At 47.4% G+C, this 72089-nt stretch overlaps 1 long non-coding RNA gene across 1 annotated transcript; it reads left to right on the forward strand.

Moving 5' to 3' along the window:
- The first annotated feature begins 24984 nt into the window (after positions 1–24984).
- LOC138250203 (uncharacterized) lies at positions 24985–46449 on the forward strand. The gene is made up of 4 exons (XR_011194906.1): positions 24985–25230; positions 33870–33935; positions 36264–36386; positions 45343–46449. It is a non-coding gene; the product is annotated as an uncharacterized lncRNA (long non-coding RNA).
- The last annotated feature ends 25640 nt before the right edge of the window (positions 46450–72089 follow it).

Raw genomic sequence — 72089 nt, forward strand, 5'->3', positions numbered from 1 at the left:
AAATATTTAACATTTTAACTTGTATTTAATGGATTTGTGATTTTATGGGAATTTGCCAAATAAAAAATTGTGTCTGAGAGAGTCAGGGTGAAACTCATGAGACTTGGACTAATAGTGGGGCTTACCCTAGATTTTGCCTATAATGAATAGGGAATAACCACTATTGCTAGAGCTAGGAGGGAGTGGGACTCACGGAACTGCCTAAGAAACACTAGAGCCTTGACCTCAGTGGGACTGTGGAAGTTGTTTGTCAATGTTGTATTTCCCTCTCTGCTAGTAGCAGTAAAATAAAATACATTTTCCCATAAAAGTTAGTATTTGGGTGGACAATAATTTATTGCTGCTACACATATTTTGAGTTCTGAGCCTATGTTTACTCCCTGTATCTACCTTTCCTCTGAGTGAGCCTTGGACAGCTCGAGCATTACTGAGAGTCAAGGGCTGAATTGGTCCTTGGCCCAGTTGCTCAGGATACATGTTAGGTCGGGCCCCAGGACATCAGGAGTCCAAGCGCCTCAAATCTCACGCTTCGGCCCAGTAAGCCGTGCTTGCCCTGTAACTCTCTGATTGGGGTTCTGACACCATAATTGGAGTGCAGTGGGCCCTACACACGTCTGGGACATGTTGCGATTAGACTTTCTGATATCATGACCTGAAAATGACAGGCAGTGCACAGATGGTACAGGAACAGTGCTTAATTCGGTTCAACAACACTACTTCAACTTTCTTTTTACCCGTCCCTTCATTGCCTGCTCCTTAAGTACCCTCTGTTATGTCACAGGTCAGTCACAACTATTGCACTCATGAGGGGGTGGTGAGGGTGGGACCTCAATATACTCCAAACGTGGGAGCCTCACCCTGCTGCCCAAACATACCAAGGTCCTTCTGACCTATGGTCAACAGTCCTCCTAAACCAAAACAAACACAAAACAAAAGTAAAACTACACAGAAAAGAGCAATCAAAAACATGTTCCTGCCTCTCACTCACAAACACACAGCCATCCAACACAATAGCATCCACCAGAAATAACAAATATGGTAACACTGCAGCAGTTTCCCAATGTTCATGAACTCAAGATGTATCAAAGTCCTAATACTGCTGAGAGGTCTTCAGGTTCTCCCTTAAATGCTATTGAGGGTACTGCCAGCCTTCTTCTTGTCATGCTTCTCTTTCAGGAGATTTGTTCGAAGGCTCAGCTGCCTCCTCCACAATGTGGGGTAAGATTTAGGGGAACCCTTAATTGCAGAGATGGCTACCTTTCCACAAGTTTCGTCCCCTCCTCCTGGGTGGCCCACCGGATCACCCACAGGCAACCTTCTCGTCGGCCACACATTTGTTGTTGTTGTCAGCTGGCTGAGACAATCATGCCCTTAACATTCACCACTTTCCATGGCACAGGCTCAAAAAGGAGCCTGAACTTGCTTCCTGCAGTTGCAAACTCTCACATATACCAAATATCCCACTTGGATACTAGATGAATGAGGCCACTGATTCTGCTTATAGCATTGCTCTGATGGTGCCGGAGTTCAACCTCAGCAGTGTTAGCCTAGTCTGGAGTCCATGTTGCCTGGTGAGGCACCACATCTTGGATATGCCCACCAAAACTAAACTGACTGGGGACTCATCTGGTGGTAGAATATGGTGTCTGGTGCTATTCTTGCAAAAGGGTGTACACTGCCCACTTAAGGCGCTGAATCTGCACATGAGCAATGTGTATCACTTTAGTAATGGTGTTCACAAATGTTTTGGCCTCTCATTGGCTTGAGGACACTGAGGCAGCACTTTCACATGCTGAACACCTATAGATGTCAAGTACATGGCAATTTCATTACCTTGAAAAGGGGTCTATTATCAGTTTTCAATTCCTTGATCATACCATGAGTGGCCAACACTTTCTTGACTTTAGGAATTACCTTATCTGCTGCCATGCTGCGCACAATTTCAACCTCTAGATACTTAAAAAAATAATCAATCACAACCAGCATAAGCCAACTACCAAGGAACCTGCCAAAGTTTGCACTGGCCCCACCTAGGCTTTCGAGGACTGTCTTTAGTTTTTACTGGTGGTGGTGAATCAGCAACTCTACCAGCTGGACACATGGAGCACTCTTTGACCACCACTTACTCTCTTTCATCCATCCCGGAAAAACACAAATTGTTTCTCGAATGACTTTGTCTGCACAATTCCTTGATGCCTCCATTGGCTGAGAAAATTACCTTGTGCGACAGACTCTGAGGATCACCAACCGGTGACAGAGAGCCCTCTTCAGAGGCTGCTAGCACCTGCCACACATTGTACAGAGAACATACAATTTTCTTTGTTTTGGGAATTCGTTTAACTTAGAGTGGTCTCAGCCTCTCAGTGACCAACTGCACATACTCTTCAATTGTTCGAGCTTCAGTGTCATCTTCATCTGTGGCTTTCCAAGGAACCTTTCACGAGTGGGACGAGAGGATTATTGTTGGTGTACACCAAAAAGGAATGACCTTACAGGTATACATGGAAATGCAGACAGCCCCAATGCACGACCAATACTTCACGTTCAATCTACAAGTACCACTCTTCTGCTGAAGTGAGTGAACAGCTTGCATATGCCACTGAAGCCCATACTCTGCCATTTTGCTGTTGGGATAGTACTGTTCCAAGTCTGGTGGGACTGGCATCAACCAACACCTCTGTTGGTTTTGCTGGGTCAAAACACACCACTGTGGTGTATGCAGATGGTGCCTCCATTGTGAACCAGAGCGCTCAGCATGCTTGAATCCTCAGGTCCATGGCGTGTCTCCTTTGAGTAAGTCTCTCAAAGGGGCAGTGAGTGTTGTGGGTCCAGAGCAAACCTTCCACAATAATTCACCATGCGTAAGAAATTCAACACCTCCTTTATGGATAATGATAGGGCCATCACAGCCTTTATGTCTCTCACATTCAGAGGGTCTGTAGCCACACCATCAGCCAAAAAGATATATCCCAAAAAACTGAGGGGGTCATTACCACCCCCACGGTTGGTGTTATAGTGGTGGTAGTACCGCCAACAGGCAGGCGGTACATACCGCCCTATTATAACATTGGTGGTTTGGCAAAAGCCAAACAGAAAATATACCACACCGACCGCCACGGCGGTAACCCTCGCTGGGCTAGAGACTATAGTCTCCAGCCCGGTGGCCGTCACTAGGCCGCCCACAGTAATATGACCCCATCCACCGCAGCTTTTTTACTGCCACAAAAACCATGGCCAGGGAACTCCTTCACAGACATACACATGCATACACACGAATACCTGGATTCACCCACGCATTACACACTCCCGCATGCACGCACACAGACACACACCCACACACACACACAATACCCCCCACCCCCCTCGCCTGTCAGAGCACAGCAGGAGACGGGATGCTGCACTGCTGCCAGCAGCAGCATCCGCCAGCAGAACACCGAAAGACTATATCATGGGTCATGATACAGTCTGCGGCGGTCTACTGGCGTGGTGCTGCTGATGGCAGCAGCTCCCCCGTACCGCCGTCCGCAGCCATTACCATAGCCGGAATTCCGCCAGCCTTCTGGCGGAATTCCGGCTACGGTCATAATATGGCGGATGGTAGGTAGCCACGGCGACGGTTTTTTGGCGCCCACCGCCATGGTTTCCGTGGCTTTTTTACCGCCACAAAAAACATGGCGGTAGGCACTATCAGTGCCAGGGAATTCCTTCTCTGGAAATACCAGGGGTCTCCCCTGGCCTCCTACCTAGAGTCCTCCCCCCACCGTCTCCCTCCCCCTTCCATCCCTCAACATACACACACATACATGCACAGACATACACACGCATACCCACATTCACCCACGCATGCATACATCCATGCGCACACACATCCACACACACTGACATACATACAAGCACACACACATTTACACACACCCGCATGCACGCACGCACACAGACACAAACACACACACCTCCACACACACGACAACCCCCACCCTCCTCCCCTGTCAGAGCACTCGACTTACCTGCTCCAGCAGGAGACGGGACGCAACGCTGCTGCCAGCAGCAGCATCCGCCAGCAGAACACAGCCAGACCCTATTATGGGTCATGATACGATCTGCGGCGCTCTTCAGGCATGGCGCTGCTGCTGGCCGCAACGCCACCTTACCGCCATCCACTGCCATGACCGTAGCCGGAATTCAGCCAGCCTTCTGCCAGAATTCTGGCTACGGTCATAATATGGTGGACAGTAGGTAGCCACGGCGACGGTCTTTTGGCGGCCGTTGCCATTTTGGTAGGTGGCAATTACCGCCTATGTCATAATGAGGGCCTGATTGAGTTTTTAAGGAAGTCAGCTGTGGCCACAGTTTGTAGTCTCTTTACCATCATCTTTAACCACAGATAGCACTCCTCTAGGGTGACAGCATAGATCAAGATATCATCACTCACATTCAGTATGCCAGACAGGCCAGCTAGAAGCTCACGGGTCACATTCTGGAACATCTCTGCTTCTCTGGAAATGCCAAAGGTTAGCCGCTTATAACTTCGGAGTACCAATTGTGATGAGAAGATGGTGATGTATCTTGACTCTGTTTTTAGCAAGATATGATGATATCCCTAATGCTGGTTAATCTTGGAAAATCAACACACTGTACTGAGATCCCCTACAATGTAGTCAACCACTGGGGTGAAGTGTTGTTCTCTTGTGATCGCAACATTTAGAAGATGCAAATATACAAATACACACACCTTCCCAGGCTGTTTTGGCTTTGGAATGACTACACTAAACGATACTCACAGCGTGGGCCCTTCTACCACTTCTCTGATGTCCTCCTCCTTTAATTTTTTGAGCTCCTCCTCCACGTTCGAGTGGAGGTGGAATGTCTTCTTTCGGTGTCAAAGGGACACCGGCTAGACCATGGTGTTAATTTTGAGACAAACTTGCTTGACTTTGAGGCACCCTATCCCACTGAACAAATCTGAGAAACTGTCTAAGTTCAGCATAGTGGACATGGAAGATGAATTGTATCAATTTCATGTCTTACACAGTTTGCCAGCTGAGCAGCATGCCCTGTTCATGTTGAGAGACATATACTTTGGCTATCGCCATCTGTCCTTGATGTTCGAGGTTCATTGAAAAAACACCTGCCAGTAGCAGCAGTTTGTCTTAACCATATGCACACACTCTGACATATGTGGGTGTGAACTTTAGAGGGTCTTTTAGCTTGTCAAATATGCTTCCGGCCATCACATTGACTGATGACCCTGCGTTGATCACCGATGTGACAGGATTGTAGCCAATCAGGATCTTGTATATTGGAGCTGACGCCTGATTTAGATTTTTGGTTGCCAGGAGTGAACCAGATGTATGACTTCTTCGGTGTCATCATCCATGTCAGGGGCTTCAGGGTCAGGAACACACGCCGCCAAAGCTCTCATGCTGGGCTTGGAACTGTCTGGCGGAGCACGTGAGAACCAACACACCTTTGCAGAGTGATTTCCTTACATACAGGCTACACATTTCTTTTCAAGTGCCAGACATTCTCCCTAATGTGGCTTCATGCCTCCACAGCAACAACACTGCCTTTGAGGTGGCCTGTTGCAGGTGCCCCTTTACTTCTTCTCGCCTGCCACCTTTACCACCCTGTTAACCGGTTCAATGCTGCTTCCATATACCAAGCTCTGCAAAGCTTTTTGGAGAGTCCCAATGTAAGTCTGTCTGCTAGCAACTTTCTGAGATCTTGTAGGATTTGTTCGTGCAGCTCAGGCTGATGTGCACCCTAGAATTATTTGCACTCGGAGTTCTTGAGGCTCATCTGTGAAGGTCCAGGTGCTTGCCAGATTCCTAAGTTGCATACATAGTGTGCCAATAGGTTTGTCTGCCTCTTGCTTCGCCTGGTGAAACACAAAGCGTTTTTTTATTCTGGATTCTGTAATAGCTCAAAGTACGTGTTGAAGCCGCCACAGATGTATCATTGGTGTGAGGGGGCCCAGCCTTACAAAGAATTTTCAAGATTTTATAAACTCTGGTTCCTCCTAGTTGTAGCAGAAGTAGTAGAGAAGTGGTAGTTTCTTTTTATCTTCTACCCTAGTTTCTGCAAAATACTGGTCTAAGCATTCAACTCATAGCTTCCATTTTGGAACCTGCTCTGACAGAGGGCCTAAGAACACAAAGGGCTCTATGGCCAGGATGTTTGCCATTGTCATCAGTCCATGCGCCGCACTTGCCAGGTGTGTATACCAGGTGTGTATACTGATGTTGTATGACTGTTCAATTTCACTGTTCTTACTTAGCAGTCAAAAGTAAAACTCTTTGTTAACTGTGACTCCATTTTGAAGGCTGAGTGGGAAGAGCTTGCTGCACTGATGGGTGTTTTTGATTTATCTGCATTGTGAGGCTGAGCTATACTGGCTTCAATAGTGTTTATGAATTGTTTGGGTGGGGTGTGCTCTAGCGGTATTTGCGTCTTACTGCACTTGGTGACGGTCCTGCATACCCTAGAGGCCCATATTTTCTTGGGAGAGAGGGGTACGCCACAAACCACTGACCACTTTATTGTGTGAAAAAAGGCTGCTTTATTGTGACAGGTGAACATCACAAACCTTACCTAGCTAACCGCCTTACAAAGCTAGAACCTCTCAAAACATCAACTCAACTAACCAATTTCCCTTCCCCTCCTCCACAGTCCCCACCCACATGGCCCACCCAGAACTATCTTCTTTTATTCTAGAGCCTATCAACAATTTCCCACTTTCTATTTCCCTTAAACCTATAACTACGTTTATGAACCTCTAAACAACCAAACTCCTAACATTAACCTTGAACTTCCTGCCTTCCCTCCCTTATCACATGGTTCACCCACTGACAATGCCAACCAAAAATCTGTCAAGTCCTGCAAAACTTCCCAGGCCCAGCTAAACAACTGCCTCAAGTGACAACTTTACAATAAACCCCTGCACACCTGCCTCAACAACGAAGCCCCCAGTATAAAGCTTCTCAAAACAAAATATCCCAACTTAACCAGAACAGGGGGATGGGTGGGGGGTGGAGAGGCACAAAGGGGTCCCTGCCACTAGTCGCAAGATCTCCTGAACCTAAAATGCTGGCAAGGAGCCCAATTGCACCCTGGATATAAGCGGTGTGCTACTTTTGGACTATATTTGTAGCTGAAAATGAAATGGCTGCTCAGGTCTGCATCACTCTCCCAATTCTCCCAGGGGAGCAGACCTCCCTGTGGTTGGCTGCCCCCCAAACCCCTTTTGGGAGAGAGGGACGCAGCATGAACCACTGACCACTTTATTCTGTGAAAAAGGCTGCTTTATTGAGTCAGGTGAACATCATAAACCTGGCTAACCTCCTTACAAAGCTAGAACCTTCGCTAAACATCAACTCAACTAACCAGTGTCCCAGCCCCTCCCGTACAGTCCCCACCCACATGGCCCACCCCACAACTATACCCTTTTATTCTAGTGCCTTTCAACAGATTCCCACTTTCTATTTCCTTAAACATATAGTTACATTTATGAACCTCTAAACAATTAAACTCCTAACATAAGTCTTGAATTTCCTGCCTACTCTTGCTTCCCATGTGGTTCACCCACTTGCAACACCAACCAAACATCTGTCAACTCCTGCAAAACTTTCCAGGCCCCACCACCCAGGAAAAGGTAGCCCGCTAACATTTTTTACCCCTCCTTCCCAACTTTTCTGACTGTTAGAAAAGCTCACTTCATCGGGCCACATTCAGGGTCCTAGCCAACACTTCCTTTAATTCCAAGAGGTATAGTACCATTCCAACACAAGTCAGATGAAGGCCATCTCCTCGAAAAAAATCTTTAATCTCAAACTTAATATCTGCATGCGAAATGTGATAAAAAAAAATATCTCTGCAAAAACAGAACATTTCCCGATTTATCTTTCTGCGAGCTCTATCTATGGCAGCTGGCTTGCTTGCCCCTCAACAAAACCTCCTCAGCATCCACTCCATCCAGTAGACAAAACAACCTGCCCAACACTCCTTTATCTGCCAAAGATTCCTTTTCATGGACCTCATAACCACAACTCCTTTTTCTTTCACCATATCATTTTCCCAAGCATGTAAGACTAACACGTCCAGGCAGCTTAGACCGTGAAACATCCCATTCAAACAGTGAACCATATCCTTCCAACACATGCCCCCTCTCCACATGATGGGGAACAACACTTTATTAAACCCCAAATTAGCCCCAAAATTCCTCTGTTTAGCTTGTCTCTCCGCTCATTTCATGAAAGAGTGACCCACCATCCAAACAGTCAAGTCTTCCACCAATGGCCCCCCTACTGAACATGGGAGAAACAAAAACCAGTATTAAGATATTCACAATGCAGCACCCGCCATGCTTCCCCCAGTCCCCCAATGCACACATAGCATTTGTAACAGTCTGATGACCAGCGCTCCAAGCACGTAATATATTCACGCACCCAGCCCCTACGACCCGCTTCAATAGCCGCCCCAAATCAGAAACAGTGCATGCCAAAATCTGCTAGAGGCACTACCAATACCACCAGCAACATGTGGAGAACTGACAACAGTTGATATGCTGAAACCCTTGCTTCTGACAAGTACCTGAATACTAATCTCCTGTCTGTCCGGCAGTAAACCGGCCATGCTTCACATCACTGTACTGGGCAATGTCCCTCCGATCCCACTGCATGCAGTACCACCCGTTTACCCTGCACCTTCTGATGCGTCATAGAACTTGCAAGCCAAATTTCCAGCCTAGCAACCCTCCTGTTTGCTTCCTTCCACAGAACCCTTCCCCTACACCTGCTGTCCAACAATTCTGACACCCTAAAAGCACCATAAACCATCCAAGTCATAAGGGTGTGAAATAAACAGGATTCCCCCACATCCCTGCACACCACTGGCAGATGTCCCAACACTCAACAGACAACATCAGTGCCTTTGTGATCCTTCCCTTGCGACTGTGCTCCCTCGCCCACCCTTCCTGCATCCTGTGTCCTAATGCTCCAGCTAGGGGGCATACCCTCACCAAAGTTTTCTAATGAACGCCACTCCTGCCAATTTACCAGAAATGGTAACCCTTGAAAGACCCTTCTCCATTAAGTCAAGAATGAAGTGAATCACATCCTCCGCTCCCAACCAACCCACCTCCCTGTCCTGCACCACTGATACTACCAAGAATTCTGCCCAAGCTTGACTGTAGGCTGCCTGAGTCAATGACGTGAGAGACCTTACTACCACCTCTAACATCCTGCATTGCCTATGGACCACAGCTTCTCCAGAATGGGTGTCAGGAATCTGTCAGCATCCTTGGCTGACCCATGGAATCTCCCTCATTGTGAACAAGACAAAGCATCTGTGATGTCATTGCCGTCCCCTGGTACATGTCACACCCTAAAAGAAATGTCATGATGCAAGCATTCCAACACAAATACCCCAGCAATTTCAATACCTTCTTCGACTCTCGACGATTATTTGTTTACCACTTGAGCTACCTACATGTAATCTACTCGGGACAGTACCTTCTTGTGCACCAGTCCCATTCTCCAAGAATAGACAGCTACTAGGAGAGGTAACAACTCAAGAAATGCAATACTCCTCCCCCCTTGCTTCAACTGCTCTGGCCATATTTCTGTGCACAACCGTCCCTGCTAGTATAAATTGAAGTCCAGACTGCCCGCAGCATCAGAAAATATCTGTACGTTCCATTCCATGTCATCCCGGTTTGTGAGCGGAATCCCATTGAATAATACCAAGGAAAATACCCTCATCCATAAGTCGTATTTAACTCCTGCTGACAGCCTGATGTGATGGTGAGGGAGGGACAATCCTGAACGGCCCAACCCCAGTCTTCTACAAAACGTTCTGCCCACCCTAACTACCGTGCATGCAAAATTTGAGAAAACCGGCAATATTTGCGCCTCCCTCACCTTCACCTTTTCCCGAGCTAGCATGCAACTCAAAAGACTCAGGGGCATATTTAAGAAAAGTAGCGCTGCACACAGTGCAGTGCCATTTTTCTTGTGCCCCTTAGAACCCCCTACGCCACCATGTGTGCGCCGTATTGAAAAAATACGGCACACCATGACAGTAGTTAGGGGACCAGCATCTGAATTTTCAACGCTAGTTCAACGCTTTGCAGGATTAGCGTAAAAAATTCTGACACTAATCCTGCAAGGCACCCAGAGGCCCATGGAAGCCTCCTTTTAACACCTGCTATGAGCACGTGTTAAAAGTGCTGAAAAAAATGGTGTAAGGAAATCTCTTAGTTTACCTTGCGTCCTTTTTTTGGTCCCCCTAAAAGGGGAAGGCCCCCTTTGCATACATTATGCCTGGCGCAGGCATAATGTAGCACAAAGGGTTACAAAGTGATGCAATGCAAGCATCGCACCACTTTGTAAATATGGTGCAGCGATTTTGGCCTTCAAACACCACATTAGCATTAAAAAAATGATACTAATGTGGCTTTGGAATGGCGCTAGGGGCTCTTAAATATGCCTCTCAGTTTTGTCTCCTGTTTGTCCTTGGTAATTTTGCCTTCATCCTTTGTGAATCAATTCCAGTGCCCAAAAACATCAACACTTCCCTGGGCCAACAGTTTTTTCTGGTGTCAAGTTCACCAATGAGCTCCTGGAATCTTAGAACAGCTGCTGGCAGTCCGCCGAGCCTGGTGTACCTGCATTATAAAATCATTCACGTAGTGTGTCATCAGGCGATGTCCTGTATGTGATGTGAATACCCATTGCTGAAAAGAGCTGAAGCATTCAGACAATGCACATGAAATAGAACACCCCATTGGCAGCACCTTATCGACCTACCACGACATTCAAAGTGTATGCCCAAGAGCTGAAAATCATCCAGATGCACAGGCAGCAACCGAAAGGCTGACTTCACTTTGCTCTGAGCCATCATTGCCCATGGACCAGTCGCCACTACCAGCGACATGGCCTAGTCCACGAGGAATATGACAACAAGGCACCCTCCTCCGAGATGAAATTATTTATGAACCTTCCTTCTGGCCAGAAGAAGTGTTGTATCAAGCAAAACTGACAGTGCTCAAAGCACAAAGCTAATGAACAAGACTATCAAAGCCTCCATCTTTGAAGAGGCCCACCATCCTGCCTTCTGAAATCTCCTTATTCAACTTGCACGACCATCTTGTGTTTTTTGTTTTGCTGATTGCAGTTTAGCTGCCCAACTTCTCACCCGTGGACCTTCACACCCCACCTGAAACCCTCCCGCAGAACCCTTGCGTGTTCCGGCTGATCATTTAAACCCAGCAAATACTCCAACCTGTCCAGTTTAACCGGAGTATGAGCCTTTTGCGCTAGATCCCCGTGATCCTTTCCCACCTGCTACTATATCCTTGCTGCTGTTGGTGTGGTCCCTGCCCGCTAAAGTGTGGTTGCCATTGCCCCACGTTCTGGCCTTGCTACCCACCTGCTGTGCCAAAGCAGTCTATGAGTGCATGTCTGCCGGAACACTTGGAGCATTCATGGCAATAGTTGCAGTATTTCATTGTACACATCTCTTTGTTGCAATCCCAACACAAGCCCCCTGTCCTAGGTTGACTTTTGGGTGCCACTCCCATCCCTTCTCGGGTGGGGTGCCCCTGAAAGGGGCGGTACACTATTGTAAGTCACTGGCTGTAAATATTGGTTTACCTAAATTTGCAGACACCATGATGTGTTGCCAAAGATCCGAATCCAGTCCCCCCAACTTGGCCTCTGGGTCCTATGCAAACCTTGCCCAGAGTTTCACAACATACTGTATCCATGCATATCATCCCTAGTGATTTGGGTCTTCGATATCACTTCCATGTATTTAAACATGGCTAGTCTTTTTGCAGTAAACACTGGTGTACATTAAAAATGCAGCTGTCCATTTCTCAATTGTTAATGGTACCTTTTGTAATTTAGCCAGCTCATATTCCTCCTCTTTTGACCCTTCCTTGGAGCGCACCCCCCTGTGTAGGAGTTTTAGCATCACCACATATCCTCCTCTTCAAATTCTCTCTCTGTTGGCCAACATCAAATGAGCACCCAACTGTTTTGTGACTCCTATGTATGGTAGTCTTTTAATGTTGAGCTCTTTTCCCTTCAAACCTTCCTTTGTAGCCCCTATTTCTTCTATCCCCAGTCTTTTTTGAATCCCCATTGTTGGCTGTCACATTGCTATCGCCAGCCGTGTCCTGCCTTTAGACCACTGTGGCTTCCATGCCCACGTACACATCTGTCACATACTTCACTCTTTGCAAATGCTCTCCTATCCCCTCATTCTCCCCTCACATCCACGACCATAGACGCCATCTCCGGTCCCTGTGGCCCTTACCTGGCTCCAAGGAAGGTGGCTGTAATGTGGCTTGCCACCTCGCCAGTGGCCTCTGCGCCTGCGCAGACCGACCTGTTCGCTGTGTACCATCCTGAAAAACACTGAACCCAACGTCAGAGACACCCACACTCTCACACCTTATTCTGATCCCAACTCCTCTTCATCTTAAACTACTCCGTATTCCAGGCTTTCTTTGTCTCAGTCTACTAACGTGACACCCATTGTGTCCTCATAATCTGCTCCTCTAACCATTTTTACCCACATCCTATGCATAGACCGAATCTTATTCCATAGCTGTGGACCATCGTGCTGCGTCCTGGGAGGCCAAATAAACCTCTTCATGCCGTTTCACCAATTCCACCTGTGAATCCGTCGCTCTGTGGTGACTAGAGGCCATCCATGACCTGCTAGCTGTTGGGACTGATGAGGAAGTTTCAGCCCTTCGTTTGCCAGTCACGGACGAATCCCCTGATGATGTCCGCCGAACCGCACTGGGCCCAGTCATCTCTTCCTTTCGGTGCAGATGAGCTGCCATAGCTTTAGCGAATCTAGAAATCTGCACTGCTCCTGAACCTGTGGAGAAAGGCGCAGGAGTGGAGTACTGGCACCTATTCTGATACACACTCTGTCCACCACACCTTTTTCAAACTCTGCTTCTATGCTGCCTGGTATACCCCCCAGTGCATCGCCCTTGTCCCCAACCCCACCTCCTGGGCCCCCCCTCATCTTCCTCCCCACTCTACACCAGCATGGCTGCCAGCAGCGTGAGCCACAAAGCCTTTCCGTAGCCATCTTTCCCCCACCTCTCTTCAACTTCAATGTTCATAGGCAATGAGGGGTCCCAACGTATACTATGGCTGACCCCACATTTCCTCCTCCTCTGCCTCCCAAAATGCCCCTTCTGCCCAGCTCTCTTGAATCCCCTATAGGGCTCTCCACAGCCACTCCCATTTTGTCATTAGAAGAGCTCTGGTGGCACGAAAGGCCCCTCCCACTACACCACTTCTGACACCCTCTCCCATGCCTCCCTCCAACCTGGGGGCCATGGGCAGCTCCCACCCTCTAGCCTGGGGGCCAGGGCCAGCTCCCATAGTCTTCATGTGCCCCTGAAGGGCCTGAAATGGGCCCTGTGCCCTCCATCCTTGCTCCTCCCTAACCTCCCTGATCTAAGGTCCCTTACACAGGTGGGTCATAACCTGCTTGCTTTTCTGCCTCCTGCCTAACACCGCGTTTTTCTGCTGTAGCTGACAGCCCTGCTTTCTCCCCTTTTCACTCGCTCTGCCTACATGTGAGCCGCAGGTGGCTCCGCAAATGCCACCTGCACCCCGCCTGCCCTGCTGGCTGCACGCCCTTTGTTTGAGGGGCAGACCACCGACACCACCCTCCCTCCTGCTGCCTTCTTTGCAGTGGCCCCATACTTGCGCCAACTGCGTGGAGGGGTGCACCTACTCGAACCTATTGCCGGTGGTCTCCACACCCCGTACTCACCCTCGCCCCTGGGGCCGACTTTTCCCAGTCGCAGGGCAAGCTAGCCTTGCCTGCCCCACTAATGCCACCCCCTCATCCCGGAACCTTGCGGGCCGCACCTTGAGATAAAGGGCGGCTTCTCGCACTTACTCATGCCTCCTGTTGCTCCACCATCCTTTGGTTGTGAGGGTGGCGAGCATGCTGCAACTGCAGCCGCCACCCAGGCTGACACCCTGCAAGCCAGGTGGGCTGTGCTCACCAACTCTTTCCCACTGACCAAGCGGTTGAGGGGTCCGGCCTCTTTGCGGAGTCTTATCGCCTCAACCACCTTGCTGTCCACCTCCGACATGCTAATGGTAGGACTCACCTTTCTAACTATACTGTGTTCCTGTAAAGAAACTACTACTTTTGCTAACCTGACAGCTATTTTCTTGAAAAAGGCCAAAATGGGTCCCTGCCACGAGTCACCAGAACACCTGAACTTAAAATGGTGTCAGGGAGCCCAATTATACCCTGAATATAAGCACTGTGCTACTTTCAGGCTATATTTGTAGGCCAACATAAAATGGCAGCTTGGGGCTGCACCACTCTCCCAATCCATCTGGTGGGAGAGACCTACCTGTGGTCAGCTGCCACCAGACCCCCCATATGGCTGTGCCACTTTCAGGCACTCCTTCAAGTGCATGCGCCACCGGCGGTCAAAACTTTCTTCACCGTTGTCTTCAGTGGTGGTGTGGGGTAGGTGAATACTGCTTTCTTCCTGGAGATTTCTGATACCTGTTTCGGCGACCCTTATATGGGCACACACGGGCCTATTCCCTCTCCTCCAAGTCACAGACTTCTTGACAGAGGGGGCTTGCTGTAAGCTGCCCTCATCTGCCAAAGGTTATGTTGCAGCCTGGAAAGGACAGGTGGTACGGGAACAGTGCTTTATTCAGGTCAACAACACAACTAAAATGTCCTCCTCCCCCTCCTCTTCAATGCCTGCTCTGTAAGTACTCCCGCTTATGCCACAGGGCCACCACAACTATTGCAGTGTCTGTGTGGGTCTGTGACGGGTGTGTGAGGGTCTGAGTGGGTCTGTGAGTGGGTGTGACAGTGGCACAGTGGGTGAATGAGAGTCTGAGTGGATTTGTGAGTAGGTGCATGAGGGTCTGAATAGGTCTGTGAGTGGGTCCATGAGGGTCTGAATGGGTCTGTGAGTGGATGTGCCAGCATCCTTGTGGTCTGTGAGTGTGTGAATGAGGATCTGAGTGGGTCTGTGAGTATGTCACTGTCTGAGTAGGTCTGTGAGTGCCTGCATCAGTGTCTGAGTGGGTCTGTGAGTGAGTGCATGACTGTCTGAGTGAGTCTGTGAGTCAGTCTTTTAGTGGGACTATGAGTGGGTTTGTGAGCATCTGAGTGGGTGGGTCAGTGTCTGAGTGTGTCTGTGAATGGGTGCATGAGGCTCTGAGTGGTCTGTGAGTGGATGTGTAAGTGTCTTAGTGGGTCTTATGTGGGTGCATCAGTGTCTTACTGGATCTGTGAGTGGGTGCATCAGTGTCTTAGTGGGTCGGTAAGGGTGTGCATGAAGGACTGCTTGGGTCTGTGAGTGGGTGCGTCAGTGCCTCAGTGGGTCTGTGTGTGGGTGCATGACTGTCTGAGTGGGTCTGTGAGTGGGTGCATCAGTGTCTGAGAGGGTCTGTGAGCGGGTGCATGAAACTCTCAGTGGGTCTGTAAGTGGGCTCATCACTGTCTGAGTGGGTGACTGTTTTTTTTTGCTATTGCCAATATTTGCAAAGTCGTCGCAATGTTACACATGAGACCACGCTGAGCTTCGCGATTTATTCACGATTATCACAACACCCAACATAAAAAATATTTTAAGGTCTTAATTAGACTACTATAGTCTCCTACATAACAACCCTGGGGTCAACAACTTGACCACTTATGCCACTTTCCACATCAAATATCAGCCTCGGAGACCGTAACCGGTTGCCTAAGATGGCGGCCTCAACTTTCTAGACAGCTCAACCCCAGCCAATCACAGCATCTCTCTTGTTGCTTGCATTCACGAATACATTACGATAATCGCAAAATTGTTGCAAGCCCAGACATACAAATGTTGTGTAATTCTGTTCAGTTGTTCAGACTGTGAGAATTAACATGGGAATCTGTTTTGAACCCCCCATTTTTCTCGGCCCCCACATGATGGATCACCCCTGAAACTTTCCATCAGCAACAAGAATCACCAGGGCATCTTTTTGTGGAAAACTTTGTGAAGATTTGTCAAAAGGTGCCGAAGATATAGGCAAGTCAAAAAACACTTTACACTTTTTCTATGGAAACTATGTCCTAGTTATAACGACCTACTGGCGGCCTACTTGTTCACAACACTGCACTCCTGCAGACGCTGCCTCACAGGGTTGGAGCGGTGCACACCTGGAACAATTGTATTTTAATCACACCCAAGATAAATAATACTGCTCACTAAGCTCACGTTGAGACTGTATGCAGTTTATTGCACCATAAACATAGTAGGCGTTTCAGCCTCAAAAGGCCTTGATCACATGACCATCATGATAGAAACATCCCTTTTTTAACCAAAAATGATACCATAGAAAGAGGACTAAACATTATGAAAAAATAGGTACAAATGGAGCTCAACATTGTAACGCATCGGCCCCCTGATACATGAGTTAGCAAAAATAGTCTGCATGTGTGTATAATACATAATAACTTGCTGTACAAAAATTAATTTATCTATAATATTTTTTTAATTTCTTTATTCAGGTTTTTCAAATAATACTGGTGCAGAAAAAGAAAATTTGACAGAATAACATCCTGATGAGAACAATGAAAATTAAACAATAGCAAACTGGTAGCTCCGTGATGACTCACATCCCCTAAAATGAGAAAAAGGGTGGGCGGGAGAGAAGTATCATCCGGCACGCATATCCCCACCCCACCCAAGTGGGTCAGCTATGACATCAGAGTGGAGAAGGCAGAGAAGGGGAGAGGATGAGCTCAACTTGCCATGTGAATGGGCAAGAGGTCAGAAGGGGATCGCCAGTCGGGAGTTAGAGAAATACCATTGGCTCGTGCATCTGTTACCCCATGTGTACCTGTGTTGGTCTACCTGTTGTTTACTTAAGTCTTTGGGGCGAAGGGGAGGCCCACCTGGCAGGTGTGCATCCTCAGGGCTCAACCACCCCACCCACCTTATCCACACGACCATCCTTGGCGTATACTGGGATATCACTCATTGCACCTACTCATCCTTTCACCCCGGATCATTGAGAGACTCCCGGAAAGGCCCAAATGGGTCCAGCATGTCTGCAGTTGATGGAGAGTACAGGTCTACAGTCCCAGTCATGCCATCAGAACCCAGATGGCCTATCATGCCGTCCCATAGTTCTGTGTCTCATTTTGCATTCTCATCTTTGCGGACTGAAGTCGGCACTGCTCGGCCTCAGCCCACTCCAGTAAGTCTGCCCTCCATTTGTTTTCCTCGGGTGGTGACGGTCTCGCCCAGTAGATAGTGATGCAGCGCCTGGCTAAGAGCAGTCCCAATTGCGAACCTATACCTCTTCTTGGTCCCGGTTTTTGGGAGTGGCAGTAGTCCTAACAGGCAGTGTTGCATTGTGAAGGTAGTGTCTTCACTTGTCACTCTCCTTATGTGTCACACTACTTCCTCCCAAAATGGACCTATTCTCCTACAGGTCCACATAACATGCGCAAAGTCCGCAGAGATGGCCCTCTAACTCGTGCAACCAGCTGATCGCTTTTGGGTGCACCCTATGCAATCGGTGTAATGCTAAATAAGCCCTATGCAGGTAACCGAAATGTGACTGTTTGAATACAGTGTTACTTGCTAACTCTTCACCAAGGCCCTCTTTCGCCACCACTTCCTGTCTGTGAAGGGGTCCTCCAGGTCCCCATCAGAGTTCGCACTCTTAGCCATCAAATCTACCTCCCTATCTACATTAGAGCTGTATAGAGCTGGGAGATTGATGGCCTTAGAGGACCCAGAGACCTGCATTACCCTCAGGACTTTTTATTCTTTGGGTATGTTGGACTTTTTCCCTTCAGCAGGGTCATTCCCAATCTTTTTGCCTCCAGCCTCCTATTTTGCCTGACCTATTTTTGTTGGCTTTAGAACTCTGAGCACTTTAGCACTGCTAACCAGTGCTAAAGTGCATATGCTCCCTGTATAAATTGTATCGTTGATTGGATTTCCATGATTGGCATATTTGATTAAGTAGTAAGTCCCTAGTACAGTGCACTAGAGGTGCCCAAGGCCTGTAAATAAAATGCTTCTAGTGGGTCTGCAGTACTGGTTGTGCCACCCACATGAGCAGCCATGTAATCATGTCTCAGACCTGCCACTTGCCAGGCCTAAACCTTCCCTTTTCTTGCATGTAAGACACCCCTAAGGTAGGCCCTAGGTAGCCCCATGGGCAGGGTGCAGTGTATGGTTAAGGTAGGACATATACTAATGTGTTTTATATGTCCTAACAGTGAAATACTGCCAAATTCGTTTTTCACTGTTGCAAACTGTTGTAAAGCCTATCCCTCTCATAGGTTAACCTAGAGGCTGCCTTTATGATTAAAGTGTAGATTCCCTTTGGGATCAAATAGACTTGTGGAGTTTTGGGCCTCTGCGCTCACAATTAAAAAATATATCTTTAATATAGTTGGTTTTGAGATTGTGTGTTTGAAAATGCCACTTTCAGAAAGTGGGCATTTTCTTGCTCATACCATTCTGTGCCTATGTCTGTTTGTGGATTCCCTGTCTGGGTCAGTTTCACAGTTGGGCTGTTTGCACCTCTCTCTGGACAATGACATAAAGGGAGCTGGGGTATAGCCTGCATATCCTGATGAGCCATCGGTGCTAGGAGGGAGGGGAGGAGTGGTCACTTACACCTGAAAGGGCTATGCCTACCCTCACACAATGCAGTCTCCAGCCCCCTGGTGTGTGTCTGGTGCCTGGCCTGGGCAAGGCAGGATTTCACAAACAAGAGAGACTTTCCTTTGAAGTAAGCCTACTTCAAGGGCCAAAATGGGTATAAAAAGGGCACCAAAACCACAGACTTTAGATCACTTGTGGAAATCAAGAGGAACCTCTGCCTGGAGAAGAGCTGAAGAACTGAGGAGAAGTGCTGCTCTGTTTGTGACTGTGTTTGAGGAGCTATCCTGCAGTTGCTGCTTCTGCCTGTGTAAGGGGACAAAGACTGGACTTTGTTGTGCATTTCTGCTTGTGAAGAAATCTCCAAGGGTTTGTCCTGAGCTTGCTTCCTGTTGTTGAAGTCTCAAGGCCATCAGAGACTTCCCCTCCAGCACCTGGACTCTCTGCTGAGACTCCTGCCCTGCCAAGTGGTGCCCTATAAAGTTCCTGGGGTCTTGACAGGTGAAGCTGGCAGAGCAAAGTTGAAAATCCATGCACAAACCGCCGTGCAGGCAAATTTTCGACGCAACATCCTGAGCGTGGCCGAAAAACAACGATCCACCTGCTTTGCGGCTGAAATCAACACTCCGTTTGCAGCGCGGCTGGAAGATCGACACACGTGGCTGGAGAAACGACGTGCGCCATCGCTGACGAAGGCTGCAACGACGCAGCATCGCTGGGCATGGAAAAACAACGCAAGCCTGCCTGGACCCAAGGTGTTCTGTCTGGATTGATGCATCGCTCTCCTACGGGGAAAAGAAACGATGCACGCCGATCCGACCGGAGAAGAAGAAACGACGCACGGTCTCACTTGCGGTGAGAAATCGACACATCGCTAACCTTTTTCGATGCACATTCGCCTGTGCGTGTTATTTTGACGCTACCCAGGTACTTTTCAACGCTAACAGTGTTAGCATTGTTTTCTAAAGGATTTCAGACTCTTTATGCTTTTTAATTAATAACTTGACTTTTGTATGTTGGATTTTTGTCGTTTTGGTCTTGTTTTGTTTAAATAAATATTTCCTACTTTTCTAAAACTGTGCTGTGTCATTTTGTAGGGTTTTTACTGAGTTACTGTGTGTGTTGGTACAACTACTTTACACCTAGACTCTGGAGTTAAGCCTGCCTGCTTGAGCCAAGCTACCAAGGGGGTGAGCGGGGGTGAACTGAGGGTGATTCTCCTTTACCCTGACTAGAGTGAGGGTCCTTGCTTGGACAGGGGCTAATCTGACTGCCAACCAAAGACCCAATTTCTAACAGGGTTTGACTGGGAAAGTCGTCCACAATTCCCTGGTTGGGTTTGATATGCTGGCATATTGCAGAAACTGTCCGGGACCTATGCCATAGTGTATGCCCGTCTCCTCTAATGTGATCAAAGCAGCATTCAGGTATAAATCACCTGCTTTCTGTCAACCACCCTCTATCCAACGTGTGACATCCATTGACTCCTGTATGCATGTGAATGGGCGTAGCTTTGTATGGGGTACTAGCTGCAAAAGGAGGGTGACTGTCCTTTCCCAAGCCTATGAGACCTGTTGGACCACAAAGTAGGAGTCCTCAGGCTGTCTACGGCCTAACATATGCAGTCTAAAGAGATCCTCTATACCAGTTGTGCCCCTCAGCAGTAGCTTTTCCCAGTTGGGGTTGTCATCGCACCACATGGCAGCGTATTGGAGCATTCCTGTCAGGTGGTAAAACTGTAGATCTGGGAGACCTAGGCCTCCCTTCACAATGTCCAGTTTTAGAGTCGACAGCCGGACCCTACTCCACTGAGGACACCAATTGAGCATCCAGCCTTTTGAAGAGGGAGGCTGGTAGTATGCAGAATGAGTTTTGCATTGCGTGGAGGCATCTAGGCAACAGTACCATTTTACTCAGTGCTACTCTACCTATGACAGATAGCAGCAGTGTGTTCCAAAACTTTACTGAGGTTTCGAGGCTCTCCAACACTTTCCCCCTGTTAAGTTTAAATTGTAGGTGTGTGTCATGTGCCACCTGCATGCCCAGGTAACTAAATCATTCTGTCTCGGATGGCAGACCAACCTCTGGAAGACTAGCCTCCTCTTTCTCGGCCAGCCATGCCAGGGGGAATACTAATGTCTTATGCCTTTTAACATGGAGTCTAGACACCTTTCTAAACCTGGCCATAAGGTGTAGGAGATGAGGCACAGACATCCCTAGGTCCATCACGTATATCAGTGTTGTCCAGGTACATTAAAACAGTGTACGTGGTGTCACCCACCTGCATGCCCCATGCCCCATGCCCCATGCCCCATGCCCCAGTGCAGACCTCAAGTGTATCACCAGTAGTTTTATGGCAAGGACGAACAGGAACAGAGACAACGGGCACCCCTGTCTTGTCCCCCTTTCGATTTTGAAGGCATCAGACACCATGTGCCCTGTGCTGCCCCTTGCCCTGGGTGAATGGTACAGAAGGCAGACTCTTGCCAGGAGGTTCGGACCCTCCCCCCCTTGTTCCAGCACCTCCCACAGATAGTCCCAGGATAGGGTGTTGAATGCCTTCTCAATGTTTAAGGCAGCCAGTGCCGCCTCCATCGCTGCGCCCCTGGTCTCATGCATCAAGTGGGAAAGCCTCCGGAGGTGCATGTGGGTGCCTCTGCCTGGCATAAAACCACACTGGTCACTGAGTACCAGGTGGGTGAGCAACCTGCCCAAGCATAATGACGACTTTTTGCAAGGAGCTTGACGTCCACATTAAGCATGGACAGCGGCTGATATAAGCCCCGGTCTGCAGGTTTCTTACCAGGTTTCGGGAGCATAATTCTAAGGGCCTCCCACATGTTTGCATTGGTAAGGAACTGTTCGTACGGGCCTCACCAAGGGTCTCCAGCAATGCTGGTAACACAGAAGCTGAGTATGCCTGACAGTACTCAACTGGAGGACCATCGGGACCTGGACATTTAACCCAGGCCATATCTTAAAGCTAGCAAACATGAGGCATACCGGGACACTCCCTGTTGCTACTTGGAATGTATTGTATTGCGTTGATATATTGAGTATATATATAAATGAGAATGGATTAGAACAACGACCAAATGAGAATATTTTTTCCAGATTGTGAACTAGGATTCCTTGGTGCAAGCTGTTATGACTCATAATTAGATTACATTTATGCCCTGATGAAGTCGTAGGTGCACATACCATATTCGTCGAAACACATGTTGGCTACGCTGTCACGAGCAACATGTATTACTGCACACAAGAATGAAACTGTTATAATTGTACCAACACAATTGAAAGCGATATTGTGATTACCAAAGAACAACTCATCAGATTAAAAGACCAACCATATTTATACTTTTTTTAGCGCCGCATTTGCGCCGCTTTTTGACGCAAAAACGGCGCAAACTTACAAAATACAATTGTATTTTGCAAGTTTGCGCCGCTTTTGCGTCAAAAAATGACGCAAATGCAGCGCTCTTAAAGGAGTATAAATATGGGCGAACACGAGGACTCCTTGGTGTTAAATAACACTGGGTTGCTTGGAGAGTTGTTGTGTTACTGTGCACGTCGGTAGGATACCGTTCGTATGGGCCCTGACCAAGGGTCTCCAGTAATGCTGGTAACAGAAAAGCAGAGTATGCCTGATAGTACTCGACCAGAAGACAATTGGGCCCCAGACATTTAACCAGGGCCATGTTTTGAAGAGCCTCTTGTAGCTCCTCCAATTGAATAACCTCATCTAAACCCTCCGTCTGGGCCTGTGTTAGGTGGGGCATCGCAACCTGGTCCAGGAAACCCGCTATCTCATTTGTCCCCAAGTCCACGGCCTTGCATATACCCCAGCTAAATGGTCTTTCAGTACGGAATTAATAGATGAAGAATAAAGAAGAAGGTAAGTCAATGGTGAGTCACATTATATAGGTACGAGTGTAAATTATTACTATTGTTACTTTCTAAATTACAAATGTAATTTCCTTTGCTAACGTCAAACGCCTAATTACAATAGATTTCATGTACTTTAATTAACATACAAAGATAGTTTAGAAGTGTTGTTCAGACTGCACTAACATGGAAGTTACCCATTTATGCTATCATTTATCACCCGCCAGGGAGCAGGCAAGCATATTATTTTGTTTATCCCAAACACTGGGAGAAACCACACATTAAATGGATTGTGGAAAAAAATAATATTGTGCTTGTTCAACTGTGAGTTGTATTTTCATTTGTAAAGCAATTCCTGCTAAGCAAATAAATTTCGAACCTAAAGCAGTAGATCTTGTCAAAGGTCATCAACCATGCTCGGCCACATAATGACATGTCTCCTGTAGGTACTATGTAGTTTATGTACGCCAAAAGAATACTTGCTAACTACAACAACATTTCCTTTCATACATGGTAGGCTTGGGTATGCTTTGCCAGAACTGCAGGCACCGGACTCTACAACCAGCCTTTTAACAAAAAGTAATCTCACCTCCTATGGTCCGAATTTGACATGTACTTACAAAAAATTAACCCACCCTGAATTCACATAAAGAGAACTATATGGCCCTTATTATGACCCTGGGGGTCTTCTGACCGCCAGGGCCACTGTGGCGGTTTCACCGCTAACATGCTGCCGGTGAAGACTGGCGGGTTGGCCTCTGCCAATCTGCCACATCTCCACTCATACCGCCAGGGGAGTTGGAGCCGCCGGGCCGGAGATGAGCATCTCTGACCTGGCAGTCCACAGAAGACTGCTGGCGGTATTATGAGCCGCCTTTCCACCAGGGTTTCCGTCATGAAAACCCTGGCAGAAAGGCTACCGGAGACAGGGAATTTCTTCCTTGTCATCAGCAGATGACTCCCCCATCCCCCCAGCAAGCACAATACCCCTCTACCACCCCTCCCCCACCCCCCTCCAGGTACAGCGCCCCTCCCCCAGCCCCCTTTCCCGCATACATGCACACGCACACAGACACCCACACACACCCCGCATACACTCATTCACCAACACTGACACACATGCATTCACTCACTTGCATCCATACACGCATTTGTTTCAACACTCATACTCGCATTCACTTCAACATTCATACATGCATACGCACACGCATTCACAAACACATGCACACTTACATTCACACACGCAGACAACACCCACTCACACATGCACACACAACACCCGCCACCCTTCTCCCCTGTCGGACGCCCGACTTACCTTGTCCGGCAAGGAGGTCGTCCGGCAGGGAACGGGTGCTTCCACCTCCAGCAGCGCCCTGCCATCAGGACATATTACTGCTCATAATACGGCGGGCAGAGTCCTTCTGGCAGAGGGGGGTCAGTGGTGGATCCGCCCATGCGCCTCTGCCTGGCAGCACGACTACTGCTGGATTCCCGCCCAAAATGTGGCGGAAATCCAGCAGTGCTCGTAGTATGGTGGGCGGAAGACTGCCAACACTGGCGGTCTTCTGGCACCCGCGCGTTTGGCAGTTTTTCATAAAGACCACCAAAGTCATAATGAGGGCCTATGTTTTTACCTCTGCCCTCCCGTTTCTCTATCTTTTCCCCCCTTCTTCTTCTCTTCGCTCCTCTCGTGCAGGTGCTCCTTGTATGTTGCAACTTATTAAGGCTCCATCCACTCAAATATATATTATCTGATACATGAGTGACTCTCATTATTAGGTACTAATTAGAGAATAAAACAAAATGTCTTAATTTGCAAGGCTACCTCTCTGTTCTTATCTCAATCGTATGCTGTATTTCATTGAAATCAATGAAAATTGTTTGAAAAATATTTTACAAACGTTTTTACCTACAATTAAAATTTAGACGTTATCATAAGAAGATTACAGATCATTACCTTTTTGGCAATTTGTCTTTAAATGGTAATTTACTGTCATTACATTCAGTCCATCTTGTATTGTTTGGTGTAGTGACCAGAATTAGTATTTTGTCCATGATTGAAAAATAATTGCTGGACGAGTAAAAATGTGTCTAGATATTGAAATTTGAGTAGCAGCGAAATCATTAGTTAATTTTTTTAACATTTTTGTATTTCCTGGAGCACTTTTTTGTATCATTACACATGAATTCTCATTCACCACAGTTAAACAAAATATTTTAAAAAACTTATATCCACAGTATGAACAAAAGATAGAGCACACAGCTTGATAGATCAATTTTTTAAAGGATATTTGTAGCATCCTCCCTGTAGCAGGGTTGACAATGCCTGCACTCCTTACAATACCCCAGGGAACTCGGAACAGTCCCCCAGGGGTGCCTTTCGATTGCTGGATGTGACGTCATCCAGCGTCAATCCGGATCAAGAAGAGAAAATTGAACAACGAAGAGGGAGAGACGCGCGCACGCTGGGAGCTTTGACGGAAGAGAGGACGTAAGAGATGGATGAACAGAAGAAGGTGAAGGGCAGAATAACAGCGGACGACGGGACGGAGGCGGCAGCGTCCGAGACGCTACGACGCGAGCTGACAGCCCAGGAAGCCCAGATCGCCACTGGAACCAGCCACGTCCCTGGAGGGACTTGCCTGCCTACTGAGCCCCTCGGGGTACTGCTGGTAAAACGCATAATTGTAGATAGCGGGATCGCTAATTTTGTTTTCTTTTTTTTGAATATTCACTCTCTTTCACAATTTCACGAAAGACTGGTTTCACCCAGAAGGACAGGATGCTCTGTTGAACGGTCTGCTCAAATTACTTACCCGATTTGACCGTTCAACAAAACATTTGTTTTCGCACTAAGAACACTTGTCCTCTGTTATAAGGAGAGTCACATGCACTAGCGGTTTGGTGTCCCTGACCTCCTTACCCTATAAAAGATTTGAATGAAAGACAGACAAGTCAACTTACCTTTGGTTTGGGCTTTGTTTTCCTTTCGGGCATTCCACGACGGCACAACAATCCAAACTGGAACCCCTGTAAAGAAAGAAAAAAGAGAGACATTACAAAGGAATATATATACCAAGAAAGAGGAAGGGAAAGGAATAGAAAACCTACTACAGAAAGAAAGAGGAAGAAGAACCAGACGGGAAACAAAAGGAAGAACCTATAAAAAAAAACTTAAAATGAACAATAGAGACTAAAAGAAGAAAGTATAAATAAAAACCAATATCACAAAAGATCACCAAGCTTGAGAATTTTCTTTTTGTTTCCGGGGCAAGGGACCCCTACACTCCCATACCCAGGTACCAGCCAATGACTACTTGTTTATTCGTCTGCATGTACCTGCTTCCCACGTTCTAAACCAAGTTTTCATTACATTATGTTCTAACGAGTACATCATGCTGCTGTGGAGTCCATTTGAAGCCAAAAAGGTTCCATCCTAAAACATGCAAGACTACATCTCCCCCTCTGTTTAATGAAAAATTAAAAAAATATAGAAAATCATTAGACATAAACATATAGCATATATATATATATATATATATATATATATATATATATATATATATATATATAAAAATAGTAGGAGGCTGGCCTGGTTTGTAGTGGGTACCTAAGGTACTTACACCTTATGTCTGCAGTGTCTAGCATCTTAGGCTATCTAGGGGTAGCTGTAGCAGAGCAGCCAAGGCTGAACTAGGAGACATGCAAATCTCTTGCAATACCACTATAATCACACAGTACTTATACACAATAAAAGACAATACAAGTGTTACCAAAAATAAAGGTACTTTATTTTAATGACACAAGGTCAAAAATATCTTAGAGGCAATACTCCTTCTAGAGGTAAGTATTATACACAATATATACACTAGTAACCAAAATCAGGTGAGTAAACAGTCATAGAATAGTGCAAACAGTGAAAAACAGAATAGATTGCAATGGGCTTGGGGCAACACAGGCCATATACTAAAATAGTGGAATGTGAAAGTCGGATTCCCCCGTAGGCAAGTGTAGTATGTAGAGGGGCACTGGGAGTGTAAGAAAACATCAAAGGTAAGTAAAGTATCACCCCCCAGAGCCCAGGAAAACAGGAATAAAGTATAGAAAGTTTCCTCAGAGCACACTACAAGTCGTTATAAAGAATTGTGCAAGAACCAAGCAAGACTGCAAGGAACCAACAATGGATTCCTGGACCTGAAGACCTGTGGAGAGAGGAGACCAAGTCCAGAAGTCGATGAAGAGTCCAGGAAGAACAGGAGCCCCTGCACACCTGGAAGAAGGTGCAAAAGTGGATTCTCGAATTGGAAAAAAGTACACAAATGCACCAAAGAAGATAGCTGCGGGTTCCTGCTAGGTGCAAGAGATGCCCCACGTCGAGTTGTTGGATGCAGGCTATTTGCATCACTGGATTCCGCCAACAAGGCTTGGTTTACCCAAGAACACATTTTGCGTCAAAGAGGAACTGCCCGGGCCCACGAGGGACCTGGGGGTCTCATCTCAGACTGAGACTCAGCACTTCAGAGAGCCCTCAGAAGGCCAGGCAGCACCTACGGGAGTCCCAGGACACGTGGACAAAGGAGTTGCAAAGTGCGGTCATCGCAGCACTACACAGGAGGATCGCACTCCACCGGAGAACAACTCAGAGAGATGAGCATCGCAGGATAGAGTGCTGGGGACCTGGGCTATGCTGTGCACGAAGAACTTTTGGAAGAAGTGCACAGAAGCCCAAGGAGCTGCAGAGGACACGATGCACAGGGGTACTGTCTGGCACGGGGAGGCAAGCCCTTACCTCCACCAAATTTGGATAGTTCCACCACCTGTGTTCCAGGGATCACGCTCGTCAACAGGAGAGGAGTCCCAGAGTACCGGTCGTCCTCGCAGAAAGGTGCCTGCTGAAGCAGGGAAGTGACCCCATCACTCTACGGGAGATTCCTTTGGTCTTCTGGTGCAGGTTGAAGACAGGCAGTCTTCAGAGTGTGCACACCTTGGAAACTGTTGCAGTTGCTGGCTGGAGCTGAAATTGCAGGTCACAGTAGCATTCCTGGATACTTTGTTGCAGTTACACCGGTTCCTGGAGCTGCAGTCTGCGGCGGATCCGACAGTCAGAAGCTGAAGCAGAGGATGCAGAGGAGTCCTGGTGGAATTTTGCAAACCAAATCTGAGGAAACACCCAGAGGAGAGACCCTAAACAGCCCTGAGAGGGGGATTGGCAACCTACCCAGGTATGCACCTATCAAGAGGGGGTCCCTAACATCACCTGCTGGTACTGCACACTCAGATGCTCCCAGAGTGTCCCCACACCTTTGTAGGAGGCTGGCCTGGCTTATAGTGGGTACCTGATGGTACTTAGACCTTGTGCCAGGTCCATTTATCCCTTATTAGTAGATTAGTAGTGTTCTAGAAGCTTAGGCTGATAGAGGTAGCTATAGCAGAGCAGCTTAGGCTGAAGTAGGAGACATGCAAAGCTCCTACTATACCACTTATATCATATAGCACTATATCATACGAATCACAATACTCAGAGTTACTAAAAATAAAGGTACTTTATTTTAGTGACAATGTGCCAAAAATATCTCAGAGGATATACTCCCTTGGGAGGTAAGTAAAATACACAAAATACACACACAAACCAAAATCAGATAAGTAAACAGAAAAGTAGTGAAAACACTGTAGAATACAATAGGATGCAATAGGCCTAGGGGCAACAGAAAGCATATACTAAGAAAGTGGAATGCAAACCACTTAGGGACCCCAGGCCTAGAGTAGTGTGTAGAGGGTCGCTGGGAGTGTAAGGAAACACTAAGGGTGTCCAAGATACCCCACCCCAAGACCCTGAAAAGTAGGAGTAAAGTGACCTGACTTCCCCAGAAATACACTAAAGTCGTGATAGGAGATTCTGCAAAGACTGAAGACGGAGTCCTGGACCTGAGGACCTGTAAAGGAAGTGGACCAAGTCCAAGAGTCACGAAAGTGTCCAGGGGGGGCAGGAGCCCTCTAAACCGCGGATGAAGGTGCAAAATGGCTGCCTGCGGGTGGAAGAAGCTGAAGATTCTGCAACAATGGAAGGTGCCAGGAACCTCTCCTTCGCACAGAAGATGACCCATGGCGTGCTGGAGGATGCAGAGTTGTTTCTTTGGAGAAAGACCGCAAACAAGCCTTGCTAGCTTCAAATGTCACAGTTGAATAAAAAGGGTGCTGCCCGGGCCCAGGAAGGACCAGAAGGTCGCCACATGGAAGAGGAGATGGAGGGGGCCATCAGCAACACAGAGTGCCCATGCAGAAGAAGGCAGCACCTGCAGAAGTACTTGAACATGGATTCAAGAAAACTGAGCACAGCGGTCGTCTCAGTACTGCAAAGGAGGGACCTACGAAGCCAGTGGTCAACTCAGTGAGTTGAGCAATGCAGGACGGAGTGCTGGGGACCTGGGTTATGCGGTGCACAAAGGATTCCTTGCAAGAGTGCACAGAAGCCCTAGCAGCTGCAGTTCACACAGTACACAGGATTACTGTCTGGAGAGGGGAGGCAAGGACTTACCTCCTCCAAATTTGGACAGTTGGACCACTGGACAGTCTGGGTCACTTGGGTCCACCACATGTGTTCCAGGGCCATGCTCGTCAGGATGAGAGGGGTCCTAGAGTACTGGTGACGTTGAAGTTTGGCGCCTGCTGGAGCAGAGGGAAGATTCCGTCGACCCACAGCAGATTTCTTCTTGGCTTTCAGTGCGGGATGAAGGCAGACAGTCCCCAGAGCATGCACCACCAGGAAACAGTTGAGAAAGCTGGCAGGATTAGGCGCTACAATGTGGCTGGCAGTCTTCTTGCTACTTTGTGGCAGTTTTGCAGGCGTCTTGGAGAAGTCAGAGGTCGATCCTTGGCAGAAGTCAAAGATGGAGATGCAGAGGAAGTGTGATGAATTCTTGCAAATCGTTATCTGAGGAAAAGCCCACAAGAGAGACCCTAAATAGCACTCAGAGGAGGATTGGCCACCTAGTGAGGTAAGCACCTATCAGGAGGGTTCTCTGACGTCACCTGCTGGCACTGGCCACTCAGAGGCCTCTACTGTGCCCTCCCACCTCTGGATTCAAGATGGCAGAGGTCTGGGACACACTTGAGGAGCTCTGGGCACCACCCCTGGGGTGGTGATGGACATGGGAGTGGTCACTCCCCTTTCCTTTGTCCAGTTTCACGCCATAGCAGGGACTGGGGGGTTCCCTGAACCGGTGTAGACTAATTTATGCGAGGAGGACACCCTCTGTGCCCTTCAAAGCATTTCCAGAGGCTGTGAGAGGCTACTCCTCTCCAGCCCTTAACACCTATTTCCAAAGGGAGAGGGTGTAACACCCTCTCCCAGAGGAAGTCCTTTGTTCTGCCTTTCTGGGACTGGGCTGCCCAGATCCCAGGAGGGCAGAACCCTGTCTGAGGGTTGGCAGCAGCGGTAGCTGCAGAGAAAACCCCAGAGAGCTGGTTTGGCAGTACCCGGGGTCCATGGTGGAGCCCCGGGGATGCATGGGATTGGCACCCCAATACCATATTTGGCATGGGGGGACAATTCCATGATCTTAGACATGTTACATGGCCATATTCTGAGTTACTATTGTGAAGCTACATATAGGTATTGGCCTATTATGTAGTGCACCTGTGTAATGGTGTCCCCACACTCACAAAGTCCTGGGCAATTGCCCTGAACTATTTGGGGGCACCTTGGCTAGTGCCAGGGTGCCCTCACACTTAGTAACTTTGCACCTAACCTTCACCAAGTGAGGGTTAGACATATAGGTGACTTATAAGTTACTTAAGTGCAGTGTAAAATGGCTGTGAAATAACGTGGATGTTATTTCACTCAGGCTGCAGTGACAGTCCTGTGTAAGATTTGTCTGAGCTTCCTATGGGTGGCAAAAGAAATGCTGCAGCACATAGGGATCTCCTAGATCCCCAATACCCTGGGTTCCTAGGTACCATATACTAGGGAATTATAAGGGTGTTCCAGTGTGCCAATTTTAATTGGTGAGAATGGTCACTAGCCTATAGTGACAATTTTAAAGGCAGAGAGAGCATAAGCACTGAGGTTCTGTTTAGCAGATTCTCAGTGACACAGTTAGTCACTACACAGGGAGACACATTCAGGCCACAAAGTATGAGCACTGGGGTCCTGGCTAGCAGGATCCCAGTGACACAGGCAAAAACAAAGTGACATACAAGTAAAAATGGGGGTAACATGCCAGGCAAGATGGTACTTTCCTACAACCTTGGAATCCAAGATGGCTAACGCCAGGGTCAATGTGGAGGAGCTCTGGTCACCACCCTTGGGGTGGTGATGGAGAGGGGAGTGGTCACTCCCTTTTTATTTGTTCAGTTTCACACCAGAGCAGGGACTCAGTGTCCCTGAGCTGGTGTAGACTGGATTATGCAATTTGTGCCCTTCAAAGCATTTCCAGTGGCTCTGGGAGGAAACCGCTCCTATGCCTGTAACACCTATTCCCAATGAGAGAGGGTGTAACACCCCTCTCCTAAAGGACATTCATTGTTCTGCCTTTGTGGAATTGAGCTACTCAGTCCCCAGGAGGGCACAAACCTGTCTGTAAGGTGGCAGCAGCTGGGGGTGCAGTGGAAACCTCAGAGAGCTGGTTTGGCAGTACTGGGGGTCCATGGTGGAGCCCCCAGGATGCATGGAATTGGCCCCCCCAATAACAGATTTGGATTGGGGGTTCAATTTCACAATCTTAAACACCTCACATGGCCATATTCGGTGTTACCTTTGTGAAGCTACATATATGTATTGACATATATGTAGTGAACACTTATAATGATGTCCCCGCAATTGGCCCTGGACAACGTGGGGGCACTTTTGCTAGTGCAAGGGTGCCCTCATACACAGTAGCTTTGCACCTAGCCTTCAGTAACTGAAGGTTAGATATATAGGTGACTTATAAGTTACCTGGTGAAAAATGGCTATGAAATAGTGTGTACACTAATTCACTCAGGCTGCGGTGGCAGTCCTGAAGGAGTGTTTGTATGAGCTCCTTATGGGTGGCAAAAGAAATGCTGCAGCCCATAAGGATCTCCTGGAACCCCAATGTCCTGGGTACCTAGGTACCATATATTAGGGACTTATAAGGGGGTACCAGTGTGCCAATTAGAATTAGTATATGGAGTCACTTAAATATAGTGACAAATTTGGTACACAGAGAGAGCATAAGCACTGGAGTTCTGATTAGCAGAACTCCAGTGACACAGTCAAGCATACTGGCAACACACATAGGCCACAAACTATGAACACTGGGGTCCTGGATAGCAGGATCCCAGTGAGACAGTCAAAACACACTGACAAATAGGTCTCAAACTATGAGCACTGGGGTCCTGGCTAGCAGGATCCCAATGAGACAGTAAAAACACACTGACAAACATGCCAAAAATGAGGGTAACCATGCTAGAAAAGGCTACTTTATCAAATATATTGGACTTACTATCCCTGATGAGGCATCAAAGCACTTTTTGTGAGTAGCATGGTACTCTGGTACCCAAAGGATTAGTGGCTGATTAGTATAGGGAAATATGAGTATAGTATTAGTAATAGTATAGGGAGGTATGAGTTAATTTGAGAGAAGAACATGTGAGTCTTTTAGTTGGATTGAATAGAATAATTAAGGGATAGAACAAGGAAGAATCCAGAAGTGTTAATTGGGAGATCATAGTTGTAAGATGAGGTTTGGGATGAGTAAAGGAGAGATGGAGGAGGAAAGAGCCTATAGAAAGGGAATAGGTAGACCATAGTAGTAAAATGAAGTTTGGGATTAGTCAAAGGAGAGATACATGAGGGTGAATTTAGTAGTGTAGTTTCGGTGATCATAGCACAAAACTCAGGTTTGGGGTGAGACAGGAAGGGTAGAGGAGGGAAAAATCTAGAAAGGGTTATTTTGACATCATAGTATTAGAATGGGTTTGGGATGAGTCAGAGGCTAGAGACAGAGGACAGATTGATAGAGATATAGGGTGAAGGTGAAACAGTCAATCTTTCGAGAGAGTCATCTTTTTTCCTTTTTTTCTCTTCTACAGTAGGACTAAAGTAAGAAATATCTAAATACATGATCACATAGTAAGGGAATATATGTGTAAGGATTATAATTTATTGAGATCCAAAGTTGAGTCGTATAAACGCAGATTTTTTTTAAAGTGTTGCAGTATTCAAAGGTAATTTATTTGTGTTCTTTTATAACATTATTTTATCTTTCCTCAATATTTCAAAAGTTAAGTGCTTGTAGATAAATAGTTTAGATAATATTTACCTATTGTGATAGGTAAAATAAAAACAGAGGCTCATAAGCATCTGATCAAACAACGTATATAGAAACTATGCAATAACCTATGAATATGTTAAGTGCAGAATAATATACACACACACACACACATATATATATTTATATATACATCAATACACACACTTATATATATATATATAGATGTACATACAGATACCCGCACATTTAACCATAAGTAATGTATACATTTGTTAAACAAGCCTAAAGAGTATGTATACATTTTTGAGAGAAAATAGTTATTATGCATAATTGTAAAAAAAACAAATCACATATCTAGATACATACATATAATCAAATTATAAATGTTTACATACACAGGGATATACTGTCCATTGCTGTTTGAGTATGGTGGTTATGTAGGAAAGAGCCAACTCTTGAGTAGTCTTCTGAAGATAAGATATTTATCCGTGGATCTTATATTTGGGAGTAATTAATTCCATAGTTTGGCCCCTTGAACAGAGAAAGATCTACCTCCTATTGTCTTTTTCTTATATGGTGGGGTTTTGAGATCGGGTGCCAATCTTGAGCAGATGTTTCTTTGTGAAATGTATATGGTAGCTTTATTCCTGATGAAAAGTGGTCCTATTCCATGCATTGCTTCGTGAGTGGTACAAAACAGCTTGAAGGTGGATCTTCTGGCAACCAATGTAGGGCCCTCAAGGCAGGGGAGATGTGGGCTTGTGGCTTTACATGGAGGAGTAGTTTGGCAGCCGAGTTCTGAATGCTTTGTAGTTTTTTCATAGTAGATAGAGATGATCCATGGTAGAGGCCTGTGATAGGGTTTCCACGGAGGATATAGTGTTATTGGGGTCCTATTACACACTCAGGCCAGTCAGGAAGGTGGTAACCGTAAGTAACCTATTTATTCTGTTAGTTTCACAGGGTCTCTTCAAACACCCCCCTCCCAAAAAAATAAACAAAGGTTCGAGGTCTGTTCTCTCTGTTGTACTTCTTTGGTTTGTTCTTTTTCTTACTGGTGGTTTCTTCTGTTCCAGGATCGCCCTCGGAATTATTTGTCACCTGGGGTCCAAGGGAAGGAAAAAAGCAAAGGCCAGGGTTAGGTAAGTGATCCTTTCTATTCTTTTCTGCATGCAAAAAAAAACCAAAACTGGGGAGGGGGTGGGTTGTGGGTGTGAGGGGGTATCTTGTTGCACCTGAGAACATTTTGGCAGTCAATACCCTTGTGCAGTGGCTCTCAACCCCTAAACTAGTATGCCCTCAAAACGTCACTTCTGTGAAAATAAGGGGGGGAGAAATTCTCAGTGGGTTAGTGTTGTCACAAGCCAGGAAGGGTGTACATGGCCATTCAGGCGTAACCCTCGTTCCTCACACCTTGCCCCTCCCTATCCTTGCCGTTTTAATATTGGAAAAATGCAACCGCGTATGCGATCGCATACCTGGTTAAGCCACGTCCCTCCTGGGAGGTGGCGGGCCTCCTCGCTCCTCCCGGGGACTTTCCTTCTGTCATGGGGTTCTCCCTACGCTCTGCTACCTCTTTGAGTCGGCTCCGCGGTTCCTTTGGTTGGCGGAAGACTCCCCTTGCGGTCTGGCTGCTTCCTGAGACCTCCTCCACTGCACTGTGTCAGTTCCTTCTCTCCCGGGCCGGCATCCTCCTTTTTCTCTCTCCTTTCTTCCAGTTCCCCTTCACCTCCCCAGACGTCGGTTTGCTTCTCTATGCGTACCATCGTAATTCTTGCGACCATCCCCCTGGGGTACTGGTCCGACAGTAAGGGATTCTCCAGTCTGTTTCCTTCTGAAACAGGAGTTACCTCCCCGTTACAAGGCCATAGGCATGATCCAGTTTACACACTACAAGAGAGATAGTATTCTGGACCTTATGTGGAAATCCGAGATGGGGGAAGATGTGTTGCAGAGTTTTCATGATGATGAAGCTTGATCTTGCTAATTTGTCCACTTAGGCATTCATTATTAACGTGGAGTCCATTTTAATTCCAAGGTTTAGAAGTTCCTTAGATACTTTAGGAGGTGGTCCCAGATTGTCAGGCCAGGTGCAGAGTGGGTCATGTTTCCATGTGAGTATTTCCATTTTGGACACATTTAGTTGGAGATGGCTGCATGTCATCCACTGATCAATGGTTCTGAGGCAAATGAAGATTTGTGAGTTTCCAATGTCTTTAGGGCATTCTAGTTAAGCAGTATTTGTGTGTCATCTGCATGATTGTAGCATGTGAGTTGGAATTAATTGATCATAGCTGGTTATGACTTCAGGAAGATGTTGTAAAGCATGGGTGAGATGATTGAGCCTTGAGGGACCCCTGCTTTTATGAAGTAGGAATTGGATGAGAAAGGGGGAGTATGGATGACATTTGTTTTTGTTTTGAAGGTAGGATCCAGTTGAGAGCAGTCCCCTCTATGCCTGCTTCGTAGAGTCTCTATATTAGGGTGTCATGGTCATCTGTGTCAAATGCAGCTGAGAGATCTAAGAGAAATAGTGCAGTAACTCCATTGCAGTCTACTGTGTTTTTATATACACATTTTTTCAGCCAAAACGGTCTTCAAGGTCTCACACACACACACACACACACACACTTTTTCATTCAATCAATTTTCTTGGTGCTTTGATCGTATTACCCAATCTGATTACTGGAAGCTGTCATCTTGAGTGCCAGAGATTGCCAAGGATGGCAGAGAGGCAGTAGCAGTCACTGAGTCAGTCTTTCTTTCACCATTTGTCTTTCTTTCACCATTTCGAGGTGAAGATCGATGAAACACAGGCCTAAAGTGAGAAGAGACTCTGGTAACAGACTTCCCAGGGACCTGGGCAGTCACCATTTGTCCTTTGGTAGTGATGTGAGCCACTTCCCGGAACTTCAGGTGTTCCAATTGGGCTACGATAATCCCCAAATCCCAGTGGGGACTGACATGGCAGCAGTGAGTATTTGCACTGTTTCCTTGTGATTTCCCAAGGGGAAGGAGGATGGAGGGAGAAGGAGAAAAAGAATGACACTTTCTCTTTATGAACTTCGTTGGTCAGGATGGCAGTACCTTTGATTGCCTATAGTGTCTTGCGTCAGGGCTCTGGTTCAAGAAGTGCTGGAATATGACTAGGTTTTTTTGGTCTGCAGTCTGCAATAGTTCTAATTACTCTTGATAAGTTTCCAAGTTTTCAATTTCTCTAGGTGATGCGTTGTAAAGAAATGTCTTTCCTTGAACGCACCTTTTCTGTATTGTTCATTACATGATTCATGAAGTCATGGAGACACACTTGTAACCACTGTAGATAGATAGTTATAACAATGAAGGAGCGATTTCAAGATCAGCGTGTTTACAGAAATTCTCTTCTTTACTTTGTAGCCATGATTAAATGTTAAGAAACTGTACAGAAAGCTCAACTGGATTTCACCTTTCTCTGTTTTCTCTCCTTACAGGTAATGCAGCTTTGACGATGGTGCTGAGTAAGCCGCAAGCAGGAAAGGCAGCGGATCTCGCTCGGGAGTCAGAAGACATCTCAACGGGGAATGGACGTGGTGCAAGAACTCGTCTGGAATCAGGTAAGTGAACAAACGGCAAGAAAGCTAAGCAGGGATTGGAAGTGTGAGGCCACTTTAAATAGACACAGATGTGTATGTGTGACTCTGTCAGTTGGGCTGCACGCTGGGGAAATGAGTGTAGTGTTGGGGGCCCTAGGCCATCATGCTACTAAATGAGGTGAGACGGACTCGTAGTATTGGTTTGTGTAACTGGCTTCAGGGCAAGTGCGCCTGGCCCTTTTTATTAGCAGGGTCACCTGACTTGTGACACATGTGATGGAAGGGTGTAGGGTGAGTGTGGAAGCCAGTCCTCGGCAGAGTGGCTGGAGGAAACACTAGAATGTGTCCAGCAGGACACTACATCCCTCTCAAACTTTATTGAAAATCAAAACAAACTAAGTCCAACCTGTGGGAGAGAAAATATCAACTATAAACAATCACTGGGTCTCTTCAGGCTTTCTGCCAGACATGCTGCATGGAACAGGTACAGCTGGGCACTAGGTATCACGGCACACCTCTGTTTTTTAACCAGACTGCTCTGGAAACGAATAGCACTGAAGGTGACGTCCAGATACTTCAGTTGCCTGTCCACGACATCAAAGTTTGTTTGGGGACTATCAGTTCTGTCTCACCTGGGCTCACGGCGGTAGTCTATTTACACAGTTCGATGCCTGTGCATCAGGAGCAGTGGGGAGTCCACTTTAAGGATCTCTGGAAGGCATTCCGGCTCTGGGGATGGTGCATCTCCAAACACTGCAGATGAACTGGATTAAAGAAGCGTTAGTGGTGAAGGCCTTGGGGCACCTTACGTCCATTGGTAAAGTAGCAGGAGGCTTCCCTATCGTACCAGAGCTCCATCAGACAGGAGTCTCCTCAAAGCCCTTTGGTGGGCTGCCACAAGACCTTGTGGACTGTGCCAGGCCTATCGCAGGTCAAGCGAAGGTGTTGCTGAGGAACTGGCCCCAGGACCACATCCCAGTCTCGCATGGAGCCACAACAGTGGTTGTCGCAGGGTTGGCGAGCTCAGGCCGTGAGGACTCAGGTGCTCTGGCCTCAGCGCAATAGTCTTTGGGTGACAAGTCTCTGTCTGTGAACTCTGTGCTTCCGGTGCCTGTTGTGGAGTTGCCTCAGACATCTCTTGTGGCGGGATTCCTCTCTCACCGGAATTCCCTTGAGGTCCTTGCCCCTGGATTGCCACAGGACCATGTCTGAGCCTCGTGCAACCCCAAGAGTGGATGACCCGAATGGTCTGCTCTCGTCAGCAGGTGTCCGGTTCACAGGGGCTCATGGCAAGTGTTCGGATGGTCAGCTTCCCATGGTGCCGGGGATGCCTTGTCAACATCGGATGTTGTTGCTGACTTTGGCTCCACTCGTGTGGCGCTGTGCTCCTTTGGTAGTTGGGTGATGCACCTAATTAAGATGATGATTTCTTTTCATCTTTCAGCAGATCAACAGGTTTCAGTGTGTTCTTCAGCGAAAAGGTGACTTGAGGGACTTCGTGGTCACTGGCAGTTCTTGCCTGGCGTGTGCAGTTGGGATGAGGGATGCTATCGTGGTCAAGCAAACAATGACAGGTGGCAGGACGGCCGCACTGAGAAGCGTGGGGCCTGGATGCGTTTCGTGCATGTTGGGGGCTTACAGTTGGTCCACCCCCGGAGCTGTCTCCAGTGATGTCTGTTCATCCCGGTGGCTGGCTTGTGCTGATGGGTTCCCTCTTGACTGCTAGCATGAATCCTCAGACATATCGCTCTTCTTCCTTTCGCTTGCGCACCTGTGGTGGAGTTGATCTGCGGTGTGACCGGTCTGTCACACCCTTCACCCATTCACGTTGTGGAGTTGTGCCACGTCTTCTCTCCTTCATCTTTCTTGATGTGGCATTGCACCACAGGTCACATGCTGCACCACCTGGACATTTTGCTACACCTCTGCTGGTGCATCATGCTCAGTCATAACCTCTCGCAGGATGAGTCGTGCCGGTAGGACTTGATCTTCTCTTCTGGCAGACCTCACGCTGGTTTGCCCTGCGCCTCCGCCGATGCGTCATCTTCTGTACAGCCTCTCACAGGACTTGATCCGCTCTCTTTGTAGACCTCTTGCAGGTCTGGCCTGTTTCGGGATATTCTTGGTGGTCCGCTCCCTGACTGGAGAGTCACCATTCTCTTCCTCCAGGTCTTTGCTCGAGGGTGCCGCTCTTGCGCCTTGAGACTGTGCTGTTGCAGCACTCGCTCCTGCCTCCATTTGCTTGGCAGGGTTGGTCAGTTCTGCTGACCTGCTGTATGATGGGCCAACGGTGGCAATCTTGTGCATTGGCCGTCTGGCACAGCCTCTTCTCCCTGGCGTTGTGTCTCGCTCTTGGAGGGCTCACTGTCTCTTGGGCTCCTGCCCCTGTTGTCAGGTTTGCCAGTGCGGCCCTCTGCACACCTCTGACATTGTCTCTTTTCTTTCTGGGCGTCTTTTGGTGATGCCTGGCGTGCCCATATCGTGTCTTGGGGTGATGTCCATCACTTCTGGGAGCATGTGGCGATCTTTTCCCATTGGCGGCGGTGGCGGAAGACAGCCGCTAGTGACCACGCAGTCCATGTGCGTTCTTCTGGAGCCTCGCGTGGCGTCTTTTCCACACTTTTACAGCTTGGCTAGGGCAGCTGCAAGCCTCTCCCTTAGCTGTGCAGTGGTTGTACACATTGCTCTCTCTCTTATGCGCCATCACGGTCTGTGAGTACTTCTCTTGCGCAGTCACTGTCTGAGAGTGCTGGTGTCCTTTCACCTGTGGGCACGGTAGCTATCTCAGTGCTGCAGTCAATTTAGTTTGTCCAATGCTTGTTTTTTTATAACATACAGGAGTGCAGTACCTCTATTCAGCCACTCGATGCCACTGTGGTGCTTCCCTTCAGGTCAAGGCAGTCTTTTCTCTGACCGGGCCTCATTTGTAGAGACAGATGCCGGTGAGGAGCCATGCTGGCGGAGGAGCTCATCTCTTTCAGGGGATCCTCAGCCACAGGTGTTTAGGGCTGCAGCTCACCTCTCAGGTAAGTTCAGTCTTCTTTCTTTCTTGCTCTTATTTTCTTCACTTCAGCCTCATGGTGTGGAGTCAGGCAGCTGTTGCTTGTGGGGTGCTCTGGGTAGCTAAAATGTTTTTTTTCTCTCGGTGTGTGGCAGCACCTTCGCGCTTCTACCCACATGGCCGCAGCAACTTCCTTTATGCTGTGGGCCGTGTTGTGGCCTTCCCAGGCAGTTCTCAGAGTATTGGTGGGGAGGGCCTTTTCGCTCGTGTTCTTTAGTGCATGTCTGCATCACCGCCGCTTTCTCCCTCACAGCTGCAGCAGTTTTCTCAACGCTGCAGGCTGCCATGTTTTGCCCTGGTTGTTCATTGCTGGTGGGGTGCCCCCATGTTGCAGGCAGAGACAGGGGCTCTTTTATGGTGCCCATTGCGGGCGGCAGGGGACTCACACTTCCCCTAGATGTGGTACCATTTGGGCATGGTACTGTGCCAGTAGCTTACTAGCCTTCTGCTGACGTCGGGGAGGGGCCTCCAACCTGACGCGGCTGCTCACCGCGCTTCTCTTCCACACAGGGGTGCAAACGGCATTGGGCGGGGAGTTACCTTCAGCATGCCGGTGCAGCGTGACACAGTGCAGGTACCAGCAGCCTTATTAGCGCTGCATGCCTTTTCACTGTGCCGCCTGGTCTCCCTTTTCCCAGTGAGAGAGGAGGGATGGTGCGCAGCAGACTTTCACCCCTTTTCCATTTCTCCCGCCGTCGCGGTGCCACGCTGGCATCTGTAGGGCTCACCTGCTGCTCAATGGGTCAGTGGGCTCTTCTTCAGACCCCTCGTGCTATATTAGAGTTGCAGCAGGCCGGGAACTGCAGGGCCTGTGAGCCAGAAGGTGCTCTCTCCATATCAGGAGGCCGTTGTGTTTCCTCATGCTGGCAGGGGGTGCGTTGTTAACAGGCTACTCTTCCCTCCTAAGAGCAATGGTGGGTTTGCTCCCAGCGCCCTCATGGGTAGACCCATTCATTGCCATTATAGTGTTAGGAGCCCTAGGCCCTCATGCTACTAAATGAGGTGACACGGACTCGTAGTATGGTTCTTATAACTGGCTTTATGGCACGTGCGCCCGGCCCTTTTTATTAGCAGGCTCACCTGACTCGTGACGCCTGTGATGGATGGGTGTGGGGTGAGTGTGAAAGCCAGCCCTTGACAGAGTGGCTGGAGGAAACACTGGAACGTGTCGAGCAGGACACTACAATGAGCAATTATCATCTTGTGATTTGGCACATGTACCTTAAGGTTTGTGGTTTGTTTGCAAGTGGCACGTTGAAGTGATTAGGCTAATTGGATGCAGCACATTGTTCAGGGTGACAGTTTCGATTCTGCATATTTCTTAATAGAGAGTTGGCATGAGCTCACAATCAAACAAGCATTGGCTATTACAAACTAAGGTTCAATAGCACAACAGGCAAACTGATGTTAGCCTATGATACCCATGAATTCATGACATTATTGGTATGAGCTCTAACTATATAATACCTGAGTGTCATAATTAACAAACAATATGTGCATGTAACTCATCCTAGCTGAGCCGTTTTACCATCAACAGGTAGACACCACTTAAAAAGGCTCAGCATCATAAGGAGCATCAGATTTTATTTTGCACAACTGTTGGGTGATCACCAAATCTCCTTTTTTAAACAGGATATTTTTTGCATGTCCCCTCTTTCTGCATAAACCTTCCTTTTCTGCTTGTTAACCAAGTCCGTTGTACAAATCATGTTTTCACCTTTGTCTCTCTTAGTGGTCCATTGAAGTAACTTGGTGGTCATTGCTCTCTCAAAGATCAGAGTAGCAGGACTTTCACCTGTGGTCAAGTGGTGTTTCGAGCAATAAGCTTGTAGAGTAGAATTCAATACTGTTTTCAAATTGAGGTCCTCAAGAGTTGCACACTGTACTGATTTTTTTTTAGTGTACTCATAAAACGCTCAACGATTCCATTGAGCTGCGGCCACAAAGGTGCAATCTTTTCATGCTTTCAGTTAAGATGCCCCAGAAATTCCTTAAATTCTTTACAGGTGGGACAGTGTCAAACTTTACAATGGCTGGTATGCCCTGTGTCCCAAAGATGCCATCAAGTTTTTCAATGTTTCATTTGTGAGTCGTAGATGAGAGATCTTCAACCAACGGGAAACGTGAACACATCCAAAATCACCATTAGATGATGTCTATTGTAAAGTGGACCAAGCATATCGATAGCTATTCTTTCCCATGCATGTTTAGGGAGTTCTAACACGCTAAAAGTATGTTGAGTAACACTGGAAGAAAGGCAGTTGCAAATAAGACAGGCCTCAAGTTCCTTTTCAACTCTTTAGTTTAAGTACGGAAACCGAATTCAGTCTCGGATCGCTCTTTTTGTTGCAATGATACCACCATGTCCTTTGTGAGCCACTTCAATCCCTTTCTGTCGCAGATTCTCCAGAATCATGATTGTTGACCCTTGTAGTATAACTCCTTCCTGAGTTATGGACAGTTCATCTTCAAAAATTTGATAGTTTTGATATTCGCCATCATTCTTGTGAGGTTGAGTGTGTTTAGTCCATGACTGATGTATAATTATGGGTGTGATTTGGAACTCGTGGATGGGTTTCTTCACCATAACGGTGATGGATATCCCGTCAGTCGAAATCTAAATCCCATTCTATCCTATAGGATTTAGATTTTGGTGGATGGGATATCCGTCACCGTTGTAATGGAGTATTTCGTCTGCCGAGTTCTAATTCAGGAACTATGTCTTTTAATTTCAGCAGGTCACTATCATGGCTCATGGCAGTGACAATCTGGGCTAATGATATAGCAGCTAGCGTACTTGACTTGACAATGAAAATAATGTAGGCCTCAGCCATCTTGGATGGATTACTGTGATCTTGTATAGACACTCATGAAATCTAGTCTGCAGAATTCTGATCCTTTCCTGGATGAGGCACAATTGTATAATTGTACTCTTGCAATCACAGTCCCCATCATTCAATGCGAGGAACCACCTTGGCTCCTGGATTGCCAGATAGCCAGCAAAGCTTGATGATGAGCTACCAGTGTAAAAGGCTTTCAGTACAGGAATGCATGGAAATGATCATAAGCTCATACCACAGCCAAACTTTCTTTCTCAGGTTGTGAGTAAGCACATTCTCTTTGAGACAAACTTCTACTAGCATAGGCCACAATTTGCAGTTGAGCATGTGGGTGTCCACTATGCTGTGCAAGGATTGTGCCTAACCCGACCAGACTAGAGATAACCTCTGTATGAAGTTTTGGATTGAAGTACGCCATTTCAGTAGCATTTTCAATGGCATGTTTGATTTTCTCATAACATTTCTCACATTCTTGTGACCACTGACCATTGAAAAGAAGCATTTTTCTTTGTCAACTCTCATAGTGTAACACTAACAGTGGCAAAGATTTGTATGTATCTTGAAAAATAACTGGTCATGTCAAGTAAAGAACATATCATTGAAGCCTCTTGTGGGGGATCAGCATTTGACAAGGCTTGAACTTTTGCAGGATCAGGCATCATACCCCCATCAGAAAAGATATGGCCAAATATATATATTTTTTATTTTGCTGATCTCACAGTTGTCTGTATTTAAAGTCAAACCTGTTTCACTGAGTAATTGAGATACTTGTGTGAGAGCTCTATCGTGTTCCTTCTGTTTAGCTCCAAAAACTAGTATGCCATTGCTATAATTGAAAGCATTCACAAAAGGCTGTATGATACGTCAAATGAAGTCTTGCAAAAGTTCTGCAGCCGATAACACACAAAAACTAAGGGCCTGCTTTAGATCTTGGCTGTATTACTGCCAAGCCCCGTCAGAGGCAGGCCTGAAAAGACCATCATCTTGTCCTGTCATATTTAGATGTATTGCGGCTAAGCCAAAGACCGCCATGACGTTGTGTACTTCATCACACCAGCTGCATTCCGCAGCTGTTGTGGCAGACTCCAATACTGACAAGCAGGCCCTCTGTTGCTGCCTTGACGGCGGCAACCCGCCAAGCTTATTTAGATCACACAGTTGTGCTTGCAGTGGGTTAGCAGAGGGCCCATGATGGCTGGAGTCTGTCGCTGAACCCGTTCAGCATAGAACCATGGCTGTGGCCATTGATTGGATGCTCACAGCCCACACCTGTGGTATATTGGACAATTGTGAACACATGCGAAACACACTATAAAACACACTCCATTCCAGATCATAATCCTTTTCCATCACACTCCAGCAGAACCTTTTTAAGCTGAGTCTCATTACAAAGACAGTTTTTTCCAATTCTATGTTGCTCCTCCCCTGTCTTTTTGTACCCATATTTTTTATGTTTTCACCCGCATCTGCTCACTATTCCAATTTTCACTATTTTCACATTGGCAGGGAGGAGAAATCTCAGTTTTTCAGAGAGAAAGTTGTCTGTCATGGTGAATGAAATCATTAGAATAAAGCCATATTTGTTTGGAGCAAAAATCCAAAATACTACCATATCCCAGAAGAGGCAAATGTGGTCCAGAATAGTTGACAGTGTGAATGTTTTAGCAGAGGTGTAACGAAACGTCATGGCCCCCTGCACAGCACATGAAGGGCCCCCTCCAGACTCACTCAGGAGCTCTCAGGCCAGAGTAGTGTTCTGTGGGTGCCCCCTGGAGCTTGCCCCCGCCCCCCCCCCCCCACACCATGGGGGCTGTGGAGGCCTTTATTACACCAGTGTGCTGTAGAGAACAATCAGGAGCCAATTAGGAAGAGGTGGAACGACCTGCGGGGGAATGTTTGTTCACTGGCCTCCAAGAGTCACCTGGCAACCCAGAGGACTGTTGCTGGTTCTCCCCTCCCCATTACAACTCCTTCCCTGGGAGGAGAAGGACTTGCAAATCCTACATCCTGAAGGCTTGACAGGAATTCCTGGCGATGTGGAGACTGGTAGGTTACACCTAGATATGTCTCACTAATCACTAATGGAGTCCTGCCCGTAAGTTACACATTTAGAATGCAGCAACACCCTTAGTAAAACAGATATAGCTAATTCTGGATACACAAAATATGTTGTGTCATACCAATTACTAGCAGCATGGTTGTAGCTCTCCTTTTAACAATGTGCAATATGTATTGTTAGATTGTGTGTAGTTCCCCATGAATCATCCTTTGCATTAGCTCTGCCCATTATTTCTATCAATGTATGTTGTTGTGCTTCCAAAAACAGGTTCAAACGTACATTCATTTTCGCAGGAAAGTATTGTGTTTCTAAGTGGTATTTCCTCCTACCAACATCTTACCCATAAGTGTGTACATATTGCAAAAGAGTAGTTGAAAGTGATATGTGTAACTTACTTGTCAAAAAAGTATTGTCTATGGTGTCAACAGATGACTACAACTACCATGAAGCACTGTGTTTAGATCTGAAAAACAATAGTGCACTGTAATTTTGTTCCACCATCCTTTACTTCCATATGTACACACATTTAAAAAAACTGTGCATTTGTCAGTCACCATGTCATGCTATGGATTAAAATGTCACATTTTGTGTATCACAATCATGTTGACGCCTGCTCATAGTGACATAGAATTGATGAATATGTTTACAAAATTCTTTATCTATTGAATCCATGTTATCCTAAAATGTGTTTTGGCATGCTGAATAGAAGCCATAGCTGCACACAAGTTAATTTGCACCGTCCATATGATGACCCAGTACAGTGACATTTGTAGATTGCAATGTTTTGTTGCCTGCTAGGCCGTGGAATGGTTCCATACTCCAATCTACTCACCACTGTGTTAGGTTCAAGATCTGCTACACGTAAAGTACAATTATGAAATAACACTTTTGCATTTCAGGACATCTTGACGACGTCAGTACTGGGTTTGGCATATGTGTAAATCAGGCTGCATGTGTAAAGTTATGAAAATAAAACAGAGGCCTAATCAGTCTGTCACTCTGTTTCTACTTTTCTAGGTTGACCGATTTGTAGATGACACATTAAATGCCAAATTATGTATCAATTACATATTCTCTGCACCCTTCACGGGTACAACAACACGGCCCAGTGAATCACCGTCTAGAAGCCAAAACACCTCCATTCAAGACCAGGAGGAAGACTTCAGCAAGGACTCCACTAATGCAAGTCTGGATGATCAGGAGCCAGCTGGTCCATCTGATCTGTCCAGTCAGACAGCTCCAGTGAGTCAAACTCAGTCCACAACTATACCTCCCACCACAGCTGCAACAACATCTGAGTGTGAGGAGACCTCCAATTCCTATGCACCGAGGAGGTGCACAACAGTCCTGTGAACGCTAGTCCTAGCTGCTGTTGAGACACCCGCAACTCAGCCTCCACTTCTACCAAGAACCAGTGGTATGGGGCACGCTTCTTCAAGGGGACAGGGTAGTGGGGGAAGGGGTCGTGGGAGATAGTCTGTGGGCCAGCCACATGAGGCCACTGAGGTTTTTGTCAGCAGGACCACCATTGACCAAGTCTTGTGAGCAGTACAAGACGTGATGGGCCAGGTTGTAACTGAGCTCTGGGTAATGAAGGGGGTGCAGAGGGAGCACATCTTAGAACTACAGAACCACAATGAAAAAATGAGCTCCCTGACTGGGGTGCTATTAGACATCCATCACCATATGTGCAGGGCTTTTCCCATTCCATCTGCCCCTGTCTGTGGTACCTCCACAGCCAGCCACAGAAAGGGAGGCCCTGCCACATGAGGAACCTGCTTCTCCCACCTAAGCCTGTGCACCTGTGTCTCCCTCCTCCCCGGAGCGGTCGGTCATCTGGACCACCAGGTCAAGATAGCAAGACCAACACCACCACCTCCAAGAGACACAAGTCCTAATTTCCTCCTGTGTGTGTCTACCATTCCCTCTGTGGACTATTTAAGGGACACATGTACCTTTTCTGAGGACATTTGTATTTTGGACATTGGATTCCAATTCCAATTTTGGCTGTACGTCTATGTTTCAATCCACCATGACAGACTCCTTTTTTGTTTATTTCATCTTTTTTTTATTCACCTTTCTTTTTTGGATCATGATAATAAATGTGATGGGCAAAGACTACAAGACTCTTGTTGGATTATTTGTGATTTTCATTTGTAATGTCCATCTTCCACCATCATGTTATCAAATCTTTTGAACATTCATTTGCCACAAAAATGTTGAAATTACAAAGAGGTAAAGTGTTAACCAATGTATTCAAAGAAAACAAACCCAACTCAAAATGTATTTAGAACATGCATATGCTGGCAACAAGTCCTTGTTGAAGTTAAATCTAGGTTTGAGGCCTAACCCCAATAGTCTGTGCCATTCAGACTCATATGCTCCACGACCTTGACACCAAGGAGGAAAGGGAATATGCAATGGTATCAAATAAAATAGGCAAACTATCATTGATGCATGACCTCAGCTGGACCCATACATCCTGCCCTCAAAATAGGAATCCTAGATCAATAACACCAATAGTCCACATCAGGTGTCTCCAACCTATCAATCGCGAGCTAATGGTAGCTCCCCAATACCCTCGGAGTAACTTGTGGTGTTGTAGCTTCACACTGAAAATGGCGTATCATCTCTATTGTAAAATAAGCTTGTATTTTATTTTAAACTTGAGCCTCTGATGTATTTCTATGCCATTTCAGCTACTGCTTGTCCACCCTCACTCATAACAGCTCCTGCAAACTCAAATGAAGGCAAAAAAATAAAGATGATGTACGGAATGCAAAATAGTGCAAACATTCAGCCCCAGTCACAAAGATCTGGGTTTAACCCTCAATTTTTCCCCACCACACCTCCCTTGTTTGGACACAGCCAGATGCAAATCAGTCTTGGCCGTGCTCCTTATAGGAACAGTCTAGCCTGAACTGCAAAAAAAAGCATTGGGAAGGGTATACACAGATGTGAGTCCCATGCTCACTGCGCCACTGGATTCAAGCTAGCCTGGCTGATGAGGGGCTCACTTCCCTTGCTTGCATCAAGGCCCATGGCTCTCTTACTGGTCCGCTGCATACAAAAGGTCATTTAGAATGGGACTTTGGAGGTACCAAGCCTTGTATTATTTTTATTCAACCCACTTGAAATTTAAGTTGAACAGTTGTATTAAAAGTGTTACACCTATCTAGTTTCAGTTCTCAAAAACACTCCTGGATTTGAGCTGCATTAGAATTATTATGTTCGGTGGCATGTGTAGCTGCACATACACATGCTGTGCACAGTCCGCCGTCTGGTGTTGGGCTCGGAGTGTTACAAGTTGTTTTTCTTCGAAGAAGTCTTTTCGAGTCACGAGACCGAGGGACTCCTCCTATTTTGGTTCCATTGCGCATGGGCGTCGACTCCATCTTAGATTGTTTTTTTCCGCCATCGGGTTCGGACGTGTTCCTTTTCGCTCCGTGTTTCGGGTCGGAAAGTTAGTCAGAATCTCGGAAAAATCCGTCGGTATTGTTTCGCTCGGTATCGGGTTAGATTAGAATCTACACCGAATCTTGAAGAGCTCCGGTAGCCCTTCGGGGTATTTTCGATCCCCCGTCGGGGCCTGGTCGGGCCGACCGCGTGCATCATCGAGACTGATGGAACGGACCCCGTTCCGATTCTGTCCTAAATGCCACAATAAATATCCTTATACGGACCAACATTTGGTCTGTAACTTCTGCCTGTCCCCCGAGCACAAGGAGGAGACGTGCAAGGCCTGTCGCGCGTTTCGGTCGAGAAAAACGCTCAGAGACCGAAGAGCCAGGAGGTTGCAGATGGCGTCCACGCCGAAAGGACAACGACGGTTGGAGGAGGAAGAAGAAACTTTCTCCATCCACGAGTCGGATTCCGAAGAATTCGACGTCGAAGAGCAACCAACCGTGAGTAAGACGTCGAAACAAAGATCACACAAAAAAACAGACAAAGCCCAGGGGACGCCACTGCCAACGGGCCATGGCTTAACCCATAAAGTAGGTGACCGTCCATCGGCACCGAAAAAGGGCGAGCTGGTGCCGAAGTCGTCCGACTCAGGTCGAGACACAGGCACGCAGCAATCTCGGGACCGAGAGAGTGGTGCAGAAAAGGGTCGACACCGAGATAGCGGCACCGAAGCTGCTCAGCACAGAGACAGCGGCACCGAAGCTGCTCGGCACACAGACACCGGCACCGAAGATGGTCGGCACCGAGAGGGCATGACACCAAAAAGAAGAAAGATCTTGTCGGAGCCGAAAAAATCCAAAGACACGGTTTCGGTGCCAAAACACCCGGCAACCGAACCGAAAACCAGTTCCTACTCAGAGGAACAAGCACTGTCCTCCCAACTAAAAAGACACAGATTTGAGGAGGAATTACAAACAACAGAACCAGATCACACGCAAAAGCGGATCTTTATCCAAAAGGATACAGGGAAGATCAGCACCCTTCCCCCAATCAGAAGGAAAAGAAAACTTGACTTCCAGCAAGAAGACAGGCAACCACAAGCAAAGGTGGTAAAGAAGGTAACTCCACCACCCTCTCCTCCACCGTCAACTCATGCATCACCGACACAAACTCCACCACATTCACCAGCTCATACCACCATGAGCCAAGATGATCCGGATGCATGGGACCTCTATGACGCTCCAGTATCGGACAATAGCCCAGAGTCGTACCCAACTAAACCCTCACCACCTGAAGACAGTACAGCATATGCACAGGTGGTAGCTAGGGCAGCCGAATTTCATAATGTATCGCTACATTCGGAGCCTATCGAGGATGACTTCCTCTTTAACACCCTGTCCTCCACCCATAGCCATTATCAAAGCCTTCCTATGCTCCCGGGAATGCTAAGGCACGCTAAACAGATTTTTAAGGAGCCAGTTAAAAGCAGAGCAATAACTCCAAGGGTGGAGAAAAAATACAAGGCACCGCCCACAGACCCTGCTTTTATTACATCACAACTGACACCAGATTCAGTAGTCGTAGGAGCAGCTCGTAAAAGAGCCAACTCGCATACATCAGGCGACGCACCACCTCCGGACAAGGAGAGCCGCAAGTTTGAAGCAGCTGGGAAGAGGGTTGCAGCACAAGCTGCAAATCAGTGGCACATCGCCAACTCCCAGGCACTCCTAGCGCGATACGACAGGGCTCATTGGGACGAGATGCAGCATTTCATCGAACACCTCCCCAAAGAGTTCCAGAAACGAGCGCAACAAGTGGTTGAAGAGGGACAAAGTATCTCCAACAACCAGATACGTTCTTCTATGGATGCAGCAGATACAGCTGCAAGAACAATAAATACTGCAGTCACCATAAGGAGGCACACATGGCTGCGCACCTCTGGGTTCAAACCCGAGATCCAACAGGCTGTGCTTAATATGCCGTTTAATGAACAGCAACTGTTTGGGCCGGAAGTGGACACAGCAATTGAAAAATTAAAAAAGGACACCGACACAGCCAAAGCCATGGGCGCACTCTACTCCCCGCAGGGCAGAGGCACATTTGGCACATTTCGTAAAACAACTTTTAGGGTAGGGTTTCGAGGTCAATCCACAGAAACCAGCACCTCACAGACAAGACCACCTACCTACCAGGGACAATATCTTAGGGGAGGTTTTCGGGGACAATACAGAGGGGGACAATTCCCAAGAAACCGGGGAAAATTTCAAGGTCCCAAAACCCCTCAAAATAAACAGTGACTCACAGGTCACACAACCCCTTCACACAACACCAGTGGGGGGAAGACTAAGCCAGTTCTACAAATCTTGGGAGGGAATAACAACAGACACTTGGGTCTTAGCAATTATCCAACATGCTTATTGCATAGAATTTCTCCAATTCCCTCCAAACGTCCCACCGAAAACACACAATATGTCAAAACAGCATGTAGACCTTCTAGGACTAGAAGTTCAAGCATTACTGCAAAAGGACGCAATAGAATTAGTACCAGGTCTACAAAAGAACACAGGAGTTTACTCACTGTACTTTCTAATACCGAAAAAGGACAAAACACTAAGACCAATTCTAGATCTCAGAACACTAAACACCTACATCAAATCAGACCATTTTCACATGGTCACATTACAAGACGTAATCCCACTGCTCAAACAGCAAGACTACATGACAACATTAGATCTAAAAGATGCGTATTTCCATATACCAATACATCCTTCGCACAGAAAATACCTATGGTTCGTATTCAAGGGAATACATTACCAATTCAAAGTATTGCCATTCGGAATAACAACTGCGCCAAGAGTCTTTACAAAATGCCTAGCAGTAGTAGCTGCACATATCAGAAGGCAGCAAATACACGTGTTCCCTTACTTAGACGACTGGTTAATCAAAACCAACACGCTAACAAAGTGTTCACATCACACAAAGTATGTCATACAGACCCTTCACAAGCTGGGGTTCTCCATCAACTATGCAAAGTCAAACCTTCGGCCGCGTCAAACACAGCAATACTTAGGAGCGACAATAAACACAACAAAGGGGATAGCCACTCCAAGTCCAGAAAGGGTTCAAACATTTCACAAAGTCATACAAGTCATGTATCCAACACAAAAGATACAAGCAAAAATAGTATTAAAACTCCTAGGCATGATGTCTTCATGCATAGCCATTGTCCCATACGCAAGGTTGTACATGCGGCCTTTACAACAGTGCCTAGCATCACAATGGTCACAGGCACAGGGTCAACTTCTAGATCTGGTGTTGATAGACCGCCAAACATACATCTCGCTTCTATGGTGGAACAGTACAAATTTAAACAAAGGGCGGCCTTTCCAAGACCCAGTGCCAACATGCGTTATAACAACGGATGCTTCCATGACAGGGTGGGGAGCACACCTCAATCAACACAGCATCCAAGGACAATGGGACATTCATCAAAGAAAGTTCCACATAAATCACTTAGAACTGTTAGCAGTATTTCTAGCGTTGAAAGCATTCCAACCCATGATAACCCACAAATACATTCTTGTCAAAACAGACAACATGACGACAATGTATTATTTAAACAAACAGGGGGGGACACACTCGACATAGTTGTGTCTACTAACACAAAAAATATGGCATTGGGCAATTCGCAACCACATTCGCCTAATAGCACAATTTATTCCAGGGATCCAGAACCAGCTAGCAGACAATCTCTCTCGGGATCACCAACAAGTCCACGAATGGGAAATTCACCCACAAATACTAAACACTTACTTTCAAATTTGGGGAACACCTCAAATAGATCTATTTGCAACAAAAGAAAACGCAAAATGCCAAAGCTTCGCATCCAGGTACCCACACCAGCACTCCCAAGGCAATGCTCTATGGATGAATTGGTCAGGGATATTTGCGTACGCTTTTCCCCCTCTCCCTCTCCTTCCATATCTAGTAAACAGATTGAGTCAAAACAAACTCAAACTCATACTAATAGCACCAACATGGGCAAGACAACTTTGGTATACAACGCTACTAGACCTGTCAGTAGTACCTCATGTCAAACTACCCAACAGACCAGATCTGTTAACGCAACACAAACAGCAGATCAGGCATCCAAACCCAGCGTCGCTGAATCTAGCAATTTGGCTCCTGAAATCCTAGAATTTGGACACTTAGACCTCACACAAGAATGTATGGAGGTCATAAAACAGGCTAGAAAACCTTCCACTAGACACTGCTATGCAAGTAAATGGAAAAGATTTGTTTATTACTGCCATAATAATCAAATTCAACCACTCCATGCATCTCCAAAAGATGTAGTAGGATATTTACTACTTTTGCAAAAAGGAAATCTAGCTTTCTCTTCCATAAAAATACATCTCACCGCAATATCTGCTTACCTGCAGGTTACTCATTCAATTTCCCTTTTTAAAATACCTGTCATTAAAGCGTTTATGGAAGGCCTAAAGAGAATTATACCACCAAGAACACCACCTGTTCCTTCATGGAACCTTAACATTGTCTTAACAAGACTCATGGGTCCACCTTTCGAACCCATGCATTCATGTCAAATGCAATACTTAACGTGGAAAGTTGCATTTCTCATTGCCATCACATCTCTAAGAAGAGTAAGTGAAATACAGGCGTTTACCATACAAGAACCATTTATTCAAATACACAAGAATAAGGTCGTTCTAAGAACAAATTCCAAAATTCTTACCAAAGGTTATCTCACCGTTCCACTTAAATCAAACAGTGGAATTACCAGTGTTCTTCCCACAGCCAGATTCAATGGCTGAAAGAGCACTACATACATTAGACATCAAGAGAGCGCTAATGTACTACATTGACAGGACAAAAGAAATTAGGAAGACAAAACAACTATTTATTGCCTTCCAAAAACCTCATACAGGAAATCCAATTTCAAAACAAGGTATTGCCAGATGGATAGTAAGGTGCATCCAAACCTGCTATCTTAAAGCAAAGATAGAACTGCCTATTACACCAAAGGCACACTCAACCAGAAAGAAAGGTGCTACTATGGCCTTTCTAGGAAATATTCCAATGAACGAAATATGTAAGGCAGCAACATGGTCTACGCCTCATACATTTACTAAATACTACTGTGTAGATGTGTTATCTGCACAACAAGCCACAGTAGGTCAAGCCGTACTAAGAACTTTATTTCAAACTACTTCCACTCCTACAGGCTGAACCACCGCTTTTGGGGAGATAACTGCTTACTAGTCTATGCACAGCATGTGTATCTGCAGCTACACATGCCACCGAACGGAAAATGTCACTTACCCAGTGTACATCTGTTTGTGGCATTAGTCGCTGCAGATTCACATGCGCCCACCCGCCTCCCCGGGAGCCTGTAGCCGTTTGGAAGTAATCTTCAACATTTGTACATTTGTAAATATATTACTTTAACCTTCATTTTGTACATACTTATTCATTCCATTGCATGGGCACTATTACTAGCATACACAACTCCTAGCTCACCCTCTGCGGGGAAAACAATCTAAGATGGAGTCGACGCCCATGCGCAATGGAACCAAAGTAGGAGGAGTCCCTCGGTCTCGTGACTCGAAAAGACTTCTTCGAAGAAAAACAACTTGTAACACTCCGAGCCCAACACCAGACGGCGGACTGTGCACAGCATGTGAATCTGCAGCGACTAATGCCACAAACAGATGTACACTGGGTAAGTGACATTTTCCTTCAGCAGCACTTATTAATTGAAAGGTCTCAAAGTACAGTCACAACCCAAATCCAGTGTCATTCTATTACTATTGTGTTGAAACCAAAGTATCTCCATGGAAATTTGGAAATTATCCAGGCTTAAAGTCCACAATCCTGTTGGGCGTTGAGGTTCTCTGGGTAAAATATGAGTTGCTTGGCTTTTAGTAGCTCGCAATGATGTTCAGTGTTCAGAAGTAGCTCTCATTATAGAAACGGTTGGAGACACCTGGTCTACATCATGGCAGAAACACAATTTGAGGCCACATTACCAACACAGGACACTGTGGCAGAATCTGGTGCAGTGACACATTCACCAACCAGTGTGTCGCAGGCGCACAGTAATGGAGATTCGTAGGCGGTAATTGTTCTATAAATTTGAATTTATTGAAGTTTTTGTTCTCTGCTGAATTATGATTCTATAGATTCTTTCTTGCTCTTTGGGATTTTCTTCTGTTTTCTTTCTTGTCTGTTTTCTCCTGGGATCCTTATCCTTTTTCTTTCTTCTTTTCACTGAGGATAACTCAGGATGCGCATGGGGAGATAATGGAACAACAAAAATAGAAGAGTGTTGGTGAAGAGGTAAGTATCGTCACAGTTTCCTTTCCTTCTCTTGCTTTCCCTTTTTCTTTCTTTGATCTGTCTAAGCCTCTTCTCTATCTCTTTTTCTTTTCCCTTTTTTTCCTATCCGATTTCTGGTGCTTGCTAGTCCTGACGTCTTTCCCTTTCTGTACTTATTGTTTTTCCAAGTTTTCCTTCCCGCGTCTGCCTTTTCCCTTACAGTATTTTTGTTTGGTGCACGAATAAACAAATAAACAACACAAATGAATGCTCTTTTTCTTTTCTTTCCTTGATGTCCTGCCCCTTAGTTCTCTATGTTTATAAAAACCTTGAAAATACGTTTAACTTTGGTGAAGCACCACAAAGAACCAAAATAAGTCAATTGTAACACGTTCGTTTTTATACTTTATACACGCTGCCACAACTCCCACTGGGTAATCACTCAGTTTCCTTCCTGATTAACAAGAAAAAAAAAAAGAAAAGATATCTGCAGCGGTAACAAAAAAAAAAAAAAAACAGAAGCCCAAAGCCTTTTCCTTGCTATTCCCCCTCCCACCAGTGCCAATGTAAATTTTACCCGCGTCCTGTTTACAGGACCGTACCTGATGAGGCCACGCTCTCCCCAGAGCGTGGCCGGTTAATATGCCTCGTCGCCTCATGGTCGTTCCACTGGTTCTCCTGACCGCCATCTGCCTGCATGTTCCGTCATTCCTCCGGGTCCGGTGTCTTCTTCTTTGCTCCGAAACTTTGTGATCCGTCCGATGTGGGAAGCAATTTCCGAGTTCCCCGCTAACTTCCTGGTGACGTTCTTCTCTTATTTAAACACCCGCCTTCATTCATAGCTAACTCCTGATTGGATGCAAGGATTTCTCCATCCGAGTTACTCGCTCCAGCCGTGATTTCGCCCCCGGGGAATTGTTGGGTCGGTTCTCTGATAGCCAGCCCGTCACACAATAGTTATGAGGAAACACAACTACAGCTACCTCCACTGTGCAAAAACTGAAGATTTAACCAATGTGAAGGAAGAACTGTTTGCTAGGGCTTTGCGTACATATGTGCTTTGAGCAAGGCAAGTGGCACATATTGCCTTGGTGGCACTATCACACAGAAAACAGGTCTGATACAATCTACTGAACTTCCATTCTGTCGGACTGCAAATTGTCTTTGGAAACGATTTGTCTATTCCAAGTGGGTGTCTGTCTCAGGATCAACACATGCTCACTTTGTACTTCCAAACAGTAACATATCACTGCAAATGTCACAAAAATTGAAATAACTGAATGAAAATGACATGGTGAGGGACCATTAAACAGAATAACAAGGAAAACTAATTTTTGCCACATATTAAATTGAACTCAATTGACAAGTCATTAGTACACTCATACAAACACAGTTAATCTATGTCACTGACCACAGTAGTCAATGTAGGGAAACTCTTTTACACTAATATATTTGCCTTGAACTTTCCTGCACTGACTATTCTTAACAATTTACCACAGCAGACTGATATGTTCCCTGTGTCACAAGATGTACTCACCTTGGAGGGTAACATTTGTAAAGGTAAATTTACACTCAGGTGAAGAAGTGGTCAGTCACATCTTGAGGTAAGTCATCTCCTTCTTCTTCACCACTGTCATCTTCACTGGGCATTTCAAAATGCTCACCCAGGGGTTTATCACAGTCTCCCTCCTCTGCAATCATGTGGATGTTCCTCTGCAGGGTGATGTTATGGAGAATGCAGCAGGCACCTGTGATTTGGCACACCTTATTGGGTGTGTAGAAGACGGCTCCACTGATCTTGTCCAGGCACCTAAACCTTGCCTTGAGGAGCCCTAAAGCCCGCTCTGGCCTCTGTGTTCTTCCATGGGCCTCATTGAAGCGGACTTCCCCTGGCATTGTTGGATTCCTCAGCAGTGCCAATAACCATGGTCGGTTAGGATATGCTGGGTCTTCTACACAAAAACAACACATCAACACATTTTTCACATATAAAGCCATTGTCCCTTCCTAAACTAGGATTCAGGAAATAGACCATCAGGTCATATTGTACATACCCACAAGCCATGCTCTCTCCAGTCCAAGTTGTGACATCTGCATTTGTATGATGCTGTTTCATAGTATGAATGAATCATGTGTTGACCCAGGTAAGCAGACACAAACACTTGAGATGTATAAGTCTGGTAAGCAGACAACTTGCACATTGATAGAATGGAAGTTTTTCTGGTTGCGGTAGACCTATTCACTTGAGTGTGGTGACACTGAGGCAATATGCCTGCCATTTATGGCTCCAACAATATGTGGTAGTCCACCGAAAGCATAAAATTCTCCCTTGACGGTGGCCAAAGCCTGTGGACGTGAAAATTGGATGTAGCTGTTGATGTTTTTCATCAAGGAAGCAAGGACGTCCTGTAACACACCACTGAAAGTTGGCTGGGGCATGCCCCCAATACTGCCAGAGTGTATTGAAAGGTGCCAGTGGCAACAAAATGCAGTACAGGCATGAGTTTCACTATTGGTCTTATGGCTGTTAAATTCATATTGCGAGGCAAGAGATCAGGCTCCAACTGCTGACACAAATCCAGGATGTTTTGCCTATTTAGACGATATTGCTTGACGATGTCCCTTTCCTCCATGGTGGTAGTGTCTGGAAAGGGCTGGAACACCTGAGGCTGTTGCCTCCTACCCATGGCTCGGTACAGACACAACACACATCATACTTCTTGGTAACACTGAAAATGCCTTTGGGTAATAATGTGCACACATTGACATCAAATATTTGGACCTAAAAAAAATGAAAAAATCTTATTTTAAGTTTTTCTATCATCATGTGCAAATAATGCATTTGAACTGTATTTTTTGCACATATTTTATTATACATTTAAAAAAAAAAACTACTATCAACAGAGGTAGTACTTTCCCCGCAGCCCAATTGGTGTCACACACAGTCACGGTTCACATTTTATTGTGTCATTTCTTGCCAAGAAAAGTGTTGTTTGGATCTTACATTTAGAAATACAATAGCCTCCAGTTTGAGTGCTGGTGACGCACTAATAATTGAAAAATGCGCAGCTTCACACTCTGAAAAGATGGCTGCCTGACCTTGCAGGACATTGGCTATTCGACAGCTGTTGGAGGAAGTTGGCCGCGTATTAGGAGGTAGCCTCCACGACAGGCCCTGCCATTGGCTAATGTGTGTGACGACTATGCACAAAATCCAATGGCTGTGTCCGTCTCTGTCATGGATTGGGTCCACTATGTACTTGTACGCTGCATTGTAAAAAAACACTCACTTGCCTCAGAACCCTACTACAATCAAGACCTCTTCAATTTCTTGCTGCTGTTACTGACCTCTAAGAGCCAGGATGCTGGGCAAAGCAGGTGACAGGGCCCCTCCCTTCAGCACAGCGGAGCTGGAGCTCCTTGCCAGGGAGGATCTGTCCCTGTACAGCCAGTTCTATGGGACCCTGGAGGAACAGGAACATGTCTGATTGGTGAATGTCTGACTGAATAACCTCTTTCTTTCTGATACACAGGCTATTTTGTTCATTTTTGGTAATGGGGTGGTGTTGTGGTTGGAGGTGACAGAATGATGTAGCTGGGACAGATTTTCTTTTGCCATTGTCTGAAATGTTTGTGCATGGATATGGTAAGTCACCTGAAAATAGAAGCTGTGGTGTGTGTCCATCTAACACACAAACCCTATTTCATCACACAAACAGCAGGCCACTGACTACTAGTGGCCAGTAGACAGTGCACAGCCAGTGTTGTAATGATGTTGATGTTGAGTTAAAAAATGTAGTGGGTCTGGAATTGTTTGATGCTGTACTGTCACGTTAGATTCCAGCACATAAAGGCCCTCATTACAACATTGGTGGTAACTACCACCTACTGCCACGGCGACGGCCTCCAACATACCGCCGCTGTGGCTACCAGCCGTCTACGCGTATCATGACTGCAGACGGTATTCCGCCAGAATGCTGGCGAAATACCGCCGACAGTCATGGCGGCGGACGGCGGTAAGGCAGCGCTGCTGGCAGCAGCACCGCCACACCAGCAAAACACCGCTGACCGTATCATGACCAATGATACAGCCTGGCGGTGTTTTGCTTGCAGGCGCTGCTGTTAATAGCAGTGCCGCAGACCGTCTACAGCTGGAGGAACCCCGGCAAGCAGGTAAGTCGGGTTCTCCAACAGTAGGGGGTGTGGGGGGTGTTGTGTGTATGTGGGTGTGTGTGTGTGTATGTTTTGGAATGCGTGCATGTGGGTGTGAGTCACGTTGAATGCGTGCATGAATGAGTGATTGTGAGTGTTGTGTGTTGTAAATGCATGTGTGTGATAGGGTATGTTGGTGTGTGTTGCAGTGTGTGGGTATGCTTGTGTGCATGCGTGGGAGGTGGTAGGTATGAGTGTGTGCATGTGTGTAATGGGTGGGCGTGTGGGTGTGTATATGTGCGGGGGCAGGAGAGGGAGGGGGAGGGTGGGGGAGAACGCTGGGGATGGGGAGGGGGGTGGGGGAGACCCCTATCAGTGCCACAGAGGGGATTCCCTGGCACTGATAGTACCTACCACCATGGTTTTCGTGGTGGTAAGTTTGGCACGAAAACCATGGCGGTAGGCCGGGTCATAATTCCGAGGGTGGGATTGTGACGACTGCCGGGCTGGAGGCCTAAGTCTCCAGCCCAGCGGCAGTTACCACCCTGGCGGTCGGTGTGTTAAAGTGGCGGTCTTTGATGGCGGTTACTGCCAGGGACACAATCCCATTTTTTTTTACCGCCGGCCTGTTGGCGGTATTAACACCGCTTTAACACTGACCGCCAGGGTTGTAATGAGGGCCAGTGTGTATTAGGTTGCTCTGTATGTTTTAAACTTGTCATGGAGCCACATATAGGTAAAGATGGTTTAGGTGCACCAAATTCAGATGACTGTGTCTCACAATCATCCATCCCAGTCTGTCCCATTCCAACACAAACTTGTTCATACAACCCACAAATCCCTGGTCTCACTGACTCATAGCAGCCCTTCTATCTTGCTCTTGGTCACTGAATGTGATGCAGACCATGCGATCCGACTCTTAGTGGGTTAAGCAGGAAGGCAATGTAGCTGTGAGTTTGATTATGTGCAGGGAGTGTACAGGTGGTTTGGCCTTTAGTAGCTCACAATGATTGTGAGTAATTGGGTAGCTCTCACAAAAGGATAGCTTGCATAGCTCTGGCCAAGATGGGGCTGTAGGACTGATTAGGTAACATGAGAAGCTAGATGGTGCACATGAAATCACTGCAAGTCAGTAATTCCGATCTACCTGTAACATTTTACTAGTAACAAATTTTAGTAACTGTTTGGTTAATGTACGTATGAATATCCAAAATGTAATGTCATAGCAGTACTACCAAACAGAAACACTGAGGCCCACATTATGACATTGGTGGTAACTCCCACTTACCGCCGCATTGACGGCTGCCAACTTACTGCAGCGGCGGCGGATATCCGTTCACCATATTATGACACACATACACCAATCCGACACAATTCAGCCACCCATTCAAATCCGCCAGCCCAAAGGTCAGTGATAAAGTGGCGGAATCAAAACCCACACCATTACACCAACATTATGACCCACGAATCACCACAGCGGACATTCAACGGCGGTAAACCATTGGTGGTACATACCGTCGTGCTCACAATGGACACCCACAGACAAAACAACACCACATTGGACAATTCAATTAATACAGACCTGACACCCATACACACACCACACCCACGCCACTATAAAACACACACCCACAGTACACACAACCCCTTACAAATACAAACCATTGCCACTAGAGAGACACCAAGACCACTGAAAAAACTAGAGCCGCACACTACTCACACCTATACACCACTCACGCACTCTACATCACACACCCCAAGACATTACCTAACACACCCTCACCAACACACGACACACAACACCCATGGCACCACAAAGACACCCCCATTCCACAGAGGAGGAGCTAAGGGTCATGGTGGAGGAAATTGTTAGGGTAGAGTCACAGCTAATTGGGGCACAGGTGCAGCAGATATCGATAGCTAGGAAGATAGAGCTATGGCGGAGAATCATGGACAGGGTCAATGCCGTGGGACAGCACCCAAGAATTAGGATGACATCATGACATCAGAAAGAGGTGGAAGACCTACGGGAGAAGGTATGTTCCATAGCAGCAAGACACCAGCTCGCTGTACAGAGGACTGGCGGTGGACCCCCACCTCTTACCCCACAACTCACAGCATGGGAGGAGCAAGTAGTGGCAATACTGCATCCAGAGGGTCTGGACGGAGTCGGAGGAGGACTGGACTCTTGTAAGTCAACTCTCAACTATTTTCACCCCCAAACTGCATGCCATCACATACCCTCACTCCCTCAGGACCTACCTGGCCCATCAGTGACCACTGGACAGCCGGTTACCCAGTCACACACCACCACAGAGCCTCCCCAATCAGGAAACACCACCACAGCACCCACCCAGGTACCCACACCTCTGTTCCCAGGACACATCAATCAGCAGTGTGTCCACCCCTACCGGGACTCCAGGCCACACCTCGCACACAAGACAATCAGGGATCTGGGGTGAGTGGCAGTGGGCACATGGTTCAGGGGGCACAGGCCAACAGGGACACTGGGAGGACTGCTGTGCACCAGGGGGAGGACAGGCCCAGGGAACTGACTCTCCAGGAGGCACTCTCCGAGATCCTGGGAGCCTACCAACATTCCCAGGACACGATGGGCCAGATCCTGGACAACGTGCAGGAGAACAGGTGGCTGCAGGAGGTACAGTACCAGGGGATCAGGGAGGACTTGCATGCCATCAACAACACCCTGATCTCCATAGCAGGGGTGCTGGCAGACATGGCCAACATTATGAGGGAGGCAGTCTCACACCACCGGGCCCCTGCCACTAGCCAGACATCTGAACAGCCTTCCACCTCCGCTGCCGCTAGTGGCCAGGAGGCCCCACCACAGGACTCACAGGCCACCAGCACCCCTCCCCCTGCACAAGGTGAACCACCCTGCAAACGTTCCCTGCGATCCAGACAGAAGCCAGAGCACTTGCGAAGACCACTGCCAGGACATGAGACTCTCCTGATTGTCACCCTTGTGTCCCACTCAGTCACCCTGTCCACCTTGAACTGCCATTGCTTCCCTTCCTATGTCCCCATGGACACTGCACCTGTGCTACAAACAGACTGGAACAATACACTGGACTTTCCTCCATCATCACCCTATCCCATTGCACTTCCCCCTATATGTTAGCACTTCAATAAACACTCTTGGATCAAAATCTATTTCGAGTATGTCATGTATTTCCAATACATATTGATTGAAACTGGTACAACCATTGCAAATGAACTGGACATAGACTTAGCATAGATTAATGACCTGTAGCTGGCTGCAGTGATCACACCAGGAGTATATGTCAGGTCACAAACATCTGCCAAATGAATTGCCAGAGGGAACAGTAAGTGGGCATAGAAGTGGGAAATGTCAGCATGCCATTGCCACACAGATTACAACCAAAGTCATTGAAATGTAAGGTTACACTGTCCTACCTGTGTGTCATTGGGAGTATTGACGGATCACAGATGTTCTGTTGTCCTCATCCTCTTCCTCCTCATCCTCAATGTCCACAGGGTCCACTGCTGCCACAGGGGCAGCTCCAGTCTTCTCCTCCTGCAGAAAAGGCACATGGCGTCTGAGGGCCAGGTTGTGCAACATGCAGCATGCCACTACTAACTGGCAGACCTTCTTGGGTGAGTAGCACAGGGATCCACCTATTAAATGGAAGCAACGGAACCTGGCCTTTAAGAGGCCAACGGTCCTTTCAATGATCCTTCTGGTTCGCCCATGTGCCTCATTATAACGTTCTTCTGCCCTTGTCCTGGCATTCCTCAGAGGGGTCAGCAATCATGATAGGTTTGGGTAACCAGAGTCACCTGCAAATATTGAGGGACAACATTTAGCCACACACTATCCTATATGGCCCACGCCACACCCATACACCAAGATATACTGGGTGGGAACCAGGGCTCACCTATTAGCCACACCATGTGCCTCTGTATTTGGGCCATAACATTTGGGATGCTGCTATTCCTCAGGACAAAGGCATCATGTACCGACCCAGGATACTTAGCACTGACATGGGAGATGTACTGGTCCGCCAAGGACACCATCTGAACATTCATGGAGTGAAAACTCTTACGATTCCTGAACACCTGTTCATTCTGCGGGGGGGACAAATGCAATATGTGTACCATCATTCGCACCAATTATGTTGGGGATATGTCCCATTGCAAAAAACTCGGCATTCACTGGGGCCAAATCCTCATCCTGGGGGAAAACAATGTAGCTGCACATGTGTTTTATCAGGGCAGACAACACTCTTGTCAGCACGTTTGAGAACATTGGCTGTGACATTGTTGCTGCAAAGCCCACTGTCACTTGGAAAGAACCAGTTTCCAGGAAATGGAGTACTGATAGCACTTGCACAAGAGGGGGGATCCCAGTGGGCTGACTGATAGCAGATATTAGGTCGGGCTCCAATTGGGCACACAGCTCTGTGATTGTGGCCCTGTCAAGTCTATAGGTGAGGATAATGTGCCTGTCCTCCAGTGTTGCCAAGTCCCCAACGGGTCTGTACACAGTGGTATGTCTCCATCACATATTCATCTGCGGCTTTAGGAATCTATGGTACACAAGAGTAAGGAGCCGGTCACAACCTGAACAATGGAGCTACAACAGTAGTTTGCATTCTGTAAACATGTCATGGGTCAGTGTGAATTGTCCAGTATGTGCCAATACCTCTTGTGATGCAGCATTATTGCAGAGGCCTGGCCCCCACCCCTGAACTGGCGTCTGCCTGTCCTGTGTGGAGGGACAGGTGGAAGTGAGGTAATTCCGCTGACGTTGTGCGCCGTGGCGGGAGTCGGTTGGGAACCGCTGCGCAACTACTCATTGGTTAACATTGGGCCCTGTCAGGTACAGTGGCCAATTGTGATCTACGACGGTGGTGACGGTATGCACCGCCTCGGACGTGACCACTATTTTTTATCATATTCCTCACCTGGTACCTGACCTTCCATAGGAGAGGACCTATACTGCATGTGCGGCTGTGACCTGTGTCTGGAACCTACCATGGTCTGTGTGACCGGGGAAAGGGCCCCAGCCTTCACTTCAGAGGAGCTGGAGAGACTAGTGGATGGGGTCCTACCCCAGTACAGACTGCTGTATGGGCCTCCAGACCAACAGGTGAGTACACTGTGGTCACGATGAGTGAATATTCTATTGGCGGCGTACAGGTTGTGTGCTGGGCTATGTGTGTGCCAATGGTGATGGAAATGGGTATGGTGGGCCATATGTGTAACAGGCTGGACTCGTTGTCTAATGGTATTTCCCTGAGTGTATTGCCTCTGCAGGTCAGCGCCCATCAAAAGAAGGACCCTGGGGGTCTATGGCAGGTGGAGCACCCACTGTCGGAAACGATGGGTGACCTGAGACACTGGGCACGGAAGGCGGCGGAGGCCCAGCTGGGGAAGACCTCCCAATGAGGAAGGGGTGCCCATCGAACCCTGACCCCCCTGATGGCCTGCATACTGGTGGTGGCCTATCCAGAGCTGGATGGGAGCTTGAGGGCATTACAGCAGCCACAAGGGGGTGAGTGCAGTGCCCATCATTACAACTTACGCATGGTAGGGTGGTATCTGGGTGGTGGATGTGTGTCAGTGTGTGCCCCTAGGCCAGGCTTGACATTGCAGTGTAGGTCCCCTGGTGGCTAGGGTTCAGAAGGGATAATCCTGCTACCTAGCTCGTAGGCATCCACTACTGGCCAGGGCTGCATAGGTCCCAGGTGTGTCCCCCTCCTTATGCCTTGGGGGCTAGCAATATCAGTGGTGGTAGAATGCATAGTGCATAGGCCTGTTCCCTGTGTTTGAGGGTGCTTTGCACTCCAACGGTGGTGTTGGTACAGCCATTGACCTAGTGTATCCTTTGTCTCTCTCCCCCCTTTCTTGTTTACTCATCCTGTCCATATGTGCATTAGCATCATCTGGCGGAGGAGCAGTGGCACTGGCGACAGAGGGAGCTGCATCCCACAGGACCCAGGAGGCAGAGTCCACCGACGCTGAGGTCACCATTGGGACTGAGGGCTAGGGGAGCACCACGGCGGAGACTAGAGGGGACACTTCAGACACAGATACCTCATCCGATGGAAGCTCCCTGGTGGTGGCGGACACTTCTGTGACCACCCCAGCTACAGGTACAGCCGCCACCCCCATACCAGCTCCGCTCTCCCAGCAGCCCCTCAGCGAGTTGCCCGTGCCCATTCACCCAGGACAGTGGGCATCTCCTTCACCCCAGAGACCTCAGGCCCTGCTCCAGTTAGCCCTGTTGCCCTGAGTGAGGAGGCTATTGATCTTCTGAGATCCAACTCTGTAGGGCAGTCAACCATTGTGAATGCCATCCAGGAGCAGGCATCCAGATGCAACAATCTAATACATTCCTGGAGGGCATTCACACTGGACGGGTGGCCCAACAGAGATCGATCCAAGCTCTGGCCTCCTCTCTGATGGCAGCCATTGTCCCTGTTTCTACCGTCCCCCCTCCAACTTCCACTTCCCAGTCCCATTCTCCTCAACCCCAACCTATCCCAGGCACACATACAGACGAGCATGCACACAAGACAACACCCAAAAGTGTCACAGGCAAACACAAGCACCACACTTCATCCCAAAGGCACTAACACAAACACCATCCAGTTGCAGACACAACAACATCCACTATTTCCACTGTCTCCCCCTCTTCCTCCTCCTCCACCTCCCACCTAGTTACGTCAACACGCCAGCATGCACTACATCATCATCCACTACCAGCATCATCACCACACCAAGCAGAACACACACCACACTGGCAGACACCTCCACAACATCAATGCACACATCCCCTGTGTCCTCTCCCACTGTGTCTTTCCCCCCTCCTAAAGTACACAAACGCAAGCACTCAGATGCCCAACAGCCATCCACCTCACAACAGCAATCAGCCCATGCACCTGAACCCAAATCCAGCAGACAGACACCTCCAACAACCACTCCCTCATCCTACACTCACATTCCTTCTCCCTCTTCCCTCCCCAAGGTCCCTAAAACTGTTCCTATCCACCATTGACCTCTTTCCTACCACTCCTCCTGTCCTGCACATATGGCCAGGGTATCACAAACCCAGACGAGCACCTCAGCCTCACAGTCCACTGGCCCAGTTCCATCCACAACCACTTGTGATGGAAAGGAATCCAGGCCCCATGTACTGAAGGGGAAAGAGTCTGCAACAGACAGCCTAAAGAGGAAGGAGCCTGCACTAGCCAGCCTAAAGGGCAAAGAGCTTGCACCAGCCAGCCTCAAGGGGAAGGAGCCTGCACCAGCCAGCCTCAAGGGGAAAGAGCCAGCCCCAGCAGGCAAGAAGGGCAAGGCGCCTGCACCTGCCACCAGAAAGGACACGGAGCCTGCACCAGCAGGCAGGAAGACCAAGGGGCCTGCACCAGCAGGCAGAAAGGGCAAGGAGTCTGCACCAGCAGGCAGGAAGACCAAGGAGCCTGCACCTGCAGGCAAGAGGGTCAAGGAGTCTGGGCCAGCGGCTGTGATGGAGCCCCCACCACCAAGCATGGTTGTACATCATGTGAGGGTGCAGGGGATGTGCAGGAGCCTCCCCTCACCAGCAGCACCACCACAATGCATCCATCCTAGGGTGCAGGGGATGTGCAGGAGCCACCCGCCACCAGCAGCACCACCACAGTGCATCCATCCGGGGGTGCAGTGGATGTGCAGGTTCCTCCCACCACCACCAACACAGTGCAGCCATCACCGCCGGAGGACGACATGTAATCCTGCGTCCATGGGCTGCTGTGGAGCCTGTCCACTCCCGAACCAGTGGGAGACACCCACTTGAGAGACTGTGGCCTTGCACTCCCCAGGATAAAGAGCATAGGGCATGTTGACCCCTCCAGAACCATTGTGGGAGACAACCACTTGAGAGACTGTGGCCTTGCACTCCCCAGGACCAAGCACAGGGCATGTTGCCCCCTCGAGAACCAGTGGGCAAGACACTCACTTGAGAGACTGTGGTCTTGCACTCCCCAGGACCCAGGATCAGGCACAGGGTATGTTGCCCCCTCCAGAACCAGTGGTTTTGTTTGAGCTCCCGGCTGAGGTGCCCCACCAAGGTGCTTGCCTATTTACCAACTGATGCCCCTGCAGTGTTCTCTCCGTGTTGATGTAGGTGACAAGTGGGGCCTTGGACTTTAGCCTGTGGCCATGTGGCCCACGCAAAATGAGGACTGGGCTGTGTCCCTTGTTCTGTACATTTGTATATATCTGTTACATTGCCTAAATTATTATTTATACTGTGTTGTTCTTATTACATTCACTTTGGTAAATTCTTTTTGTCCTTGCATTATTCAGTTGATTTAAGGGGGTTAACTTGTTTTCTTGTGCAGCTGGTTGTGAGTATGGTGTGTGTGGGGTGTGTATGGTACATGTGTGTGTCACTCTCATTTTCCTCCCCCCCTCCCTTGTGTGCTAGGCGGCTGTACTCACAGTCGTTGTCTTCGCCGGCGTTGGTGTTCATGGTGGAGCAGAACGTAGAATATCATTGGAAAAACATGCAGTTCGGGCTCCATGGTGGCGTGGTTCTTCCCTGTGTCTAAAAGGTGAGTCCTTTCACTTCTGAGCTCAGTTTCTGCCAGGCTTTTGATGTCGTTGGTACCGCCCCGGAAAAGGTGGCGAATTGTGTTGTTGTAATATGGTGGGTGGAACTTTGATTTCCACCTGGCTGTCGGCGGCTACCACCATGGTGCCTATTGTTTCCGCCCTGGTGGTTGGTGTGGTACATTGGCTGTCTTTCGGGGATCTTTCCACCATGGTCATAATTTGTTGGTAGTTACCGCCAGCCTGTTGGTGGTATTACCGCCACTTTATCAGTGACCACCGGGGTCCTAATGAGAGCCTGAATCTTCTATTCTTGTTCTTCTATGTCATCCATACAGGTCAATAACAATCAAAAGCGGGAAATCTGGAAGAAGGGTCCACAAGCAGAGTAGCCTGCACTTACGCAAGAGGTGGGAAATTTACGGAAATCCAAGCTGGGCAGTCATCTCAGCGATCCAGGCATGTGCGGCACACCCTGACCCCTCTAATGGCCCACATTCTTGCAGTGGTTTCGCTGGCGCTTAATGGGCAGTTGGGGGCCCAACAGCAGCAACACGGAGATTAGTCATTGTCTGTAGATTTTGTTGTTTTAGACCTCTTTACTTTCCAGCTATGGTGTATACCATCAGTACTGAGCTTGACACACATCCAAAGACCATGATGATTTCTGGAGCTGTACGTTGATCAGACAGTGTCTGATGCTGAGTGTGGTGTATTACTTTGTGCTGAAGGATGACACTATGGGCCTGATTCTAACTTTGGAGGACGGTGTTAAACCGTCCCAAAAGTGGCGGATATACCACCTACCGTATTACGAGTTCCATAGGATATAATGGACTCGTAATACGGTAGGTGGTATATCCGCCACTTTTGGGACGGTTTAACACCGTCCTCCAAAGTTAGAATCAGGCCCTATATTTCTCCTCACAAGGCAAGCACTGTTGTGAGCAGACACATGGATGCTTGCAAACAAAGGGATTGCCAACATTTTCACAATGACATGATGGACAGTTTCCCAAAAATGCCGCACATCAAGATTGGGTCAGGTGGGATGGTACATTACAAACGTGTATACTGAATGTAGGCTCCATTACTGGTAACTGTGGCAAACAGCACAATTAAAATGGTGCTGATATATCACAGTTGATATTGGTAAGCTGGTGCTATGACAATATGAGAATGTGAATCTGCACCAAAAGTATTATTATTTTGTGTACAGTGGCAACATTCCTTATCTGACACATGTTTGAAAGCAGTTTGTCCAGCAAACTTCCAGTAAGTTAATGTGGACAGCAGCAGGGGGACCAGAGCCCTTAGTCCTTCACAAATGTGCATGTAAGCCAGTCTGTGATTACCAACGTGAATTTGCCTGCCGAATTATATTGATTGCAGCAGACAGAAATGTGTCCATATTGGGGAAAGAGTTTTAACTCCCACAGACATTATTTTTGCGTCCGTAGTCCAGCCGAGAGGAGCATTTGATGATGGGGAGCAATGTGATACTGAAAGGGACATTTGGATGTTGAAGGTTACATCACATAGATGTTGTAGTGTCCCATTTTGAGCAGTCAATTTCCATCCAAAAAAGTAACCCTTCGGGAGAAGTGAATCAATTTTAGTTCTGTACTCCAGTTGTTCAGAAATGTCTCCAAGCCTACGTGTTTACTCATGCTGTTGGAACCCTTTGTCATGGAGTGAACTACAAGTGTATAAGCAACAAAGGCATACATGATATGGCAGCTGAAATGGTGGATTATATAATTTGTTGCAAATGTTGTGTGATGTGCATTGATATCCAAATGTATTCTCACAGATCCCCTCAAACTGTTGTATCTGTTTTTTTCAGCATCAGCTGGGCTAGGCGAAGGTGATAGCTGCCACATCGGCGGGGATGAAGCAGGCCACTGGGGATCGGGTGTGGACACCACAAACATCAAGGGACCCAGTGGCATGGAGGGTGAGGGGACTGGCCAGGAGGCCACAAGTGATTTGATATCTTCCTTGGAGGCCTCCAATGAAGACCAGTCCATAGTGGTGGTGGACCACGGAGAGACTGTGACACCTGTGTCTTCATCCGTCCCCCCATTCTAATCTCCACCCTTCCACTTGCTCCTCCACAGTTGGCCGTAGCTGCCCCTCTAAAGGAGAGGCATCACCTTTGCTGCAGGCACCTCTGCCCTTGCCCCAGGCTTCACTCACTGACTAGACTACACTTTTGAATGGCATTCAGGGGCTAGCTATCCAGAACACCCAGATGCTGGCTTACCTGGATAGCAGTCATTTCAGGGTCTAGCCTCCTCATTGACTGCAGTCTCCCACCCACCCCAACCTCTTGCCCACACTCTCATCCTTCCCCTTACCCATTCCAATTCCCTCAACCCAGCCCTATCCAAAGCATACACAAACACATGCATGCACCCACGACAGCACATTCCAACACCAACACAGCAAAAAACAGGCACAGGCACAGACACACACAAGCAGATACCACACACACCACCACTACAAGCATACCTATAGGCATCACACCCACCATTACACAACCACACATCTCTACCACTAGCTAACCCACAGATACAACACTCACCACTACACCAACACCCACACACACCACATGCACACTTCTCGTCAGCACACCCACCACCACACAAGTATGCACCAGCAGACCTACAGATACCACCCCGACACATACCACATTCACTACACACACACATACTAGACCCAAATACCCACACTCACCCACCCAACAGACACCCAGAAGAAACACAAATCTAAAGATATAGCACATACACCAGACCCTCGAGCACCCATACCTTCAGCACACACACACATAAAAGACACAGCCACCCCTCTACCTCCCAAACCCAACTCCCTGAAGATCACCCTACCCATTTCCTTAAGGAGGGCATACTTTTTGCCCCGGAAATAACCCCTTCCAAACCCAAACCTACCTATCCCAAAAATCTTTCCAGCCCTTCTGCCTTCCAGACCACCCCTTCCACATCCCAGCCTACCCCTTCCGAATGTAAATCTACCCCTCCTAATACCCAAGACCACCCTTCCCAAACCCAAAACCACCCTTCCCAAACCTAAGGACTCCCCCTCCCAGTGACATAATTGAGGTGCCTGCCCTACCCCATAGATGCCCCTTCCAGAGGAGGTTTATTTTGGCAGTGATATTAGAAGGCAAGTTGTGGGCATTCTACCTATGCTATAGACGGATTGCCTAGTGCCTTTGTTTGTTTCTTTGCTCTGTTATTGATTTTAATTATGACAGAGTTATCTCATTTTTAAAACATGTTTCTTTTCAGAATACCTTTGTCCTGGCCTTATTTTGTGATTTTTATTAATTGTTTGCTGAAGATGTTCTTTCTGCTAATGTGTGTGCCGTGCAGTTACTCTAATTTGTGACGGTTACAAGCACAGGTTGTATCTTTTAGATATTTTATCAAAATATACTTTAGTATTGTACATTTGTGATGGACGTATTTATTTTGGCGCAGGGATTCATATTGTTACTGGACATTTACACCCAAATCATATATGTTTCTGTTTTTGTGACTGTAGAATGCATGTGTGCTTATTTTGACATGATGTGTCAATAATTTGCACATATGCATTTACACAGGGAACCTGGCTCTTTACAATTAAATGGGATGTTATGTTTGTGATACGTTGTACACACCAAGGTGACATGTAACTTTCATACATCTCTGCCATGTTTGCAGTTCACCAGTAAAAAGTGTAGTACATTCTGTGTACACCCAACTGTAGCATGTTGTAGTGTAGTCGCTACATTGTCATGGGATTGTCTGGTTCCGACTGGGTATACTGTTTCAGTTGATACTTTCTAGATTTTGGGGACATTATTGCACACATCTGAGCGGACACATTTCTATTTGTGATTGTTGAGACTTTTTGTGTAGGTGTCCATTGCCATGAAGGCAGTTCGTACCAGATTGGTAGGTGCTACTTATATCTTGAGGTCGGCTCTGATACATTTTCAGACTACAACATTACACACTTGTGTATTGCACAGCATTATGGTGTTGTTTGCACACATTATTGAACCATGCCCGAGTCCGGTATTACTGTGATGCTACAACTCTGAGAGGAACAGGAATTACCGTGACTTATCTTCTGTTCCGGTGACGATTGGGTTGATTTCCATCTTGTTTCTACCCCGGTAGCAGCGGGCGGACTGGTAGCAGCAGATTTATGTCAGCTGGATGCATGAAAAGTGTTAAAAAGCTGAGTTTTATCCTTATATAGCTCTTAATCTGTCAACTCAGGTGTGGAGATTTAGCCCCCACAGATGAGTTGGAGGGACTGCACATCGTGATTGGCTTGGTGGTAAAAAGGGCTGTCATCCAGCCACCAGGTGCTTTTGCCTACAGCACTGTCGACTTCGGTGGAGACTCTTGGTGGTGACGGCAGGCAGTCACCAGGCTTTTGCCTATGCTCCTGCTGACATCTAAATATGGCGGGTGGATCATCAAGGCGGCAGGTGGGTTTCCAGTCGAAAAATTGACGGCTGGCCCGTTATCGCCAACATCTAGATCAGGCCCTAAGGGGGTCATTCTGACCTCGGCGGTAAAAGGCGCTTACTGCCAGTCAGAAGACCGCCATAACACCGCCGTGGGCGCGGGAAACCGCCACGGTCATTCTGACCCGCAACAGGCAAACCGCCAAAAACCCGACATCCACAAAAGTCCGCCACACCAACGGCCAGCGAAAAACTGGCGATGACCAAACCTCCACCGTCACGCCAACAGAAATACGCCCATTCCATTCCGACCCACGAATCCATGCGGCGGTCTTTCAACCGCTGTATTCCATTGGCGGTACACACCGCCGCGGTCAAAATACACAGACAGCTTCAAAACACTGCCACATTTGACATTTTGAAATACACATACCTGATACACATACAAACACCACTCCCACACACCCAACACAATATAAAACACACACCCACATCACCCACAACCCCCTACGACCACCATTTATTGACTAAGGCCAGAGAGAGACACCACCAGCTAGTACAGAGCATTCACAGGCACATAACACCATCACTCACACAACATCCACGCACAAAACACCACACACCACCACACTCACCACACTCATCACTACAAACACCACCCCACACCTCATCCACACCACCCCATGGCACCCCAAAGACACCCCAGGTTTTCAGACGCTGAACTCAGGGTCATGGTGGAGGAAATAGTTCGGGTAGAGCCCCAGCTCTTCGGGACACAGGTGCAGAACACCACCATTGCCAG

The sequence above is a fragment of the Pleurodeles waltl genome, chromosome 8 (genome assembly GCF_031143425.1).
Source record: "Pleurodeles waltl isolate 20211129_DDA chromosome 8, aPleWal1.hap1.20221129, whole genome shotgun sequence".
NCBI lineage: Eukaryota > Metazoa > Chordata > Amphibia > Caudata > Salamandridae > Pleurodeles > Pleurodeles waltl.